This window comes from Hakea prostrata, chromosome 3 (assembly GCF_041222555.1).
Source record: "Hakea prostrata isolate BN-2017 chromosome 3, UWA_Hpros_2, whole genome shotgun sequence".
Lineage (NCBI taxonomy): Eukaryota > Viridiplantae > Streptophyta > Magnoliopsida > Proteales > Proteaceae > Hakea > Hakea prostrata.
The window spans coordinates 62,839,794-62,911,882 of NC_142602.1; the positions used below are offsets into that span (position 1 = coordinate 62,839,794).

Here is a 72,089-nt window from a genome sequence, read left to right on the forward strand (position 1 = left end):
GACCAATTAAGGCTAGGGCCAAGATAGGGTCAATTAGGGGCGAGGGACAAGGCTAATCAGGGTTAGGGCCAATTAGGGTCAGGGACAAGGCCAATCAGGGCTAATTAGGCTAGGGATAGGGCTAATCAAGGTCAGGGCCAGGGTTAGGGCCAGAGCAAGGGCCAATCAGGGCCAAGCCATCCCGACCCAGCCCAATTAAGGTCAATTAGGCGAGAATGGGCTTGGCTTGGCCCTGTAAGGCTTAGGGCCAGGGACTATAATCCTTAGCTCTGAACTAGGGTCAAGGCGGGAATGGGCTCAGATTAGATCATATAGGGCTAGGCTTGGGATTGCAAAAGCCCGGCCCGATTTTGCAGCCCTAATCACCACTCATTGGGGTTGGGAGACATGTTAGGAATCCTCAAAAAACATTCAATAACATTCTTCTATTTCAACTACCAACATTTACCATCGTCAATGCCAACAACCATCTTTAACATCTCAAAAGAATCGTTGAAAAGGAGTCATCTTACCTCCACATGCAATTATCGTTGGTATTTGCGCTTCAACACACTCAAATCCCCAAGGATTTCACCCAAAACCAAGCTCCCCACTCCACTTGAGCTCTCAACCTCCAACAATGATAATAAATTCGTGTAAAAGACAAAGAAACTATAAAATAGGGTTTCAAAACTCGAAACTCGAAATGCCCTTTTCTAGGTAGGGGGCAATCAATCAACTAGACCAATTGCCTCCAGGAGACCACCCCTATAACTTCTTCATTTGAAAGCAGTTTTTGTTGGGCTATGATCAAGAGATTCCTCTAAACATGATCGACTCAATGGTAACATTTACCTTGCATTGGGGTCTTCCAACCTCGATTTTTGTGCATGCCAAATCTACCTTCCTAAGTCATTCAGGTTGGTTTTTTCTCTCCTTCCAAAATCATCTATGATGGTTGGGTCATCTCCTATCACATCCATGTCCGTAGGTTCAATTTTCGAATCCCCGGTCCCAACTTGGGTGGTCTAGAGTTGTCTTCTTCCAGCATTCCAGGTTCTCGAACCTGCAACGATTGGTTATCAGGTTAGGATTCTAGGGGATTTCACATGATGTCTCTAAACTCTAGTCATCACTCATTTTTCATTTTTCACAAGGTTACCCCCATCTAACTCAATGTATGCCTCAATCTTTATCATTTTTCCACCAAAAGTTCCTAATCATTTGTTCCATCTTTTGAGAAATATCATGAGGCACAAAGAAGCAAAACATTGCATATATGGGGAGGGAAAAGGGCACTACCTTGATAAGTATTTCCTTTCCGGCTAGAGAAAGCAACTTGGCCTTCTGCGCAAATAGTTTGGAACTTAATCTACATAGGATAAAGGAATAAGTTTGAGTTTTTGATTTACCAACAAAGGAAGGAAGATCTAGATGGATAACATGAGGTTGTAGTACTTTTTGGATGTCCAAATTGGAGATGATGTTAGCCTGGAGAGCTAGGGTCCTTGTGCTAAACAGCACTGCCAATTTTGTTGGGCTGATATGAAGGCCGGATTCTTGCTCAAAAGCCTACAAAATAATGTTTATCAATGATGCATTCTAAATAGTGGCAACACAAAATAACATGCAATCATCAACAAGAAAACAAATGATTCACTACAGGAGCATGCTATGCAATATGAATCCCAAGATTTAATATTAGGGGGCCAAGTACTGATACCTCACATAAAACAAATTGACTCTTTGTCACTAAAAATTTTCTCCAACCGAGGGATCAAGTATTAATATTTCACACATGGAAAAAGGGCTAGAGGAGAAATCTGAAAAAATGAAAGGAGGCAAATTTTCAAAGATATTGGAGGAGCGGGGGGGGGGGGGGGAAGGCAATCACTAATATCTTGCACATGGAAAGACGGTTAAATGGAAAATTTCAAAAGAATTGGGAAGGGGAGGGAAAACTTTCAAAAAAATTTGGGAGGGGCACGGCCCACCATGGCCATGGGGTAACTCTAGCCCTTGCTTACTGCTTTCTCTTTTCTTATTTTACATGAAAAAATATCACTTAATTACGTACATGTCACTCCATCAACCTGAGTCTAGATTCTCTACCCACAGGAGTAGAGGATTGTGCACCTCTCACATCCCTTACCACATTGCTGCACTTCTAAGTATAACAAGGTGGACCAAAGGGAGTATGGATTCTCTACCTGAATGGGTAGGAATTGTGCTCCCTTCACATCCCTTTACCACCTATTTAGGAGGGGAACTTGTAAGATTAGATCTAGCCAAGCTCACATAGATTGATTAAAAACACTTTTGGATAATAATAGTACGAGTGAGGAAACATATCTTCTTCGGGATCCATTGGAAATGAAGCGCAGTGGTTTCCTTCATTAGTCTGTCACAAAGAATGAACTTGTACTTGATTGACTAAATGCTTCTCCTCTAGACTCCTCCCTATTCACTGGCTCAATGGAACGACCACTCTCTGAACTAAATCCTTATATGCAGGGAATATGTCTGATTGATCAGGGTTTAAAGGAGGGATCTAGAATCTTTTTATATAGGCAAACCCATTAGACCTTCCATTAAGATCTAACAATCCCTGTTCGCCCACACTAGCTAGTTCATATTAGAGTTCTAGTAACCATATATCCCTCATATCAAATCTTATGCGTCCAAAATCTGCTCAGCCCTTAGATCTCTTGTGGATGACCTGCCAAAAACAAACGTCGGATGTGGCCCGACCGGGCGGGTCGGGAGTCCACCTCTGAAAGCTAAGTCGGTTGATGGGCCGATCATAAACGGCTCTCGCTTGAGCACGAGCTAAAGAATGAATGATGAGAATACGATTCAAATTGTATGTATCTCTCTCCCCTACCTTGTGGGTAGGTGATGTCTTATATAGTGTGTACCTTCAAATCTCCTTCGTTGGATGTATTTGAGCCTTCTTCGGATAGCCGTCAGATCTTAACTAATAGATCTGTTAATGATAGATCCGTTTGAGGTTTGGCTAATAGATAACTCCTTTGATAATATGATCATTATATGGTAGTTATCCATATGATAACGATCGGTATCTTGCGCAAATGTGGCTAATTGTCTCCTTGATGATTAGTCCATTCCAATTATAGCGGATTCGGGCATATCTCGTTGGTCGAGTCATTTTACTTCCTCCGCAAGCTACCTTTTGAACCCGACCCGCTCGGAAGCGAGTAGATTCCTTTCGTCCCAACCGGGGTCGAGGGTCAAACTAAGGATGAACCTGGTTCAATTATATTTTCTCCGTATCACGAGCCCCCCAGACCAAGCGTTTGGGCAATTCCGAGGGCTTGGTTTTGAACTTGGTAATCTGTCGAACAAGGGCTTTGCATAATCCTCAGCTTATTAAATGGCGTATCACATTTAATGCGGCTGTATTGCTTTTTCCTCGAGCATCGTGAATATTTTCACTTTTTGTGGGGGTGACGCCATGCGTCCCCTACAGCCGAAACCATCATCGCTCACGAAATCGAAACGACGGTTTATGAACTCCTATTTTTGATTCGTGAGTTCAAACTTTCGAATCGTCTTCAAATCACGATCGTTGATGTTGAATCCATCTCGATAGTACACGTCCTCGATCATCCGTGTGAGTGCTTAAAAGCGGTTCATTGTCTTCGTAGGTTTCATTCTCTTTGTCTGGATTTTTGAAACTTCGTCATCTTCTTCGCGCTCTAACGACCTTCTCACTTTTAAGCATTCTGCTTCGGTGAATCAGTAAGTCTACTGACTCCTTTGTAACCTTTACTTTCGTCTCCATTTTCTTTTTGTTAAAAACCACAACCAGACCTTTATAATAATGGAAGGCGATAGGGTTTCTCTTGAAATTCCTTCTGAACATAGCGCCGGTAAGGGCGACTCTGGTGATGAGGCCTTTGCTTCTGTCCCTCCTGAGTAGTCAGATAGTGACAAGAAAACCTTAACTGCTCTTTGGCATGACTTCGAAGAAATTAACCAACAGAAAAGAATAGAAGAAAGTGTTGAGGCTCCTTCTACACTTCCTGAGTCTAGACCATCCAGAACTCCAAAGGCGACTGCCGAATCTTCTGGTCAGTCCAAACAACCTACCAAGTTTACTAAGTAAACCTGGTTCTGTCCCCTCCTCCTTTACTGAGGAGAACCTTCCTTCGGCCATCAAACGCTTTGACTTTCCTTCTTCATACCACCTTAGAGCCCCCACTCCTGATGAGAGAGTTAATTCGATCCTTCTTGGCGAATTTTCCCTGTATATAGATACTCTGGAAAGCGGAGTTCACTTTCCTTTCTTCAATACTTTGTTTTTTGCCATTCTAAATCACTTTGGAGATTTGTCTCGGCATGCTCCTTCCCAATAGCTGGTGTCTCATTGTCGGCTTTACGAGTTTATGTTTTGAACTTGGCATCTGTCACATCCTCCCAGCCGGTACCCTAACTGGCATACCCGAGAGTGTGATCCACAGCCCTAAAGATCAAGTTTAGGAACGATTATATCCATTTCGCACAATAACATAATCAAAAGCAAGAACAAATCATATTGTTCAAGTGATTCATAATAAAAGTCAAGAAAGGATCTCAGAAGGATCACTATAGAATATCAGAGTGCGGAATAACAAGATACCAAATAAAAAAGACAACTGTAGAATATAGCGGAAATATACCCTACAAACACATGTGGAAGGTAGATCGAAATCTAATTAAAGCCCTAAGCTAATACAAGTAAAGTAAAAGATAAGTCTACAAGAATGTAGAGAAAACTATTCCACATCTTCAGTCAGCTCTTCTTCTCCTTCAGTCTTCATCTTCTTCACCTTGCGCTTCCTCATACGTACCGTCAAAGAAATCCAAACCTGTAGAGAAGTCTAACAATAGATTGTACAAAAAAAGGAATGAGTTTCGAAAGAAACTCAGTAAGGCAAGTTAATCCATAACAACATAAATAACATGGAAGCAAACCATAACAAGATGCAATGCAATATGAAACAGGTAATGTATGTATGCATCTAAACTCTATGTATGTTGGTCTCTATGGTAGACATGCTTTAAGTCATAGCACCGTACTTCTTTGGGTAGGTCACGCATACGGCTCCTGTTGGTAGTGGGTCCGGGCATCCCTCTCGGGCAAACCATGGTAGGGGGTTAAGTCAACACACTCTCTCACAACCATTTGGCATAAGTACTGGCGCATGTCAGGGAAAAGCCTAGCCCAATGCAAGTCATCTAGTCAGTTACATCAAGTCAGGTCCAGATACTTCCATTCCTCCCCTCTCGGGATCCTTTCCGGTATCCTTTCCACTAGAGTCAGCGTATCCGACTCTCTCAAATACGGACTCATCAACCCTATTGGTTATCCACATATGGTAAACGGGAAGCTCTCATGTCCTCTCACGGATATAACTCACCGGTCTCGAGCGCCCATGAGCACAAGTCTAGCCATATGCAACCCTCCAATAAATGGCCCCCACAATGTGATTCCCATCCTCTCATGGATATAACTCACCGGTCATGAGCGCCTGTGAATCCCCATTGCTGCCATGGGTCGTTTGGTCTCAATGCCCTTCCGAATCAGGTCTGATATAACGGGGACATCCTAGCCAAACACTGCTAGACAACCCTAGGTATGATAATCAATAATTCGGGAAAGCATCGATGGGCAACCCCGGAAACATCCCATACTATTTCCGATAATGTCCAAGGACAGAAGTGTCAAAAGGACACCTCCCAATCCCAAATCATACCTAATCAAACACATTCAGATCAGTCATGACATATACAGTCAACACTTCATCATATAAAAGAGAATGTAAAATCATGATCTAATCAAGCAGTAATTAACAATTCATATAAGCATGAATAATGAAAAAGAATACATAAGCAAGTGCTACTGTTCTCACAGTAGAAAATTAGAAATATAAAGTATAACAACAGTAGGTAAACTCATAGCTTCATAAGGTAGAAACCAGAGAGCATGCGATCTATGTAATTAAGGAAATAACTGTCCTTACCTTCTAACTCGAAAAGGAACTTAGGGAATCAAGTAAGACCTTGACTAAACCTGAGAAGAAAGTCTTAAACAAGTGTATACAACATGTTAGGAAAGATAAATAGAAGGAAAGATATCAAATCAATCAAAACAGACCAAGAAGGAGGTTGCTGTCCTCATTGGTCGATTGATTGGTCTACTGCCCCAGTCGACCAATGAGTCGACCAATAGAGACAGTGGCCTTCAAGAATCCGAATTTTAGAATAAGAAACCGATTTTGGTGGTTCAAAAGGGTACAAAATAAGGGGGAAACTACAATGGCATTATTCTAATATGTAGAGGACATCGAACCACCCACCAAATCGAGTTTAAGATACAACCTTGGAACCGAAAAGTTAACCCAATTAGGTTAAATCAAGGATCATGAAGAAAACACAGTATGATCAAGGACAAGGAATTTAGATGATGATAGGTTACAATTTAGTAAAGAAAACACATTGATTGGCTATCAACAGGGTCAATAACATATATCCAAGAAATTAGGTTAAACATAGATCATGAAGGGAATATAGTATGGATCAAGGATAATGAACTAGAGGATGATAGGTTATGATTCTAGTAAAGAAAACACATTGATTGGCTGTTAACAGGGCAATAACATATATCCAAGAAGTTAGGGTTTCACCCTTTTTGGCTCGCAGGAAAAGGTTGAGATCACAGAATGTAAGGGAATTAATGATTGGCCAATTAAAACAAGAAAATCATAGAAGGTCAAATTTAGATTAACATAAATATGACCCATGAGGTTTCCCTCACATGGGAGGTTACAAAAGGTTTCCAGAAAGATCATACAAGGGTTAGGGTTTCAAGGAATTTATTTGGCTAGGGTTAAGATCATGATGATGATCATAGATCTCAAAGAACAAGATGAGATCATGGAATGGATGGTTGCAAGAGTGCATCATCTTCTTCCTGATCTCATCTAAGAACAGAATTAAAGAAACAAAATCAGAGATAGAAGAAAGAGTGAGTATACACGTACCTTTGCTGCAGGAGGATGAAGATTTCTTCAAGTCTTGTGAGAGATCACCAAGGAATGCAAGGGAATTGATTAGATTAGGGTTCTAACTCATTCCAGAGGCTTAGGAGGCATAGGAGGCGGAGTATTCCCGAGATTTGGACTTAAATAGAGCAGCCACGACCTAATTAGCAAAAACAAAACTCATTGGTTGATTGGATTGGTCTACTAGTCCAGTCGACCAATCAGAACAGCAAGGTTCAAACAGGGATTCGGAGGGCTATACAGGGTCAAATTGAGTGAGGTTTTCTTCTACGAGTCAATCAAGAAGTCTAGTTTCCAGAAATAATTTCAGATCAAACATGAGAGTTCATTAGGTCGACCAAATAATCTCATCTTCTTTGATGCGCAAGCAGGATTTGCTAGACATAGTTCAGCAACTTCAGACAAGGATTTCGAGGGCTATATGGGGTCAAATTGAGTGGGTTTTCTCCTACAAGTCCATCAAGAAGTCTAGTTTCGGGAAATATATTCATATTGGGCACAAGATTTCATTATATATTTCAACTAATTCACCCCTCTTTGGTGCGCAGATTCAAAACTAATACTGACAATGCTCTCAAGTGAGGGGCATCATCGTCAATGTCCATGGGCTTGGGTTCTGACACCAAATCATCAACCAAAAGGGTCTACAAGCAACAAGCTAAGATCAAATCAAGGTCCACCTTTAAGGTGTAACATTTAAACTAACCCTTCTTTACCCAAAACAGATAGGGTGCCCTGGCTAGGTTTGGGCTGGATTTCACAGTTTTAGAACAATGCCTTAAGAATTTATGTAGAAATTCAATAAGTTTGAGAAGGTCTCACTCGGTTTTAAACCAACGCCTTGTAAAAGGTTTCACATGGGTTTTAAACCGATGCCTTTACTTAAGGATTTTCGGAGAAATTCAATAAGTTTGAGAAGGTCTCACTTGGGTTTTAAACCGACGCCTTGTAGAAGGACCCACACGGGTTTTAAACCGATGCCTTTTGATTTTGTCGCTGGATCCGATCTTGAGTGTTGTGTGTTGCCCCTAATCAAAAGATAGTGTGTTGAAAACTGAGAATTGTATTGATTGAGTTGAATACTATTACATCATGAATGAAAATGATAATCTTCTCAAGGATAATATTTCTTCAAGTGTCTATCATTCCACGAACGATCCAGCTCTTTGTTTGTTGTCATGTTCTTTAGCTTATATGCTCCTGAACCTACCTGTTTAATAACCATATATGGGCCTTCCTATGAAGGGTCTAAAGCTAAGGTATTCCTTAATACCATGTCTCCCGCTAGGTATCGACGACTCTTCACTCGGGAATTATAATGTGACGCTATCCTTCTTGGATAATGTTGAGTTCGTGCTATTGCTTTTGCACGAACTTCATCTAATAAGTCAAGGCTATCTAGCAATCCTTGTTCGTTTGCTTTTTCCTCGAACTCTCTTTCCCATAGTGTTCCAGCCATTACTTCGACAGGCACCAATGCTTCAGATTCGTAGGCCAGTTTAAAAGGAGTTTCTCCTGTGGGAGTTCAAACCGTAGTTCGGTAGGCCCAAAGAACGTTGTGCAATTCTTCGACCCATAAAGCTTTATCAACTTCGAGTTTCTTCTTTATCCCCTCAAGTAATGTTCGGTTTGTAACCTCCACTTGGCCGTTGCTTTGGGGGTATGCTACTGAAGACATACGATGCTCGATCAGATATGTACTGCAAAATTGTTCAAATTGTGGATTATCGAATTGTGTGCCATGATCGGTCATGAGTATTTTTGGCATCTAGAACCAATAAATGATAGACTCCAACACGAACTTCTCCATCTTTCTTTTAGTGATGGTCACCAGAGCACTAGCCTCGACCTATTTGGTGAAGTAATCAATTGCTACTATTAGATATTCTCTTTCGCCAGATGCTTTGGTGAATTTTCCCATGATATTTGTAATATCCAGCCCTATTCTAACCTTAACCCTGACCCGGATCCACTGTTGTATTCAGGTCCGAGAACCCGAAGTGGTGGAAGAAGAGATTTATGGACCATTCTGATTGATGATCTTGATTCGGAGACCGAGCCCATGGACATTGACAATGATACCCCTTGCTTAAATGCATTGTCAGTGTTTAAGGAAAGTCTGCGCATCGAAGAAGATTAATATGGTTGATGTATCAAATGACCTCCTGTGCACAATCCGAAGGTATTCCCCGAAACTAGACTTCTTGATTGAATTGTGGAAGAAAACCTCACTAAATTTGACCTTGTATAGCCTTTCAAATCCCTACTTGAAGTTGCTGTTCTAAACCTGAGTTTTCTGCTGAAAACATTTTGGTCGATCATTTTGGTCGATACCATCGACCAAAACCATCGACCAAAATGTCCCAGTCTGCCAAGTTAATGATTCCATGGAATATTCCTTTTCTATTTAATATGACCTCGAGCCTTGAGCCTTTTGCAATCATTTTCTCACCTGGGAACGTGGGGAGAGCTTCCCAAAGCAGCTCCTTGGTTAGTGTGAAGGGTATCTCATCAAAGACACTTAGTTTATCATTGATTCTTGCCTTCATCTTCTACACTAAGGTATGACTCTTCATTCCACTCTCTATCCTACCATTTCCTATTCTTCCCTATTGTCATCTTGCTGATGGGACATTTGGAATGGTGCTGCAACCTTGCAACCACCACTCCAAGTACCTACTCATGCTCAATCCATGATTCCCTTAGCCATTCATTGATGCTAATGCTTATATCTCATGCCTAGCATATGTATTCCATGATTTACTTATTAACATCATACCATTTGATATCAAACTGAGCTATAAAGTGTATTATGTTCATGTTTAACATTGCCATATGATTCCAATCGAATTTCTATTAGTTCCTCTAGCTACAGCATGCTATTCCTCATCAATGTAATCAATTCCAACTCATGCCATGATGCTTATCACTTGAACTTGATAGCTCAAATTGGGGCTTTTTAATTAGACCATTGGATTGGGTTAATTCCTTGATTTATAGTGTCCTACTACTGTTGTTAAGTATGCCTCCAAGTTTCAGATTGATCCGAACACCGGAAGACTCATTTCGGACCAAAATCCCCAAAATCCACTATTCTGCCCGAGGATTATTTTGGTTGATCATTTTGGTCGATACCATTGACCAAAACCATCGACCAAAGTTGTTGCTGACAGAAACCTTGGTCAGTCTTGACTCAAATGACATCCGATCTTCCCGACTTCTTTTCTAACTTATTATTGATGTTTGTTTAGGGCCTTAACACTTCTATTGGACTATTCTTGGTATTCTCAATTCACCATCAACTCATCCAAGGTAAGGATGGTTATATCCATAAACATATAAGTCATCAAATATTGAACTATGCTTTATTCAAATAATGAAATCCCTAAATTTCTTTCAATCATTATGATACTGATACATATGTGTTAGAACAGTAACATTTAAATCTTTATACAATTGTTGTGTTACTCTATCATTTTGATTTGCTTATGTTTATAATGATTCGTTTCAATATCATGATTTGAGTACTATTATGAATATGCATTGGATGCATGAGAAATGATGAGATTTGATGTGTGATTGCTTACGTATGACTTGGGATTGGAGGGTGTCCTACTGACACTTCTGTCCTTGGGCATCGGAGGGAATAGTATGGGATGTTCTCCGATGGTGCCTATCGACACTTTCCCGAGTTATTGGATGACATACATAGGAGTGTCTAGTTGTGTGGCTAGGTTCATCCTTGTCGTGTCAGACCCGAATCGGAAGGGCATTGAGACCGAACAACCCGTGGTAGTGTATGGTTGGATGGGCGCTCTAGGCCGGTAGCCAATCCGGTAGGGGACATAAACCATGCTACGGATACCTAAAAGGGGCTATTTATTGGTAGAGTTGCATATGGATAGACTTGGGCTCACGGGCGCTTAAGACCGGTAACCAATCCGTGAGAGGACGTGAGAGCTTCCCGTTTACTATATGTGGATGACCAATAGGGTTGATGAGTCCGAAATCCCGGATTTCGCTGACTCTAGTGTGAAGGATACCGGAAAGGATCGCCGGGGGCGAGGAATGGACGTATCTGAATCTGACTTGACCGACCGAGTAGATGACTTGCATTGGGCTAGGCTTTACCGTGACATGCGCCAGTACTTGACCAAATGGTGATGTGAGAGAGCGGTGACCGATTCCCCTTACCATGGTTTTTGATGACTTTACCGATCTTCCCCGGGCATTCCCAAGATATGGAAATGGGAGAGTGACTAACGACCCAGAGAAGTACGGTGCTATGACTTAAAGCATGTCTACCTTAGAGACCAGCATTCATAGAGTTAGGCTCATATCTGCATCATATGTTCCATATCACATTGCATTATTATATGTTCTGAATGTGTATGATTTATAATTATGGAATAACTTCCTTGCTGAGTTCTTCGAACTCATTCCTTTTGTGCAAATGTTTTAGATTACATTCCAGGTACCGAAGATTACGATGGCACCTCCTATGAGGCGGACTATGATTCCACATACTACTCTCCGGGTAGTGGCGTCGGTGAGGATTCGTATATTGGAGCCGAGGAGGATTATTATTCGCACCAGGGTTAGCCCCACAGTTGTGCGGGAGCGGCAACGCTGGGTTTACTTCATCCGTACTGTTGAGGAGACTACCATTAGTATAGAAGAAACCCTAGCATAGTGCCCCATTCCCCTGGTGTATTTGTGGAACCATTGGTCTTGTAACTAACTTATCTTTGAGATTATCTTTTGACACATAGACATGTATTTGATGTTCTCACTTCTTTTCCGCTGTTCTGAGAGAGTGGTTATCATACCTTCTCTCACCCTTATGATTATGCTTTAATGTTATTGCCTTCCGCACTCTGATTTAGTTAATCTTGTCTTATTCATGATACTTGATATTAGTTGTTTTTACCATTGATTATTACTGTTCATGATTGTGTTACCGTGTACGTGGGAGGCATGGACCTCAGATCATTGATCCTTGGACTGTGGATCACATCCCGGGTATTCCAAATGGGGTACTGGCTGGGTGGATGTGACAATATTTATTCCCCACATTGCGAAAGGAATGGGGTCTAGAATCAAAGTCAAGGTTTCAGCCGATCTTTTTGATACCGTAGCATGGATCTGGCAATTGCTACACCGACAAACATATTCCATAGCAGCTTGTTGAAGCTTAGGCCAATACAGGCCAAGCCTTAAAATTTTGTGGGCCAAGGCCCAATCACCCATGTGAGCCCCACAAATTCCTTCATGAACCTCTACTAGAGCTTTTTCCAATCCTTTGAGACCCAAGCATCTTAAGAGGGGTCCAACATAGGACCTTCTGTATAGCCTTCATTCTGCATTATAAATCGTGCTGCCCGTACCTTGATTAATCTTGCCTCTTTCGGATCTTCTGACAACTTATCATCTCTAAGATATTCCACGATCGGATCCATCCAGCATCATTCAGCTTCAATATAGCATATCTCCTTCTCCTGATTGCTTGGGAATGTTACTTCCTCTATATAGACCGAAGGGTCTAAATTCTTTTCCTTGGCATTAGCTAGTCTTGATAGCTCATTTGCCATTATATTTTCTTTTCTTGGGATCTAACATACTTTCAGATTCTTGAATTCTTTCTGCAACGCTTGCACAATCTCTTGATACTTTTGTAATCGAGGTTCTTTGACACCATACTCCCCTTGTACTTGATTGAAAATAAGTTGCGAGTCACTAAAAATAGTTACCTCCGCTATCGCCAATGCTTTTGACAAGCGAAGTCCAGCTATTAGAGCCTCGTATTCTGCTTCATTGTTACTTGCTTCGAATGCGAATCTTAACGCATACCGAATAATAAAACCTGTCGGGCTTTTCAAAAGAATTCCTGCCCCTACCCCTTGTTTATTGCTCGAGCCATCCACGTACACTTCCCACATGGTTGGAATACTAGGTTCGACAATCTCCTCCATTGGTGCAGTTGTTTCTACTACGAAGTCGGCCAATGCTTGGGCCTTAATTGTCGTTCAAGGCTTAAAGCTTACTTGGAATTCGCTTAGCTCGACCGACCAAACCACCATCCTTCCAAACAAATCAGGTTTACGAAGAACTTTACTAAGGGGAAAAGTAGTAAATACCTCGATTGGATGCACCTGAAAGTATGGCCGTAGCTTTTTGGCTGCTATCATAAGAGCCAAAGCCTGCTTTTCGATCTGGGAATATCGTGTTTCCGCGTCAAGTAGTACGTGGCTGACATAATAGATTGGCCACTGCTTTTTGTCTTTTTCCCGAATGAGTACCGCACTTACTACCGAGGGGGATGTTGCTAAATGTAGTTGCAAAATTTCTCCTTTTTCTGGTCAAGACAGGAGCGGTGGTTTTCCCAGTGTTTCCTTCAGATCTTCAAACGCCTTTTGACACTCTTAAGTCCATTTTGCCTTCTTACTGCCTCTCAAATCTTTGAGTGCTTTGTAAAAGGGTAGGCACTTTTCTCCTGACTGTGAGATGAACTAGTTCAACACGGCTACTCTTCCCGTTAAGCATTGCACATCTCTAACAGTCTTGAGCGCATCCATGTCTATCAAAGCCTGTATTTTAGCCGAATTAGCCTCAATACCTCTTTGTGATACCATAAAGCTCAGGAACTTGCTCGACGAGACACCGAAGGCGCACTTTTTCGGGTTTAGTTTCATCTGATATTTCCGCAATACCGAAAATACCTCTGCTAAATCTTCAATGTGTTTTGATCTTGTCGTGCTCTTTACCAGCATATCATCAACATACGCTTCCACGTTTTTCCCGATCAAATCTTTAAATATTTTGTTGACAGCCCTCTGATAAGTAGCCCCTGCGTTTTTCAGGCCGAACGGCATAACTTTGTAGTAGAAGCTTTCACGATCGGTCATGAAAGCAATAAACTTTTCATCTTCTTTGTTCATGAGTATTTGGTTGTATCCCGAATATGCATCCATGAAACTCAATGTTTCATATCTTGTTGTGGTATCTATCAACAAATCTATCTTGGGAAACGGATAACAATCTTTTGGGCAAGCCTTATTGAGATCTGTGTAATCTGTACACATTTCCACTTTCCATTTACCTTCTTGACCATCACCATGTTGGCCAACCAGACTGAGCATTCTATGGGTTCAATGAAACCAGAGTTCTTCAATTTTTCAACCTCACCCCGAACGGCTTCATGCTTTTCTATGGAGAAATTTCTCCTCTTTTGAATTACTGGTTTTACCTTCGGATCTATCCAAAGTTTATGTTATGCAACCTGCCGATCAATTCCCAGCATATCCTCTGCAGACCACGTGAACACATCGCTATTTTTCTAAAGAAAAGACTTCAGTTCCTTCTTGAATTCCTCCAGCTGCTCAGACCCGATATAAGTAATTATTTTTTCATTATCGGGATACAGCTGGATTTGTTCCAACTTCTCGATCGGCTTCGGGCCTTTGCATCTCTGCCTCGTCCCGATCGTCTCGTATTTCTATTGGTAACGCAAGTTACCTTCCTCGGGCCCTCCTTATCTGTCAAATATGCTACATAGCATTGTCGAGAGATTCTTTGGTCAGAAGAAACCTGACCAATTCCCATTTCTGTCGGGAATTTTATCTTCAGGTGCTTTGTTGAAACTATAGCACCTAACTTTGATAAAGATGGTCTTCCGAGAATGACGTTGTAAGCCAGAAGTTCTCGAACCACCAAAAAGTTTACCCGAACAGTAGCCTCTTTAGGGAAGCTTCCAATCGACAAATCTAGTTGTATTGATCCTTCTGCTATTGCGGACGATCCCGCAAAGCCATATAGGTGCGTCGATGACGGCTCCATCAAGTCTTCATCCACTTTAAGCTTTTGATAAGCTGCATAAGATAAAAGGTCTGCAGCAGACGCTGTGTCAACTAACACTCTATGTACTTCTCGGCGTGCAATCTCTACCTTGATGACTATGGCATCATCATGAGGTAAACAGATGCCTCTTTCATCTTCCTCACCGAAGGTGATCGAACCCTCACCATTCAGCCTTTTCCGCTTCTGTGTTTCTCCGGTCCCAACGAACTTGGATTTGGCCTTTAGCTTCTGGAGCGACTCAAGTTCGGACCCTCCAAATATTGTTAGTATGGGTGACCGAGTGGCATCAATCACTTCCTTACCTTTCTTAGATTTAGGAGCTTCTTTCGGTCGTTCTGGACTAACCGAATGTTTCCTCTTGTTACCTGTGTCTCACGGTTCCTTTCATCTTCCTCTGATGAAATTGAACAAGTGTCCTTGAGATATCAATCTTTCAATATCGGCCTTTAAGTGCCTGCAATCATTGGTATAATGACTGTAATCCTTGTGGAAACAGCAATACCTTTCCCTATCTTGCTCCCCAGGCTTCGTGGGAAGCTTTGGTGGCCACTTCAAGATATTTTGCCTCTTGATAATGTTTAAGATGTTAGCCCGAGGAGTACCTAATGGAGTATACTCACTTTTGCTGGGAGATCTTTGCCGCCATGCCTGGCGAGGCTTTCCGACTTGATCACGAACATTCTGCTTCGGCCTCTGCTTGTTCTCAAGGGCCTTCTGTTCTTTCGTAGAGGCCTTGTTGTCCCCCTGGCGTGCATCCAGGATCTCCATCACCTCTGCCTGCTTCTAACACCTTTGCACCAGTTCAGCATAGGTGGTAGGCATGTCTTGAAGTAATAACTCCAAGAGTCGCTGGTTAGTGAGTCCAGTGAACAAAGCAGTTTTAGCTACCTGTTCGTCTAGATTCTCTATCTCCATTGTGACCCTGTTAAATCTTTTCAGATATTCCCGAATCGATTCGCTTTTCCCTTGTCCGATAGAAAACAAGGTCTCCTCTATCTTTTTAATTTGGATTCCACTTTGGAATCGTCCTATAAACTTTCGCGCCAATTCTTCAAAGTCCACGATCCTTCCTGATGGGAGATTTGAAAACCATTTCTGTCTTGGCTCCGTCAAAGATGAACCGAAAATCCTACAAAGGATTTCATCTGAATTACCCGCAATAGCCATAGTGTCACACCCCCCCCCCCCCCCCCCCCCCCCCCCCCCCCCGCCCGTGGGTGCGATCCGTCACAGGATCCATGGTTTTAGTCTATCAATAATAATAAATACAAATACATGAATCAAGAGCAAGAATAGTACAATAATCAATAAAAAGGTTACAGGAGTCCAAATACTCCAATAAATATCCAAGAATGAACGAAAGAAGGAAGATCAAGAATCAAAAGTAATATCGAGATCAGCGGAAGCAAAAAGAATAACTAAATAATCTTCATCTTCAGGAGGCTTCATGCTCTGCAAGTTCATGTATCACTGTCTGTGCCACATCAGCTTCAAACGAGAAGGCTCTTTCATACGAATCATCTCCAACTTCCGACGTTGTGCAACCATCTGTACAGGTTTATATAATACATACAATGAAAGGAATGAGTTCCAACGAACTCAGTAAGGAACAAGCAATTCTCATATATATGTCAATACAATCCACGAATGCACATATGAAATGATATGGATGATATGCAGAAATAGGAATGCTACTAAGATCTAACTATGCAAGTCTCTAATCAGCTGACATGCTTTAAGATATACACCAGCCCTCCTTTGGGTAAGTCTCATCACTCTGATCCGGCAAGGACTGGTTACCTCTGTAGGGATCCTGGGCAAAGGGGTAAGTCCACACTGGCTCTCAAACCATGGCTGGGGGGTTAAGTCAACACTCTCTCACCACGACCATTGGCAATGAGTACTGGCGCATGTCGGGGTTTCTAATCCAATGCAAGGTTATAATGGTAACATACTATATGGAGTCCAGATACTTCCCCTATGGCACCAACCAACTCGGTTCAGTATCCTTCGCAACCTAGGAGTGAGAACCCTCACGGACTGGCTACCGCTATTAGACTCCACTCCTTAACCCTATGGTCATCCACATATTGTTGGGGCGGATGCTCTCATGACTCCTCGCGACACCCGGTCCGCTCATTGGACGTCCATGAGCCCAACCCTAACATATGCAACCCTACCATTACATGACCAATAGTGGACCACTGAGTCTCCGCACGGACTGGTTACCGCTGTTGGATGAAACATAGTCACGTCACCATTGTCACGGGTCACCCGGCTTCAATTCCCCTGCCGAAAGGGTAATAGCATGTGGGGTACCTAGCCATGCAATTCTAGACACTCCTAAGTATGTCATCCAGTAATCATGATAATACTGGAGACATCAGCAGGCATGTGTCCCATTCCACAGCCTTCTGATATCCCAAGCTAAGATATCCCAAAGGAATACCCCTTCCATCACAACTACACTACAATCACTCTTTATCATACCATGAACAGTTGTGCAATATCATAAAAGATGAAGTACATCAAAGAACACCACTAACAGCAAGTATACAATAAGATTCACATGCTTTATACAATTACAGCAAGTTACATGATCAAAGAATAGTAAATAGAACAGCTGAATCATCATGTATATGTAATTACTTATAAATAAGAATGCATGTCCTTACCTGTAATTTAGTAGAAGTCCTCTAACTTGCAATCCAAAAACTATTATAAGACTTTTATTTGAAACAGAGAACACCTAGGCATAGGGTTACAAGAATGTATAAGAGTCAAGAGTCAAAACAATTCAAAAATCAAACCTACACGATTCTTTGAAACCAGCCGATTGCTTGTGGCGGTTGCTTAAGTTAAGCGACCTCCACAAGCGACCGCCCTGTTTCGAGCAGGTTTCCAACTCCGAAAATCAGACTTTTTATCATCCGATTTCAATCCGTTTTGGGATGATCTTAGTTCGAATTTCAAGCTTAATAGGTCTAGAACAAGGGGGTAACAAGAAACTCTAAAATTAACAAAGATTTATTACCCAAATCATTCCCCTTGATGGGATCCATCCATTAAACAAATGCGGGGATTCGTTTCTGGACAGGATCTCATCAAGAACATTGAAAAGGGAGATACAACAAATCAATTGGGTAATCACTAACAAAATGGGGATGGGTTCATATCAATCAGAGGTTAAAAAGAAGAGAATAGAAGATGGAGATTCATTACCTTAATCAGAATCACCAAGAATAGAAGGAAAAAGGTTCCAGATCATTAACAGCACTTTGCCCACCTTTTAGCCCGTTTCCACTGCCGCCTAATTGCCCAAAATAGCAATCCCGAACATAATAATGCGTTAATAGGGCGAGGGATGCTATTTATAACGAATAGGGGGCAAAATAGGGCATTTTCCCGCAAGCAGAACCGGGCGGTCGCTTAAGGCGGTCGCTTGGTTTAATCAACCGCCACTAGCAACCGCCCCCAAGTATATTGCTATACAAGGGTGCTTTGCTCAGGGGGTTGAAACCCAAACACAACCTAGCCCTAAACAACACATGGGGGATGTCTTACCTTCATTCCGGACATCTCCAAACACCATTTGCCTTCAACCAGAGATCCAACTTCCTAGTAAGGCAGATTCTTCAACAAGAGAATCCAGATCCATGGGTTCTGGATATGGATCATGGACTCCTATCTGGACACTCCACAAAATTAATCCGACTAGACCTTCGGGTTCTCGGACCTACAATACGGATTCCGGGTTAGAAAATGGGGGTTGTTACACACCCCCACACGTATTAACTAAAATAATAACTCACCACCCCCCCAACCAACCCACACCACAAAACACAACAAACAAAAAAAAAAAAATATAGACAAAAACTTCAAACCCCCCCAGCCCACCACACAACACAAAAAAAAAAACCAAAATATTCCCCCCCCCCCCCCCCCCCCCCCCCTATTTTCTTGTTTTTTTTCTTCCCTTTCCCTCTCCCCCCCCCCCCCCCCCTCCCCCCCCCCCCCCCCCCCCCCCCCCCCCCCGGGGGGGCGCCCCCCCCCCCCCCCCCCCCCCCCTATCCGTTCTCTCCCCTTCCTCCCCCTCCCTCCCCCCCCCCCCCCCCCCCCCCCCCCCCCCCCCCCCCCCCCCCCCCCCCCCCCCCCCCCCCCCCCCCCCCCCCCCCCCCCCCCCCCCCCCCCGGTCATCGATCAGTCTTTGCTCCCTTCGCGGAGAACGTCGTGGCGGAAGTGAAGCCAATACTTCCTCCCTCTGTACCACGCGCCTTCCCGCATCACGTTGATCAGGTGTTTGCGGTGCTACCACTTGCCTGGTCAATGTACGGAGCGCCTGACTCACCTCCAAAAGCTGGAGTTTCAGTTGATCTAGTTGATCATCCGCCAACCCGGTCCCAGGGAGGATTATTACCTCCCGACCACCATCTTCCCGTACTTCAAGAGGTCGACTTCCCTCGGGGATATACGGGTGGGTTATTTGCTTCGGGGAGTTGAACACTAGCTTCTCGCTAGGCCGCTGCGATTGCTGCTATCGATCTAGTAACCATGGCTTTCCTTCGCCCATCCACCCCACCCGATGCGTCCAAAATCTTCTTAGCCCTTAGATCTCCTGTGGATGACCTGCAAAAACGAACGTCAGATGTGGCCCGAATGCTGGGGTCGGGAGTCCACCTCCGAAGGCTAAGTTAGTTGATGAACTGATCATAAACGGCTCTGCTTGAGCACAGAGCTAAAGAATGAATGATGAGAATACAATTCAAATTGTATGTATCTCTCTCCCCTACCTTGTGGGTAGGTGATGTCTTATATAGTGTGTACCTTCGAATCTCCTTCGTTGGATGTATTTGAGCCTTCTTCGGATAGCCGTCAGATCTTAACGAATAGATCCGTTTGAGGTTTGGCTAATATATAACTCCTTTGATAATATGATCGTTATATGGTAGTTATCCATATGATAACGATCGGTATCTTGCGCAAATGTTGCTAACCGTCTCCTTGATGATTAGTCCATTCCGATTATAGCGGATTCGGGCGTATCTTTGACTGAGTCAATTTACTTCCTCCGCAAGCTACCTTTTGAACCCGGCCCGCTCAGAAGCGAGTCGATTCCTTTCGTCCCGACCGGGGTAGAGGGTCGAACCAAGGATGAACCCAGTTCAATTATATTTTCTCCGTATCAAAATCAAAATCAGATACAATCGATAATGCCCAACTTACGTAGAATATTTTATTTACATTCCAACTAAACCCACTTCTGAGCACTGATAAGGTGGATCAGAAATGGATCTCAATCCTAAATATGTCGTACAGAGGTTTGAGAAAAGCAAAATCTTGGTAGAAAATCCCAACTTCGACCAAAAAATATAAGGTAGAGAATCCCAAATCTTATGATCGATACATAAGAGCATGTAAAAGTATTATTCTACTCTCATCAATCACATCCACTTTGAAGTCCTTAAATACATTTGAACCCAACATTGATGATGCAACACATAACCATCTGTTGCCTTCCCTATTTACTCCGGTATAAGCTACCTTCTATCGGTTATCGGTTGGGAGATTACTTGGGCCTTTATTTCAAGTGATAGGAAAGGCGTTGGGTGAGAGAGTGAAAGGATTAAAAAGTGGAAAACATCAGAAAATTCGTGGCGGTTACCAAAAAGAAAAATCCGTGGTATTTCATCACAAGACTTCTTTTTCTTTTTCACTAACAGAGGCTTAAAAATATACTCACACCAATTGAAACCTATACAATGAAGTAGTTGAGATTATTGCGAATAGCATTTGTTCCTTGGTGGTCCATATGCTGACTTCAAAGAAACTGCAGGTTCTTCTTTGTCAACGAAATTTAAATAGAAACCAACGAACTCATGGCTGTACCAATAATGTAAATTTACTGAAGCTGTGTGGAGCCCATGGTTTAATGTGTAGAACTCGGGTTGACCCTCAACCAGTTTGCTTCATTATATCCGGTTCATTCCAGCCGTCTCATTATAAAACCTCCCAAAAAGCAACGTATACATGCTAAGGTCATTATAGGGAGTCCGGATCAGCTATCCGTCGGGGGAGCACAGACAGCTTTACAATCATAAATACAAGGGGACCCAAGGGTTGGATGATGTGAGCTTTTTTTTTATTTTTTACCTATGAGTCCCACAGGATTTGTGGTGGTAAAGCCGGGGAGCACTCTTTGCTCTCCTGACGGGGTAATGATCCGGATTCTATTATAGGGGTTTGATAGTTCAACAAACCCAAAACAGCCCCAAGTAGTTGGAGTTGCCTATTAAATGTGGACAGGGTGAGTCGTATTTTAATGATAAGGTTACAGGTGTATCATCTTTGGTGGTTATTACTTTAAATTTAAAGAACCAAGTCAACATTCACGAAGTAGGGTTAAATTTTATGGGTTTTAATGGACCAGGTTGTTGGGTCAATCAAAACCCAACCATATCTTAGGAACCTAAACCATAAATTCAAATCCTATAAACAAAACAATATCTATGGGTTAGAGATTCAAACTTTCGACCTCTTAATTATGAAGTGTTGATATTTGCCAACTAAGTTAATCTCTTGGTGTGGTTATTGAGAGACTTGGTTAAATATTTATATAATAATTCAAATTTAACTAAATTAACATAGGACTAGTAGGGTCGAGTCAGATTGGCTCGTGTGCTAAACCCCTATCCTACTAGACCCAGTCAACACTAGTTATTTTGTAATCCAAACCCAACCTTTGAGCTAAAAAGTTAGACCAGACTTGGTTCAGTGTCAGGGTGGGTTTGGGTCAATTCAGATTGACTAGATTTTGTTTACACCTTTATTAAGGTTGCATGCATTTTTGTCCTCTTCGTTGATTTTAGAATAATTGCAAACTGTATTTCTATTTCAAATAACTCGTACACTGCAATGAATCAAGTTCTTCTTCTCTGAGGACAACTAAACCTTCTTTTTTTTTGGTAAAGAAGACATTTATTGAAGACTGGGGCTAATACAAGCATTGACTTCTTCATTGCACATCTGAAGAAGTCAAGGATTGGTGTTATGACAAACAGTCGGTAGCTCGACCGAGAGAGCCATCTTGTGAGTGTGCTAGAGATAATAATTTCTTACCTTGAGTTAGGATTAAACCATGCTAGGGTCAGGGCCTGTTTCTTCTTCTTGCTTCCTTCTTCTTCTTTTCTTCTTCTTCTTTACTCTAGCCTAGCCCCACATTGACAAATAGTTTGCTACATCAACATCAAGTATAGTTGGCCAGTAGACATGAGAGCAAAGATCGAGCTAGTCAAATGAAAACCAAAAGTTCAAGCTTCTCAATAAAAGTACTTCATTGTCATAATGATTCCATTTTGGAGAAATAAATAGGAGTGTCACAATAGGCCATGTTGGATCGGGTCCACCTATACCTTAAGCTTAGGTTAGAAACACCAACCTTACATGAACAATACATTTTTTTTTTTTTTGGTATCTGAGGTTCACCTGGGTCAACTTGTGTGCAGTTTGTCCTCCGCAAGAGACAAACTCATGACCTCTCCACTGTGAAGTATGGATCTCACCACTCTACCAACCTTGCATGCATTGACAGAACAATACAATTTTTATCCTCTTCTAAATGCAAACTTCTCGGGATTTCATGATAGGTAATTTTGTAATGGAAAGAGAGATGACTTTGGTGGCATACACAAATTTGAACAGTGAGTCTTAAATAGGTAAATTATCATTTGAACTCAAGAAAGAGGTTTAAAGAGATGATGAAAACTTTATGCAGTTCAAGCAATGAACAAATGAAGATCTAGAAAGGAAGAAGTCTCTTTTTCTTTATATCTTTAGGCATAAGGGTGTTATATCATATTGTGTATCATTTACTAAAACTGAAACCGTGCTACTTATACAATACCATTCCTAATCAAAAAAGTATCATACGATAATAGTATGTTATATCTGTACCATTTTGTGTATGATACGATATCAGAATGGATGAACTAATACAAATTAAGGAACAAGACATATTGAATATTGGTCTTGTTTACATTGAATAAACATGTTACAGTAATGGTGTGAAATACCTATACCAATTGGTATTCATACAATAATGATATGAGGTAAATGTATATGGAGCCAAGGTTTAAAGTATCCCACGATATCATACAAGACTTGTCGATACGTATCCATATTTGACCCAATCGATACAATACATCTCAATAAGTCTTTCTATTGAATTACACTAAAATGCATTAGCTAGAGTGATACAATACTCGATACAGGACGATACATCTCTTAAAATCACCTGAGCGATACAATACTCGATCAGGGACGATACATCTCTTAAAATCATCTGACCGATACAATACTCGATACCGATACTTTAAACCTTGTTTGAAGCTGTACCAAATATTGGTGGCATACCAAATTGACAACCTTAGGTGATAGTGATATCTTCAACTACATCAGGACAATAAGATATATATGAGTGACGTCACAACATGCGATAATGAGCTATATAGGTGCACTTTTGCAGATAAAGACATGTTAATTTTGACCCAAGCAATTGGTGGATGAGTAGAAACCGGATAAGTAAAAACTATGGACAACTTTAAAGGAGTTAGCATCAGCACTGTGTATTTTAAGTTGCCTTGCAGAATCAAAGTCTGGTTGAGATTATATTTTATAAGGGTCCACATAGTTACTATTATCATGCTTGCAGATCCTTTGTCAAGAGTAGGGCTCATTATATATCATAAACGTGAGATATAGTTGTGCTAGGTCATGATTTTTAAGAGTCTTTCTAGTTAATTTGTATAGGTATATTCATGCTCAACCATGTTAAATTTCCTAATATTCTTATATGATTATTGTTTACTTGAGTGATGAAAAAGAGAAAGACTAATGACCAGGTAGCAAACCCTTCCCCACTTGAGTACTGCACTCCTACCACTTCAATTATGGCAAACATAATAAAGCTGATGGATTCGCATTAAAGAAGTTACAACTAATGCAAATGAAATTTGAAATGCATTGAGATTCCAAGCATAGGTTTTTTTTTTTTTGTTTTTGGTACAAAGAGGCTTTATTAAGCAAGGGATAGAGATTTTAATATGCCTCAGCAGAGTCAAACCCACGACCTCTTCACTAAAAGGTGTTGGTTTCAACTACTAGAACAGCTTTGCGTTGGCAGCATAGGTTAATTTCATTAACAAATTAAAGAGAAATTTAAAACATACCAAGTATCACTTGGATTCTTAATTAAGTGAATTTAATTTGTGATCTCAAATTCAATGTACACCAAGTGAAGCATCTGTACTTTACACAACCTCCACTAAGGATACCCAAATGGGGGAATGCTTGTGGCCTACTAAAGAGTAGTTCATTATGACTTAGAAGGTCAGGATACTTTGAATTCGTTCAGAAAAAAACAAAAAGGGTTTTAAAGAACTACCCAATTGGTTCAATTAATGGTTTATTTTGGGTCTACCGGCATCTGGGCCATCTGTTTTTCTTCTTTTTTTCGTGAGCAGGCCTGCCTTGTTTTTAAGACTTCAACATCTTTACCTTGAAAGAAATAATGCCAAAAGCAATAGATCTCCACCGGTCCTATTTATTGCTCCTCCGTGGTTGTCTTACAGTTGTGGCAGAGTAGAGTCAGATCTGTTTGTGAGAGAGAGAAAAGTGAGAGAGACATGGAAGGCTTAGCAGAGAGTGGCTTCTGCTCATCAACCGGAATCTACCATAGCAAATGGGTCTCTCCTCTCCTTCCTCATAACCCATCTCTCTCCCTTCCTTCTTTCCTCCTTTCACCGCTCCCTCCACAAATTCTCTGCAAGCCTGCTTTCATTGACTCCACAACCAGCAGATCAGTCACTTACGGCGAGTTCCGGTCACTTGTAGCAGCCGCGGCATGCACCCTACGTACATTTGGTGTGAAGAAAGGTGATGTAGTCCTTGTTGTCTCACCCAACTTCTTACATTTTCCTCTACTTGTCTTGGGAGTTATGTACGTTGGTGCCATTTTCAGCACAGCTAACCCTTTGCACACTAGACCTGAATTGGAAACTCAAATCCAAGACTCTAAGCCCATTCTAATCCTCACCACCCAAGAGCTTAAACCAAAGCTTAATGGGCTAATTTCTGGGCCTCTCCTTCTGACTCAGTCCTTCATTTATGATGTGTTTAGCCATCCCTCACATCACTCATGTGAACCGTCGAACGTGTCGATTCGTCAACGGGACACCGCGGCACTCATGTACTCGTCGGGAACAACCGGTAAGAGTAAGGCCGTGGTGTGCTCTCATGGTAATTTGATAGCCATGAGTTGCCTACTAAGACATGTTTGGAATGCTAATGGTGAAGCTTGTAATGATGTTTATATGTGTGTTGTCCCTTTGTTCCATATGTTTGGCTTATCCATGTTTGTTTGTGGAGTCTTGGCCATAAGATCAACGACTGTGATCGTAAAGAAATATTCAATTGAGGAGATGCTCGTCGCAGTGGAAGAGTACCGGGTTACTCGGTTGCCGGTGGTGCCGCCCATTGTGGTCCAACTGGTGAGGTTGAGACATGGAACTAAGTTGATAGAGTTGGATTCTTTAAAGGAGGTGATATGCTCAGGGGCTCCCTTAAGCAAAGATTATATGGACCACTTTAGCAAGTGTTACCCCCACATCATACTCTCTCAGGTGGGTCTTAATTTCTAGGTCTAGTTATATGCTTCATGTTGAATTCAACTTATGGAACCCACAGATAGAAGTTTCTTGGAAAATCATCAATTTCAACATGTTCTAAAAATTCTTAGAAGTTTCTTTTGGAAAATCATCAATTTCAACATGTTCTAAAAATTCTTTTAAGATTATTAATCATAATTTGTATGGTTTAAATCGTGAGTTTGCAGTGCTATGGATTAACAGAAACAAATGGGCCCATAACATTATGCAATGGGGTTAATGGAAGGCTTCACGTCTCGATCGGCCGACTAATCCCCTGTTTAGAAGCTAGGATTGTTGATGTACAGACAGGGAAGCCTCTTCCACCTCTCAAGTATGGAGAGCTATATCTGAGAGGACCTCCTGTTATGCAGGGTAACTTTGCTTCTAATTCTTTTTTTGGTTTCTTGTTGCTGGTCCAAATTTCTAGGGTTCCACCCAATTCTGAAAAATTCAAATCTGAAACCCTAGTTCTTGTTTTCGCTAGGTTACTTCAAGAATGAAGAAGCAACATCCCTTAGTATAGATGATGAAGGATGGCTACGCACAGGTGATCTATGCTTCATTGACCAAAATGGGCTTGTTTACATATTGGACAGGATCAAGGAACTCATCAAATACAAAGCTTATCAGGTATAGTTTTCTTGTTTCACTAATTCATCATTATATGCTTTTGTAGTTAGGGTTTCTTACCCTGGGGACTGATGTTTGCAGTTTTTTGTTTTTTCATGTACAGGTTGCTCCTGCTGAGCTTGAGGAGATCTTGTTAACCCACCCTGAGATCAGTGATGCAGCTGTAATACCGTATGTTCTTGTTCTGAGAATCTTCAAAAGAAAAGAAAAAAATTCCATTTTAGTTGCATTAGTTTGTCAAGTAGAACTAATTAAAATGAAAAGTTCAGGTACCCAGATGAAGAAGCAGGGGAGATCCCTATGGCATGTGTGGTGAGAAGGGAAGGAAGCAAAGTCAGGGAAGCAGAGATTATCAGTTTTGTTGCTAGTAAGGTATAGAAGCTATTCCTTTTTTCCTGGATTCTGGTTGGAGCTGGTAGTCTGTGTTCATAGCCTTTTGAATGGGTTAAAGCCTGAGCACTGATCTCAAACATGAGCATCAGTTTAATCTAAACATTAATACAGTTGCAGAAGAAACCATCAATCATCTCAGGAGTTAGAAACCAGTAGCTTAAATGGAAATGAGCTCCTCATTAGTTCTCTGGAAAATTTACTAGTTTGATTTTAATTTTTGACTAGACAAGTAGTGTTTTTCTCAGGTAGCTCCTTATAAGAGGGTGAAGAAGGTTGTTTTTGTGGAGTCAATTCCAAGATCTCCTTCCGGAAAGATCCTCAGGAGACAACTTAGGGCACTGAATGACCATCAGCGGTTGGAAATCTCCTCCAGATTATGATTCAACCTCTATAAATTCATCATTTATTCGATTTTTAATTGATTGTATTAAATATTTGATTTTTAATCCACAAGGAGATCATGAGATCAATATTTTTAATGTAGAACCAAAAGTGTCATGATATATTCGGGAATGATCAGAATGATCAAACAATTTGCAGGTATTCTTAAATGGGAATGTTATATTCTTGCCTCTTCTGCTCCATGTTATGGGATGGATAATTGAGGACTCTCTGGTTACTCTGAAAGAAAAAAATTGAGGAATCCCCAAATATGAAAGGAATATATTTTCATCACACATGCCCCGTAATTGAATGACAAAAGCTTAGAGCAGGATGGCCGGCTTATGAGTTATAAGCCGAACATTGCGTAGCGGGGGCACTAGGTCGCCGTTACTGCATCCCCTCTTTTGGTTACCAGAAAAAAGAAAAAAGAAAAAGAGTTATATAAGTCTATTTCTGTTACCCTAAATGTGGGGCCAGGGGTAGGGGAGTGGGCAACCACTTAGGAACTTAGGAATTGAACCATGAGTGCATTTATTGCTATTCTTAACCCAGCCCCCTGAGTTCGAATCCTCATCCCATCAGGGGAGCACAGACTGCTCCCTGATGGCTTCCCAACCACACAAATATGTGGGGCCCACAGGTGAAAAACACTTTTTGAAAAGAAAAAAATCAAATTTTCACCTGTGGGCCCCACGTGTTTGTATGGTTGGGAAGCCGTCGGGGAGCAGTCTGTGCTCCCCCGACGGGATGAGGATCCGGACTCCAGCACCTTCTCCCGTCGACCGCATGTGTGGGGACAGGATACACGATAAACTAATTCACCTTATGGGTAAAAGGTACCGTATGATTTTGGCATGTAAATGGTAAGAAAGCAATACAAAAATGGTACAATATAATTTCAGTATAAAACACTGTATCTGGTACGGCTTTGCACATATAGTCGTTGTAACACTTGAAACTAATACAATTCCATCGTTTTAGGAAAATGTACATACATTTATGTTTTTTTAAAGAGTAGTTTTCATTTGGATCATAAGGTTTGACTCAACTCATTTTTAATCTAAAAAATTGACATCTTGCATTTTGTCTCTCCTTACTATTTAAAAAACCAACTAATAACAAATTGTCATTTTTATGATCAAAATTCCTTTATGTCCTTTTGACCGTAATGTTGGAAAACTTTGGTCTGACGATTTTAATTAAAAAATGAGATATGCTTATAATTATTTATTTTACATTCAAGTATTTTAGAATTGCATGTAATAAAAAACATAAATTTAATTAAGTTTCAACCAAGGGTTCAAATTTTTTATTTTAAAATTTTAAAATAGTTGAATGTAAAATAAATAAAAAATTATAACTTTAAAAATATCTTATATTTCCTATTACAACCATCTGATCAAAATTCTCTTGCATGGCATAATTCTAATGGTTGAAAAAAATATAAAGGTATTTTAGTTGTAAAAATGATGATTTGTATTTAGTTGGTTTTTTATACCAATAAGAAAGGCAAATGCAATGTATTATTTTTTGATTAAAAATGACTCTAGGCAAACCTCAAGAGGTCCGAACAAAAATTTCCCAAATTAAAATTTGAATTTCAAATTCTAGATTTAAATTTGAAATTTAGTTTAATGAGAATTGTTCCATAACTATACTTAATATTGTTAATATAATGTGCAGAATTTAACTCTTAACCTCATACTATATTCCTAGGAAATCAAACCACGTAGCAGATTTCTTAGCCCTGAAGGCCCTCACGGTGTCGTGCCCATCAAAGTGGCTATGTTTCTCTGAGTGGTTATTAGAGCTTTCTTTGGCCACGTTAAATACATCCTCAAATAATACTTTTTTGGATAATTTTCATTTGGACTCCCTGATGTTTGGTCTATGTAATTTTTAATTCAAATAAATGGACACTTTGCATCTGTCTCCCCTGAGACATCAAATAAGATCAATTAAGGACAAATTATAATTTTTATGACCAAAATACCCTCACATCTATTCTACCGTAAGATTTACATCATGTCTTCACAATTAAATCCAACTGTGGAAATCAAAAGAGTGAGGTATTTGCGCGGACTTTTATTTGCAGCTACTGGCTGCTGGCTGTTGCCAATGATGGCGATCGTGCCATGTAATCGAAATAAAATCGAACAATTGAGAATCAAATGACAGGGGTTTAGTTGTAAATATTATTTTCTATTTTTACATTTTAAGAATTTAAAGATTACTATTTTACAAAATCAAACCTTAAATTACCCGACTCCCAAATTCCTGTTTCTGGCGAAATGCCTCTGCCATGGCAATCAGTCACTCGTTTCAGCTCTGTACCAAAGGATTGACTTTGTTTGATATATGATCCTTCTTTTATTAGCAACTAGTGACCAACTTCCAACAAGTCAAGTTATTTCCTTTTCTTCCTATTGAGAAGCTTGTCGGAAATTAGAGATCTGAAAAAGCACTCGTTTTCTTCTCCTAAAATTCACTGTGATTCAATTTGGCGCAAGTAGTATTGATTATGCTAACTATGATCTTCATCCTCCTTCCCAGTAGGTTAGTTAAGAAAGGTCCTCGTGTACGTAACTTTTCTTCATCAACCACCATGATAACGGCAAAGGAATCTCCCACCAATCTAAGCCGCTATATTACCTACCTTCAATCCTGTGCCCTCAGCGGTAACCTCACTAAAGAAAAAGAAATCCATTTCTGCTTAGTTGTAACCCGGTTTGCTAAGCTCCCCCTTCTCTGTCACTAGCTTGATTAATATGAACTCCAAATGCAATCAATTGGATGATGCACTTTCCATCTTTAATGGGGCCTGGGATCGGAATATCTTTGCATGGAACGCCATCATTTCTGGGTTCGAGATTGGCCTAGAAAGTAATGATTTTGTTTCCAGTGCCCTGATCAATGTCTATTTAAAATTTAATTTCGTTCAAGAAGCACAACAATTGTTCGAAGAATTGACTGAAAGAGATGTTGTGTTATGGAATGCAATGATAATTGGGTATTCTCATATTGAGGAGGTTAACTCGGCTTTGCAAGTTTTTGACAGAATGGGGAAAGAGGGGTTTGTGCATAGTAATTTCATACTCACTGGGATATTATCAGTCTTTGCCATGATTGGTGATCTTAACAATGGGAGAGTTGTTCATGGATATGCAGTGAAAATTGGCTATGAATGTGGCAAACTCCTTGATTGACATGTATGGAAAATGTAAATGTATTTCAGAAGCACTTTTAGTTTTTGAGATGATGCTTGAGAGGGATGTATTCTGCTGAAATTCGATGATTTCAATTCATGAGCAGGGCCGTGATCTTGATAGGACTCCTTCTCAAATAATCTACACCTACAATGATGCCGCCATTGGCTTCTCCGTCCACCTCACAAACTCTCAAGCAGCCCATCTTCACTGTGTTCCAGGCGTTCTCTTCGTTATTTTCGATCGATATAGAGATTTGGGAGTCGGGTAATTTAAGGGTTTGATTTTGTAAATTAATAAATTTTAAATCTTTAAAATGTAAAAATAAAAAATAATATTTACAAGTACACCCCTGTCATTTGATTTTCAATTGTTCGATTTTATTTTAATTGTGAAAACATGATGAAAATCTTGGTAGAATAGGTGTGAGGGTATTTTGGTCATAAAAATCATAATTTGTCCTTAATTGATTTTATTGGATATCATAGGGGAGGCAGATGCAAATTGTCCATTTATTTGGACTAAAATTGACATGGACCAAACCTCAAGAGGTCCAGATGAAAATTACACCTTTTTTTGGGTACTGATGTTTTTTTAATACTTGAAATGAAATGTCGTCTGCAAGGGTCGAATTCATGACCTCGACCTTTACTACTCAACCAACCCAACGTTGGTAAAAAAAATTTCTTTTAATTATCCAAAAAACCTCATATTATAAGATGCTAGTAGTGCTTCTCTTTTTTATTTATTTATTTATTTATTTTTTGAATAAAAAAATCACAAAAAGTTGGTGAGATGATAGAGAACTGATGATGCTCCAAACTATTCCCATTGCCATGATGGCATCCTTAATCTCCGGCCCAGCCCAGCCCAGCCCATTAGTAACAAGGTCTATTCACTCAACCCATGTATCACTTCAAGGCCCAGTTGTTGCTCTTTTCTAATGGTGTCTTCTCTTTCTTTATTCTTATTTCTTCGTCAAGTTTCAACTCTCAACAGGTTGGTGACGCTCAAATTTCTCCGTGTCTTCCACTCTCCCCAGTTGGCCACTTCTGCTTCCAGAAATTCTGTTTTTCCTCATTATCTTTGGATTCTGTCGGCGACCCACTTACTGGTTTCGAGTTTAATGGTATTCTTCTTCGCCTTCTGATCAGTGGATTATAGAAAAAGAGAGAGAGAACAAGATCGATGGAAAACCAGCAGCAGTCATGGAAGTCAAAATTCTCGTTCAAGAACGCGACCATCCTGGTCTGTTCCTGCAACCTTATCGCTTTTCTTCTCTTGCTTCAAGGCTTCCTCTCTGGAATCCCCCTCTCCACCAGAAGACTTAGTCCAGATCAACTCGATGCAGGTCTTCATTTTATCTTTTACTCCCTTCCTTTTTCTTAAATGTTTCCCCCCAATTTTTTTCTTTCTGTTACATGAGATCGGTTTGATGACTAATCACGCATATGGGTTTTCCTAATCATCATGAATAATAGGTTTGTTCGAATGACATCCTTGAAAAAGTAGAGTATTTGTTGGATAAGTGAAAAAAAAGAAATTCGAATTTTGTTGTCTTTGCTTTGGTACTTTTAGTTGGAAGGTGGCATTGATGGAGTAAATTTCAGTAGAGTAGTGTCCACAGCTGTGGCTGGAATTTTTGCAATTGGGGGGCTTTGTATTCATCAACTCATTTGTAGACTAGTAATGGCAGATCGCAAGAGGGTCTCAGGAACTCTTGGATTTGGTCTCTATGTGAGTAAAATTTTGAGAGTGGTATGTCTGACAATTTTTGGATTAGATATCAAGTGGTCATCAGCTTTCTGCTTTTGCTCCCCTGTCTGTCTTTTGAATGGGTATAATTAGGGATGGCGCAAGGAGGAAATTACGCAATGGAGAAGTTTTGAATGAAAATAGGAGGAGAAAAATTGCTGCATGCTTATAATATAGGCTTCTTGCCAAAGGGCCTTGTAGGAGTTGTCTATAACTGGTTTTAGGTGTAGGATCCTTTCTGATAATAGAGAGACCTAATATTCTTAATAATAATAGCAGATATCTCTTTAATTTCAATCATTTTAACGGTGATCTTCATAGGTTAATGTTTCTATGAAGAAACTCCATTCTTGATTCGGGGATTCACTCTCTCTAAGCACGAAAAATCTTATAAAAATTAGTAGAAGATATAACAAACTTTCAAATCTTGCAAACAGTTTACCAGAGTGAATTAAAGAGAACCATAGTAAATGAGAGGAGGGCAATGATTGTTAAGGAACCAACTTCTCTCTATTATTTGTTGGGTTATTTTCATAACTCATGTTTCCATGGAGAAAGTCAATTGTGGGTATTGAATCTACTTAAGAGCTAGTTAAAAAAAAATTGCTTTTGATCCCCTATACTTTGTCAAGTCCTTGTATCTGCAATCATACTTTTGCAATGTCTGTCACACGAAGAAGATCAGCAAGCCTGCAAGAAGAACTTGTAGAGTTTGCAGCACACATTGGCAGGAGCTAAACTCCATAATCAGCTCAAACTCCTTTGGGAAAAAATTAGGTCAAGGCAGCATCAATTTTGTCAAGGCTACTTTGATCAGTGAGTGGACTAACTAACCAAATTAGAAGGTATCCAGAATTAGTAGCTCAGCACTCACATTGGAATGATCTTCCCATTAAGTGTAGGCTTCTAAGATTAAACTACTCAACAAAATCCAAGGCCTAAGGAAAGTCTGAATGCAGAGATAGGATAAGATCTCTGAAGTAGAAAGTAGATATTAAAATTTTTACTCACTCATAACATTATATCCAGCCATAGAAACAGCTCCAAAGTGCCACTGGAGGAAGGGCAGGATCTGTTGGATGGATCTGTCTCAGAGATTTGGAGGCTGCTGGAGAATTCTCTAGTGTAAGCAGACCCAAGGACGGCAAAAGCGTCTTGAAATCTTTAATCCAATATATAGACTCTTCACAGGCAGTGCAACCAGTATCTTCAAATGCCTGTCTGAAGCTAAAGTTGTTGAATCTTAACCTAACAAGCAAGAATTGATGGAGACAAGGTAAAAGGAGGCAAGGGGAAGGGAGTTTTCTCTCACTGTAACTTTCTCACTGATAAACTGAAATCAATTAGCAAGTGAATCACTGGTGACCAGTACAAGGCTTCTTTTTACTTTGCTCAAATCATGGGGAGATGTCCCCCTTCAACTTTATAAGTAGCAAATCAAATACAGCACTCTCCATGCATGGATGGAGATTCGGTCTGCCAAAAGTTTTCTCAAAATAGAATCTTTTCCTAACATGCTCCTCTACTCTCTAGTTACAACGAAATCAGAAACTAAACGTCATACTAGGGATGTAATAAATAGCTGAAATCTATATCCAAATTCACGTATCCGTCTAGAATCCATATGTGCCGGAAAACTAATCAGGCCTACACTTTGATATGAATGACATATCTGTCAATATAAATACAGAATAAAATCGGAAGTAAAGAATGTAAAGAAAATCATATACCAAGAAGAGTAGAAGAAAGGTAGTTTGCTGAACTCTCAAGTTTCATCCCTACACTCATCGATAAAATGGTAAAGATGTCAATGCTTAGTCAAAAATACGTACTCAATTTGCCATCATATCCATTAGGAGAAACCTATATTCAAGAAACCATATCCGAAAGAAAACTATCTGAACCTGTTCAAAAACTAATACCAAATTATCTGTCTGTCCCAATAATAATTGGATTTGAATATGATAGTCACAACCCAAGCGACCTACGGCAATGATAGGTCCACCAAATGTAATAAATATTCTCCTAATTCTTCTCCAAGCAAACTGAACAAATCAAATAAATATTTCCCAATTCTTCTCTACGCAAGCTGATCCCTGTTCCCGCCATAACTGTCAAATATCTCCATATATTGCCATTCAATGGCTATCTTGGAAATCAAAAGGAAGCTAGGGCATTGTCGTCATAAAGATGACAATGTGTCCTTAATTGATTTTTTGGATACCACAAGGGAGACATGCAAAATGTCATCTTTTTTGGATTAAATATGACCTATGTCAAACCTCACATGTCGAAATTGAAATTACCCTTTATCATTTATGAAGTTACAGCCAAAGTTATTAGCTCCTAGGGCAAAAATTATGAATTTTGTCTTAAGAAACACATCTAGCTTTATTATAATAGAAACATAGCTATCAAGGTAGCAAGGTGACCATGGTGTTTGGAGCCTTCTTAAGGGTCATGGCATTTAGGTGGCCGCATGGTGACCTTGGTGAGCAAAGCATTTTAGTATACAATTTTTTAATACGACCATTTTAATGTGGCACAAATAGTATGCCAAAACTCATATATTTTATTTATAATCCAAACAAATATTAAACAGTGCAAGATTATCATAAAAATAACAACAACAACAATAAGCCTTGTCCCAACTAAATGGGGTCGGCTACATGGATTCTTGCCCTCTAATCAGTTTTGTTCGAGGCCATGCTAAATACAAGGCCTAAGCTATACATATCATTTCTCACCACTTCTCCTAAGGTTATCTTAGGTCTACCCCTAGCTCTTCTAGTTCATTCAATATGAATTATATCACTTCTCCGTACAGGAGCATTTATAGGTCTCTGTTGAACGTGGCCGTGCCACCTCAAACGACTTTCTCGAAGCTTATCACTTATGGGAGCAACTCCCAAACCAGCTCTAATATGATCATTTCTTATCTTATCCATCCGAGTTTTGCCACTCATCCATCTTAGCATCCTCATTTCTACTATGCTGAGTTTATCTATATGATTCTTTTTAACAACCCAACACTCTGCACCGTACATCATAGCTGGTCAAACAACGGTCCCATAAAATTTTCCTTTAAGCTTTACTGGAATACGCCGATTACATAAGACCCCGGACACATCTCTCCACTTCATCCACCCTATTTTAATTCTTTAGGAAACCTCATCCTCTAAATCACCTCTTTTACTTATGATTGAACCTTGGTACCTAAAACAATCACTCTGAGGAATCTTTTTATTGTCCAGTATCACCACCTCATCATCTACCCGATCATGACTAAAGTTACAAACTAGATATTCTGTCTTCGATCTACTAAGTTTAAAGCATTTTAATTCCAAAGCTACTCTCCAAGATTCTAATTTGGTATTAATCCCCACTTGGGTCTCATTAATCAACACAATATCATCCGCAAAAAGCATACATCAGGGGACCTCATCTTGAATGTCTTTGGTTAATTCATCCATTACCAGTGCAAATAGATATGGGCTTAAAGTTGACCCTTGATGTGACCCAACTGTTATCGGGAATTCATTACTTTGTCCCCCCACTATTCTAACATTAGTCATGGAACCATCATACATATCCTTAACTATATCTACATATTTACTTGCAACACTTCTTTTCTCTAGTACTTGCCAAATTAACGCTTTAGGGACTCTATCATAAGCTTTTTCTAGGTCAATAAATACCATATGAAGGTCTTACCTACATTCTCTATACCTTTCCATAAGTCTCCTAATTAAGTAAATAGCCTCCGTTGTAGATCTTCCCAGCATAAACCCAAATTGGTTCTCTGTAACTGTAGTTAAGTGTCTCAAACGGATCTTATGCTACGTGCAAAATTATCATAAAAATAGAAAATAAAAAAACAAACATAAGTTCATCTCATCATAAGACAATAGCAACATAGCATAATAACATATGACTATGATTTATATAAATATAAAAATAAAAGCCGTAGTTGTACTTACCGTCTGTGATGTCAATCTAATAATGATTTTGATGGTATGTATGGAATGAAGTTTTTTCTTTTTTCTTTTTAATTTTTTTAATTTTTTTTAATTTTTTTTAATTTTTTTTTAATTTTTTTTAAATTTCCAATCTATCGTCTCTTTTACGATTAGTTTTTTATTCGTTTATTTTTTTACTCTTTAATCTATTTTTCCCATGCTTCAGTTACATGGTAACAAAGTATACAACCAATAACATGTGTTATGGAATAATTTTTGATCATTTAAAAAAAAATTCCAAAGGAAACTTGAAATCTAAGTACAATATGTCAGGGAAGTGACTGCACTCAGCCATAAGGCATCAACATGGTGTACAAAGTGTCGCATAGAGGATACAGCATGGATCTTTTTGCACGTACAAAAGGCAGACCATCATGTTGGTGCCCATATGCATACAAATGTTTTGATAACTATGAATAGAAAAGAGAACATTCTAGAATGTTACAAAGATAAAATTAGGCCTACTGATATTCTACCCTTGTACCCATATTATAAACTTCCCTTGAAGTTGGTGCATTCTGTTGTGGGAGGGAATATCCCTCTCGATCTGATGCTAGCTAGTGCTAGTGCTGGATTAAGAGGTTTCATATTTGGAGTAGGACTCCTCCCTCTTTAATACTCCTATTTTAATTATGTTTTTGTTTTCTTATCTTTTGTATTTTGATTTCTTAATCTTTGTTAGACTAGTTTCCTAATCAGTCTAGGATTAGTTTTTCTATTCGTACTTAGTTTTGTATTTGTTTTCCTACTCGGGATAGGATTTACTCAGATTGTAAACTATAGAGTTTTTTAGTATAACTCACTTAAGTTGGGTGACACTCTTGTTGCGTCGCTTAAGTGGGTTATATAACATGTAGCACACAAATAACAGTCTCAATTAGTTTCAGTTAAGTCCCAAAATGAAACGACCAAAATGCCTTCCTAATATTAATTTACTAAACTACCCTTGTGTCTCATCCCATACCAACCTTTAGGTGGGTGAAGGGGGGAATCTACACCTTACTGGAAACCATCCACCACTGTTAGAAACTACCACACCCCCAAAACCCTGCCGGAAATCAAAACAGATGGTAATCCTAAACAGCTCTTCCATTTCTTCGAGGGTCTTCCCTCTTGTCTTCGGTGGGAATGTGAAGAAGAAAACCCACACCACAGTTGCAATTCCATTATACAAGAAAAAGTTGCCTCTGATTGTAATTCCTTGTACGGAGATATGAAGCCTATATTTATGAACCCTGCCGTTACAAGATTGACAGCCCACCACCAAGCTCGATCCCCGTGCCCTCAACCTCGATGGGAAAATCTCCGAGCAAGAACCCCACATCACAGTCCCATTTCCGGGGCGTAGAACTCATCTCATTCTAATTCATTTAAAAACATGCAAAAACCCAATTATTCTACTCTGAAACCCTCAAAATCCCAAAATCTAAACCTCTGTTAATGATGCAATTAATGAACATGTTTTGGCTTTTGGTGAGAATTCCACACTAGACGGATGAGAAGACAGGATTTTATTTCCCTTTCCAGTCCTTGTTGGAAGATTCCCTAGTTTTGAATTTCCAAGCTTAGCTCTTACTTGAATATGAAGTGGTCTAACAGAAACCCCAAATTTTCAGAGCTTTTAAATTCACAAACCTAATCTAAAAATCAATCAAATTGAGTTAGGGTTTTTGAATTCTCCTCCTCCTGCAAGTGGCAGAACCATATCGATTATCCATGGATTCTGACCTGAAAATGCACGTTTTACCACTAGATGAGTAGATATAGGGTTTTCAATACTACTGTTCTTGCCAGTTGCAGATCCGTAGCCATGTGGAGTTTGACTTGGAAACACGCCTGCTACCCAATCTTATTCCAGCCATTCCACAGTTGGAGCTGACGGAGAGTCAAACGTATGGTGATTCCGGCCCTGGGGGGTTGGGGGGGGGGAAGGTGGTGGTGTGGTGGTTTTTGGTGAGGTGTAGGAAGAAGATGGGAGAATCTCTTCTCCCATCAAAGGGTTGTATATGGGATGAGGCACAAGGTAGTTTAGTAAATTGATATTTGGAGGGTATTTTTGTCATTTTATTTTGGGACTTAACTTAGACTGTTAGCTATGTGCTATGTATAATATTGGATTGAGTTACATGTATTATAAACCATTTAAGGGAAGCAACAAGAGTTTCACCCCAACTTAAGTGAGTTACACATAAAAAACTCTGAACTATAAATACCCGATTGGGGCCTATTAAAAAAAAAGAACACAAATCTCTGAGTAAAATTTCCTCAACTTACAAGTTACAACATGGTATCAGAGCGAAGACTCGATAATTAGGCCAGTCTTCTGGCACTCTTCTCAAGCTCTTCAACTATCGCAGCTGACTCCTTCAACCTCTGGTACTGGTTTCTTCACTTTTCTGCTGTGAGTTGGTTCTTCTTTCAGTCTGCTGCAAATAATTGGGGCTTCTCAGTCGTCCCCCCCCCCCCTCTCAGATTTGAACCTCTATAGCAAATTAGCAACGCAGGTTAGCCGCAGATTTTTTTTTTGTTCTGATTTAAAAGCCCTAAACCCTTGCTGCGGCTCCTGTTTTCACCCTAGGTTTTTTGAGGACAGCAGTAAGAAATTCTATGGACCAAATTGCTGGCCTCTCTCATTACCTACCAAATTTAAACCCTACTAGTTCTGCCTTGAACCCTTTCTCTCGTATTCCTGAAGTTCTTGTTTTTTGAAAATTCCTCTTCCTTGGAGACCTAAAATTGCAGCAGATCTAGGTTTTTTCTCCCCCCCCCCCCCCTTGCTGTACCTTAGCAGTCTTCACCTCTTTGCAATTTGTAATTTAGGGGTGTAGTTAGTGACTGTTTGAAACTTTATTTATTTATTTTTTATTGTAATCTTCCTCTTTTTAGCCATCTGTTTTATATTCTGGACTGCCATTAGTAAAACAGTTCAGATCCTTAAATGGTTGTAATTTTTCCTCTCTTTTTTTTTTTTTTTTGCCCTAGTTATTACCCTACAATTGGTTGTAATTTGCCCTATTGACAACTCTAAATTTGGTCTTGTACAAGTGTGATTTAAAAAGATGTCTACATCAGAATTATTACAGCAACATAACCTATAATTACTATAGCTGAAAATTCAGACTAGGATGACTACCAGCCCCTTTGGTTCTCCTCTTACCATCCTAGATGGATCAAATACCTGATGTGGCCAAGACTTGTCTACGTCAGTATCACTGGCCAAGGACTTTTAGGACACATTATTGGCACTAATAGGGTTGCAACCACATCAAATAATTGCTCCCACCAAACTGATGGAGCGTATAGTGAATGTACGAAAGCCATCTTGAGAACCATGAAGCTGTTTTCAACTCCAGATGCAACAGTAAAGAGATCTGACATTGTCATCCCACAAAAATCCACACAGGTTGGTAAAGGAGAATTTGATCATGAACCCCTGGAGAGAATCCACCAAAAATAGGAGCCTGTCAAACACCACAGGACTGATCATCAATGGGATGCACAAAAAATGGGGGCAGGTCCTTCAAAATATCACAGGATTGATTGACACAGGCGCGCGCACACACACACACACACACACACACACACAAAAAAAAAAAAAAAGGCTCTTGGTGCTACCTCTTCCATCTCTTGATCACACTGGAAGGGAGTGGAGGGAGGGAGAGAGAGGCCAAGAGGGAGTAAGACAGAAAGAGATGGTTGTGATGGTGGTGCTAGGAAAGAGAGCTAGTGATGGGGTGCTAGGGAGAGAGCGGCTATAGTTGTGAACCCCTAGGTCAATCCTGCTTTGAAGAGCGCGGGCCCGGGAATTATGACCGCTGTCTTTCACGACACAGCATGCTTTATCTATGATGGAAAAGAGAATATTCTAGGTCACAAAGATTTAATTGCCCATATTACAACAGTGGCATCCAGGTGGTGATATCATAAAATATGAAGATATTCCTGTATTCATACATTGAATTCTGCTCGTATATGTTCTTTCCTAATATCTTCAGAACTCTTGTCTTTCTATTATATGCCATCTTTTTAATTAGTGGGTGAACCATGGCACAAAGGTATAGTTGTGCCATTGCAACCTATTGGTTGTGGGTTTAAAATTTAGGAAACAGCCCGTCTTGTGAAGCAGCCCCCCCCCCCCTCTTCTTATCTTTCCTCTCCCAAGCACTAGAGTATTTGGAACCTTATGCAGTGGGATGCTTTTTTGTTATTCCATTATTTTAATTATAACCTAATTAAACCAGGGATATCTCTTTCAAGTTTTTCTAAATCATGGAATCGGCATTGAACTATATTGAAAATTTATACCTTGACATTTCAAAGTGCAGTAAAGCTGAGGTATATTAAAGAATCTGAAGAACTGCGCCGTGCTATGGAGCCCAAGGAACTGATAAAAAGAGTAAGTGCTAACAGGTTCCAGCCTTGGGTAATTCATTAATATTAGGGTTGAGTTTGATATACAATACGTGTTAAATATCTAAGAACTCCATTCTTCGTAATTTATTTTTGTACAGGTAAGGGAAATTGAACAAGAAACATATGTAGAAGCACAAATAGTACATCGAAAAGCCACTAAACAAACTGCTGCAGTTGATCTGTCAAAGAGGTTGACAAACATCCGACCTGTTAATGAGGCTAACAGCCTAAAAGGTGATGCTTGAGGCTCTATGACTCTTCTATAACTAGACACTTTTTTGGTTTTCTTTTCTTTTCTTGCACCGCTTTAGCTACTAATCTTCCATGTTAAAGTGTTCACTTGCAAGAATTAGAGTGAAAAGCCATATGAAAAGATAATTTGTTTGTGAAGCAGATACATGCTCTAACATGATTTTTCTTGGGCAGGAACCTTTGAAATTAATGTCAAGTAGCCAGGAAACTGATTAAAGTTAAGCTAAACTAAAAGAAGGCTTTTATCAATTTATTTTGCAAGCAATACGGAGATATGACCACATTGGAGGCATAAAATGAATTGTTAAGTGCAAAATAAAACAAAATAAATAATATTCAGATCACTAATTCCTAATTCCTTCAATTCTATCTTTTATTCAAAATTGTGGTTTGAAAAAGGAATCTCTCCACTGATCAAATGTTCTAAGAAGGATGTGAAGATTTGTGGGTCCTTTCACCTTATATAACCTCATTCTTCTTTTCTGAGCTGCTCTTCCACATGCTTTATAATTGATACAGTTGTGCCAGCTGGTTATTTTTCTGTACTAAAAAAAGAAGAAGAGTAGTTCTGTGCTCCTTCAGATTAATGCCTTTGGTGTTCTTTACATGTTTTTTCTTCAACAAAGGCCTTTGCTGGATTCGTCCCTTTCCCCAGTGACTATTTGCTAGGGGTAGAATAACAAAATATTAAATATCCATTCATCTTGCCTCCAAATAATTTTATGTTCAATCCCCCCACTTGTATCTTGTGTTGACATCATGGATTCAGTTCAAAACATTTAAAATGCTTATTATGGATCAAAGGAACAGTCTTGCAAAGTTCACAAGTTGAAATACTATAGAGCATTGTCACCATTGATGGTTTTGTATTTGTGGTCACCAGCTCTGACATCTGAGAAGGTTAAGAACCATTGCATTAAGATACGTATCTAATCTTTCTTGCCTCCTAAATGCAGCAATGTCTATCTTCTAACTTCAGCATCATTTTCTGATGATATGGTTCTTTAATCTTACTGTTCCCTTTTCCTTGTCTGCTAATTATGACTTGGCCTAATGATACTTTCTGAATAGGGATAACCCCAGTTAACAATGGGTACCCCCGCCCCCTCTTTTATTGCTTTATTTTTATTATTATTTTTTTTTGGGGGGGGGGGGGGGGGGGGTGCATGTGTTGTTGGGTAGGACTGCTATTGCTACAGTTCAACTTGTTCTAGCATCGCCAAAAGATTTGCCTGTCTGAATATTCTGGTTAGGTAGTTCAATGATAATTTTTTTTTTTTTTTTGGAGTCTTTTATTCTATGTTGCTGAGTGCACCTTGTAGACTTCTGAATATTATTCATTAAAATTTGGTTGACCCAAAAACGAAAAAAAAAAAAAAAAAGCAAGCTGCAATACGTAGGTCATTTACCTGAATTTCTCCAAACCTTTGTGGGGTGTAGAAGATGAAAGAATATAACTGAGAAATTTCTCTGCTGCGTTGAGATTGCGTGGTGATTCTTTTGAACTTGGTTTTGACACCCTAAAATTCCTGATGTTCTGATTTATTTCATTAATTTAACAAGGTTGCTTCTCATGCATATTTGGTCTTGCAGCTCTTGAGGAATGGCGTAAGAGGAAGATGGAGAGAGCTAGGCAAAGAGAGCTTGGAAAAAATGGAACTGTAACTGTTCAAGCATAAGATCCATTCCTGAATTACAATTACAAACCAAATTTTGATGGTGTGAAGATCATCCCTGACTTTTTGAAGTTGTAAAGCTGTTAAACTTATTGTTTATTCACCAAAAAGAAAAGAAAACCCTTAAATTAACTCTATTGTAAAGCAGTAACTAACTGTTTATTGTGTATTCCCAATTTTCACACTCAAATGTCTTGAAAAGATCTACATTTCCAGTTATTCAGCTTTCATGGGCTCTGTCATAATGACTTAAAAAGTGGTAGATATCTGGAGCAGTACTTGGCAGCTTGGTTCTTGTGATTGAACTTGAAAACGTTGCGGAGTCTGTTGTGAGCAGTCAGAAGCCAGCAAATTTCGTGACCTTTTCATTCAAGTAGAACAGCTAAAGTTCTCAGAACTACAACCTGGGGTGGTGGCATAGTCAAATTAATCGTCTCGTCAGGTTTCAGTGAGATTCAGGCATGAAAAGCATTTATGCAAATAATGTGCCTGCATGAAGATTTGCATGTGAATTGGGTCCTAACCAGCCAGGACAAGGTAGGCCAAGCGGGTTCAGTGGGAACAGTCAGATTCATGCCTTAAAGGGCATCGTGACCCTTCCTCCTCTCCTTGTCTGGCCTTGCCTCTATGGCTATCACCAGTTTAGCTAGGAAGCCAACAAGGAAAGCCATGAAAGAGAAAGTGTTGTTTATGTGAATTTTATGTTAAAAGTTAAAACTTGGTGATATCGTGTACATGCCAACTCTGTCAATGCTGAGCAACCGTTTGCTTTCTTTCTTCTTGGCCTCCCCCAGCAATTGTAGAGTATCAAGTGCCTCACCTGATGCCACCTCAAGAATAAGGTCCAAGGTGCAGATTTCCTATGCTGTTGCTCATAGCAACAATGAAATGAGCGCCAGTTACAATTTTGATAGGGTAATCTATCTCAGAAAACACATACATAACAGGCACTCATGCTCTGCTACGAGGAATGGTGAAGCCAATAACACAACAAGATCTCTTTTATGTTAATGAATATGACTTCTCCCTTAGACAATCACCCTGCCTTTAGCGGGGTCTAGGGAGGGTCAACTGTACAAAGAGAGTAACCTGTTTCCAGAAATTGTTTCCAAGACTTAGAATATGTAATCAAGCATTCAGCAAACAAGCACTTGACCGATACACGAACCACAACCTCCCACATCTGACAGAGAAATATCAGATTCATTTCTTCTCTGAATTTTTCTTATATTTAAACATGAAAAGAGTGAAGGATCTATCCCGCAACTGTGGGAAGAAGCAGACAGATTCAGCAATGACTCCTCTAACACTTCCTTGTAATTGAGAATTGCTGAACCAGGATGGTGTAATCAGAAATCGATGAATGATGATGCTTACTAGTCTCAAAATATATTCTTGTATGCTTTGAAAAGATCAAAGAATCCCTGGAACAATGATTACAGCCTATTGTGAGAGAAACACTTCAAAGAATAATAAAAAATACATTAATGCAAAATGGAATGAACATAAGTTTTACTGAAACCCAATAATTCCGAAAGGTGAACATTTCTCCCACGATTACTTGTAAACAAGGTTAAACAAATGTGAGATGAGGCTAATTGGCAAGTTTTCAAAAGTTTCATCAAAGGGATCTCATTAGGTATCATACTTGCCACCCATCACACTCTTGGAGCTAGGATTGTTCAAGCCCTTGACTGTCGCAATAATGCTTGATGGAATTTGTAGAATGAAGTTTTTCCCCCTAAAGTCATGATTTACCCCTTTGCTCATTCTTCCAAGAATTCTTAGCAGCTTCTGCAGATGAACCATCTGAATCTGCACCATTATCCTTCGGTTTTGAGAAGAAAGGATCCCATTCATGAGGCCCCACCTCGCGTTGACCCTCCTCTAGCAGTGCATACTTCCAGGCATTCTCCTCAATGAAGTTAGGATCCTCGCGGTCTTCAATGATGTCCTTTCTCAGCTTGGTAACTTTGTCAATAACAGCCTGCACTGCCACATCAAATGCATCTTCAAGAGTCTCCAACCTTGACCTGGGATCTGCATATATCAATCTCGGAATAAGGCTTATAACCTCCTCCCTCATGATCTTCACCTGCTCTGGAGAAATTCGGAGAAGCCTTTCCTCAATAGTAATCCTTTTCTTACGAATATCGTCCTCTGGAATGAACACCGAGTACTTTGTATAATTCTTCGGCAGATGCCATGTGTACTGAGTGTAAGCTGAGCCAGGATGGAAGAAAACAGGTATACAACCAGCCAACATAGAGTCGAATGCTGATCTTCGAGTGTAAGAATCACCCTGAGGTTGAAGGCAAAACAGAGAACTCTGGAACATCTGCATAATACTGCTTGGAGAATGACACTTGCTCTCCCCAAAATCACATTCCAATAACTTTCCAACCTTGGAATTCTTGCATTGCTCAATTATCTGCCCTCTAATTGATTTGGGATTGTCAGGACGTGGAGCTCCAGCAAAAGAAAAAAGCCATGGTCTCTCCAATTTCCTCATCCGATCCTGCCACAGAAAGACATCAGCATCACTTGCTGGATGGAAGTAGGTGGGGTATGGTATAGCAAAATCGTTGGCATTCCATGGACTCGATTCGACCACCAACATCGACATATTCTTTGCAGCTGGAAGAAACAAAAGCTTGCTGCCCCAGTCAGAATCTTGATCAGTTAACCTTCTGAAATCCCAGGTTATCCGTCCAGCAACCAGAAAATGGTCCTTCCCACCCATAACATTCCACTCTGGTCTCTTCACAAGCCAATCCACCAGAGCAAGAGATGATGCATCTCGAACAGAAGTGTTGTAACCCCAAAGGTAACGGGATATGTCCAAACCAGCATAAAATGGGACAAAGATGGCAGCAGCAATCGAAGAATCCTTTGTCAAGCACTCATATTGCTTCATCCTGTTGCTAAAGATTACATCTACAGCAAACTGGTTGGTGGCATACCATCCAGTATTAGAGAAAACACCTTCAACATTCTCCAGTGGAGGCCCAAGCCCTGCATTGGTGGTGAACTTACACATGTTGGTCCAGAGGCTTAGACTCTTACACTCCTTCAGCATTTCCTCATTGAATTGTGGTGGAAGGTCATGTACATAAATGTACCTTCCACCGCAAGGATCACTCTTATTCTCTACTGTTCTCAAAGCCCGCATGAACGGATAACTATCTGGCAAACGCCGAGGCTTGGGTTGCTGGCCTTGTGATGGATTGGCCTCTTTAACAGGTTCATCAACAATTGCATCTCCAATGACAACAAAATGAAAGTAGAAAAGTAATATCCAGAACAAGACGGACAAAGACAGTAACCAACAAAGACGAGACTGTTGACTCTTTCCGGTAGATTTGTCCATTAACTCGGGAGGATTGTTCGCCGTCAGGCGGCGTCTCATCAGATATCAAAAATGAAAATGGTTCCTCCAGATTTGGCACATAAAATTAATTCCACATCGAAAACCCAAGAATCTCAGATTACACGCACTCCAGCGTTCCTCCAGAAATCATAAACCAGATCGAGGGTCCCAATTCAGAACTCCAAACAAATCAAAACTAGAAAAAACTTTAAAAGCTAAGAATCAGAACCCAATTCACAGAAAGGGAAACAAAACCCTGAATGATCAAACAAAACAACTTAAACTCAAATCAGAACCCATGTGTTCATAGAGAACAGCAAGCACCATGGATCCTCCAAATAGGTCACAGAAGTAAGAAACTGGAACCAGATCTAGTTAATATTGTTAACTAACTTTCAGGAAGAAAAAAAATCTAAGTAGAACGGAAAGCAGAACTTACAGGGTTCGCGGCGCATTGTCAAGACGAATTGTATTTTGGATCTTTCAGGGGTGGGGGGGGGCCCTGGGGGGGGGGGGGGGGCGCGGCCGGGGGGGGCGCGGTCCCCCCCCCCCCCCCCCTTTTTGCCCCGTTGTGGGGAAATATGGTCCCGATCCTCTACCCTCGGGAGAGAGACACCCCCGCTCGGGAGAGAGGCACCCCCCTCGGGAGAGATGCACCCCCCTCGGGTTGATGATCCTCTTCCCTCATAAAGGGTCCCGAGTGCCTCACTCGGGACAAATACACCTCTCTTGGTTATCTGATTTCTTCCTTGAAGAAGGTCCCGAGGGCCTCATTTGAGAGAGACACATCCCTCTTGGGCAGGTTCATTTATTCGTCGGAGAAGTGCCACACTTGGGAAAAATATCCAACTCTAGCATTTCTCAGAAGACTCTCTTGACTAAGTCAAAAAGAGTTAGTTACGCATAAACACTCAGCATATCTATTCCGAGAATTGGGGAGGTAAGTCATCATAACGGCAATATCAAAGTGCGACAAAGAAGGAGCCGTTATTCCACTACTCCACTCACTCCTCAACTATCGATCCGGAATCTAAGGAATCGCCGCCTCCGGTAACTTCTATATAAACCTACCTCCAACATGGAGAAAGGTAACGAGAACTTTCATCCGAGTACTTACTCATTACGTTCTTGAGAACTCTCTCAAGAACCATTATTGTTACCTAGGCCTGATTTGAGCGTCGGAGGCGGTTCCCCGGCCAAAACTAGGCCGGACCGTTCTTGCTTTCTTTGTGTGTGCAGGCATCCCCGCTTATTCCAACTTGGTTGGAGAGCTCTTAAGGTGGTCATCTCAATATCCGACTCTCGAAGAAGTTCTATACGCAACAATTTGGCGCCGTCTGTGGGAAACGTCACAAAAAGGCATGACGAGACGTACCACACCTCAGGTGGCAAGTTCTCAAATTCTCACTCGAGCGAGAGAAAGGGAGACAGAAAACGGACGTGTTGAAGAACAAACTCTCCCTTCTCTAGATCGACAAATTCCTATTCCAGAGGAAGGTCAAGAAGGAGTTCCGGAGAATCCCCCGTTAACTATTCCAACTCCATTTGGAGAAGGCGGTTCGAGTCAACCTCCTATTCCAAATGACAATGGCCGATTTGCAGAATATGCAAAGAGAAGTCCAACAACAAATGTTGGAACTCCAAGGAGTTGTTCGAGGCTTAGTCCATCAGACCGGGGTACCATCCGGACCCCCCAGAAAAACCCAAGAGGGACGAAGGCGTGAAGCCGTCCATCAGACTCGGGATAGGCAACGCCCGATGAATGAAGAAAAGAGAAATCCCAGAATACCAAGGAGACCAGCCGAACGGGTTGGAGAAAGATCTCAAGGAGTGCATATTGAAGAGCCACGTCCCCGAGAGGATCGGTCAAGGGGAAGTGTGTTCCACCGTTTGGCTGGGCTTAGGCAAACTCAAGATTTACCTAGAAAAGGGCGCAGAAATGAAGGAGTTCGGGAGCAAGAAGGAGAAAGCCACGGAAGAGGCCATTCTAGATCTAATAACCCGAGAGGGTCGGTTAGTCAATATGGATCTTCTCATGGACCAACTTCCCAATATTCTGATCTCGGAAGTGTTCGGTCTCCGCAAGTGCGTCAAGAGGCGCATGGTCTCGGGAGAAGGTTAGATGCCATGGAGAGACGGCTTGATGTTCGGGACCTCGATGACGACTATGATGTGGTTGATAGAGAACCCTTCTCAGAAGAAGTCATGAGAGCACCTCTTCCACCGAACTTTATCATGCCGACATTCACTCCCTTTGAAGGTAAGTCCAATCCTCGAGAACATATTAGTTATTTTAAATCGGTCATGGCTGTTATTGGCCGAGAAGATGAGCTATTATGCCGAACTTTCCCGGCATCTCTCAAAGGCCCGGCGATAAAATGGTTTTCTAGCCTACCGCCAAGATCCATCCAAAACTTTCGAGAACTCGGGAGAAAATTTATTGCCCGATTCCGAAGTTGCATCGGGAGTAAGAAGACAACAGATAGCATTTTTGCCATCAGGCAAAAACCAAATGAGTCCGTTCGGGACTTTCTTCTCAGATTCGATAAAGTGGCTATTGAAGTCGAAGAATTGGATGACACGGTGGCGTACAATGCACTATGGAGTGGAATAACCCAAAGACGTTTGCTCGAGGTATTACTCCAAGACAAGCCGAGGACTTATGGAGCACTTCTCAAGAAATGCCAAAAACAAGCAACGGTTGCGAAGTTATCGAAGCCCGAGAAGAGTCCACGAGAGGCGTAAAGGAAAAGAAGAATTATGGAGAAAGAGGTCAAAATTCAAATGCTCGGGCAAGAGATGACAAAAAGGGAGTTTGGAAAGAAAGACTCGCTAATGGAGACTTTACACCTCTTAATACTAAGAGGTCAGAAATTCTATTACAGATCAGAAACAATGACAACTTGAAGTGGCCGGGCAAGATAAGAGCCCGACCCGAAGATAGGAATATGACAAAATATTGCCGTTTCCACAAAGACTACGGTCACCATACGGATGAGTGCAGAAATCTAAAGATCGAGATCGAGAAGCTCATCCAGCAGGGGCAACTTGAAAAATATCTTCGAAGAAGCGACAAGATCGAGAGAAGTCCCCACCTAGATCAACTAAAAGACTCAGATCCAAAAGTCCCGAGAGGGCAGATAAGAATCCCGAGAAGAAACCCGACACTCGGGAGTTTTCCCCCATTTACATCGTTTTGGGAAATCCGACGGAAGAATCCATTAAGAAGGCGAAGCAAAAGGCACGGTTCGTTGGATCGATGCAATTGCCAAGAAAACGAAGAAATGACTTATGCCCAGATCCAATAACCTTCACCGACGAAGATCTCAAGGGCGTCACTTCTCCTCACGACGATGCTATAGTTATCAAAGTGAAATTGGCAAACCGAGAAGTTCACCGAGTTCTCGTGGACACGGGATCTTCCGCCGACTTACTATCTTATGAAGCATTTAAGAAATTGAAGTTTGAGGACGAGATGATGACTCCATGCGGGACTCATTTATATGGGTTCGCCGGGTCGTCCGCCATACCGAAGGGACTATCCAATTGGATCTAAGGATCGGGACCTCCCCTCGGGATGCAGTCGTCCAAGCAACATTCATGGTGGTTCGGGACCTTTCAGCTTACAACGTTTTACTCGGGAGGCCAACTCTTAACGCCTTAGGGGCGGTGGTTTCTCCAACACATATGAAGTTGAAGTTTCCAACCACAGCGGGAGTCGGGGAGTGCTCTTCGATCAGCGACTCTCCGTACAATGTTATGTGAATTATCTTAAGAAAGTCAAAAAAGCCGAGAGATCGGGCAATACAATGAGTATTGAAATTCGGGATGACCGGGATGAAGAAGCTATGCAGAGAGCCGAACCAGTTGAAAAGCTTGAGCGAATTCAACTTCATCCGGATCTTCCCGAGAGAGGGACTATGATCGGGTCCGAACAACCTACGGAATTCAAGGAAGAACTCACCGAGTTTCTCCAAAACAACCTAGATGTATTCGCATGGTCGGCCGAAGACATGCCCGGAATAGATCGAAGAATTGCATAACATAGCTTATGGATAAGGGACGATGCAATTCCAATGATCCAAAAAAGAAGGAATTTTTCGCTCGAGAAACATGCCGCCATCAGACCGAAGTGGAGAAACTAGAGCAATCGGGTTTTATAAAACCCATAGAATGCCCAACTTGGTTGGCGAATGTAGTCATGGTGAAGAAAGCCAACGGCAAATGGAGAATGTGTACAGATTACACGGACTTGAATAAAGCATGCCCAAAGGATTGCTATCCACTTCCTCGGATCGACCTTTTGATCGACGCTACAGCAGGACATGAAGTATTGAGCTTCATGGACGCTTATTCGGGATATAATCAAATTATGATGAATCCCAAGGACGAGAAGGATACGGCCTTCATGACGGATCGAGAAAGTTACTTTTATAAAGTAATGCCATTCGGGTTGAAGAACGCTGGGGCCACTTATCATAGAATGGTAAACAAAGTCTTCAAAGACCAAATAGGAAGAAATATGGAAGTATATGTGGATGATATGCTCATAAAGAGTATCGTCCGAAGAAGTCATCTGGAAGATCTTGAAGAAGTTTTTGATACTTTGAGAACATACCAGATGAGGCTAAATCCGGAGAAATGTGCTTTCGGAGTTTCTTCCGGAAAATTCCTTGGGTTTATGGTATCCCGAAGAGGAATTGAGGCAAACCCGGAGAAAATCAAAGCCTTGCTCGAGATGGAGTCACCAAGGACGGTTAGAGACATCCAATGTCTAACCGGAAGAGTAGCAGCCTTAAACAGATTTATCTCACGATCGGGTGAGAAATGCTTGCCTTTCTTCAAAGCTCTTAAAGAGCTCGGGAAGGCAAAGGATACCTTATGGACCGATGAATGTCAGCAAGCGTTCGAGAAATTGAAGGAGAAGCTCGGGACTCCACCTCTCTTAGCCCGACCTTCAACGGGAGAACAATTATTCACATACTTAGCCATTTCTCCAAATGGCGAAGCGCGGTCTTAGTAAAAGAAGAAGGTACTTCACAAAACCCTATCTATTTCATAAGTCATGTTTTAATAGATGCCGAGACACGATATCCGGATGTGGATAAACAAGCCTTAGCACTTGTAATCGCATCTCGGAAACTCGACCATACTTCCAAGCTCATCCAATTGTAGTCTTGACCAACTTCCCGTTGAAGAAGATACTACAGAACCCAGACTTAGCCGGAAGAATGGTCACATGGGCTATTGAGTTGAGCGAGTATCAAATTGAGTATAGAACTCGTCCAGCCATAAAGGGACAAGTTCTGGCCGACTTCATTCTTGAGAATAGCATGCCTAGTTCGGGAGTAAAAAATTCACCCGGTCCAGAGTTATGGACTTTACATGTTGACGGCTCGAGCAACTCTTCGGGGAGTGGAGCAGGATTAATGCTTATCAGCCCGGATGGATTCACTATTCATTATGCTTTAAGATTCAACTTTAAAGCCTCTAATAATGAGGCCGAGTATGAAGCCCTACTTAGCAGGACTAAGACTTGCCCGAGCCCTAAGAGTCCGAGAATTGGAAGTCCGGGGGACCTCGCAGCTTGATCGTGAATCAAGTTCGTGGGCGTGTACGAGGCAAAGGAAACAAGAATGGCAAATTACTTAGCCAAAATTGATGATTGTCGCCATTATTTCGATCATCTTGAGATAAAGCAAATTCCGAGAAAGGAAAATGAAGTAGCAGATGAATTATCCAAGTTGGCTTTATCCAAATATTCGACCTTAGGCTCAGCCGTTTATATTGAACAGTTAGAAATTCCTAGCATTCGGGAGGCCGAGGCGATGGATATTGAATAAGAGCCTAGTTGGATGAGCCCAATTATAGCATATTTGAAGAATGATATCCTTCCGGAAGACGTCAAGGAGGCTAAGGCAGTTAAAAATCAAGCAGCGAAGTTCACCATTATTGAAGAACAACTTTATAAAAGATCGGTCACACAACCTCTTCTAAAGTGTGTTGGCCCTTCTCAAGCTCAATATGCCTTAGCCGAAGTACACGAAGGAATATGTGGAGCGCATATGGGAGGCCGAGCTTTGGCCCATAAAATAATACGCCAAGGCCTTTATTGGCCGACTATTCAGAAAGATGCCGTGGAATATGTCAGAAAATGCAAGCAATGTCAACTTCATGCATCTGTTCCGAAGACTCCGGCTGTCCCTCTTACATCTGTCTCCAGTCCGATTCCCTTCGCCATGTGGGGAATGGACCTGGTGGGAAAGCTCCCTAAGGCCGCCAACAATAGAGAATATTTGGTCGTGGCAATCGATTATTTCACTAAGTGGGTGGAAGCCGAACCTCTCTCATCCATTACTGAGAAACAAATGGAGAAGTTCTTTCAAGAAAGAATCATCTACAGATTTGGAATCCCAAAGATCCTTGTGACTGACAATGGAAGGCAATTTATCGGAGCCGGCTTCAAGAATTTTTGTGAAAGATATCACATTGAGCATAGAACATCATCCGTGGCGTATCCGCAGAGCAATGGGCAAGTTGAAATAACCAATCGGACGCTGTTGGATGGAATAAAAAAGCGCTTGGAGACGAGTCGAACCAAATGGGTGGAAGAATTACCAAGCGTCCTTTGGTCATATCGTACCACGACTAGAACTCCTACGGGAGAAACACCTTTTCGGCTAGCCTACGGCACAGAAGCACTTGTCCCTGTGGAAGTATTGGCAGAATCAAAGAGATATACTGACTTCAATGAAGAAGCAAATGAAGAAGGCTTGAAGAGTAATCTTGATCTAATAGACGAAATACGGAGCATGTCAGAATACCGGAATCAAAGATATCAAAGCCGAGTAGCTGGATACTTCAATACTCGTGTAAAAAATAGAAGACATCGTATGGGTGACTTAGTGCTCCGCAAAGTTGCGGCTTCAGACCCAAGAAACCAAGGCAAGCTCTCACCCACATGGGAAGGACCTTATCTCGTCGAACAAGAGACGAAACCAGGAACCTACAAGCTAAAAAGCTTGGCCACGGGCGAGACAATTGATCGAACTTGGAATTCCATGAACCTTCGGAAATTCTATCAATAGAATTAATCCAAATATGTAACATTTGCAGGTAAAGTCGAAAGACCATTTGATTTTCAATAAATCCACGTCTTCATTGCCGACATCTATCTCTTCGAATTATTCAATGGCGTTACACTCGGGACCTCACTCGGGTAGCCACACGGGAGTTTTCCCCACCTCTCATGAAAGTCCAAGTGAGACTCTCATGAGATGGAATTATTCAATGGCGTTACACTCGGGACCTCGCTCGGGTAGCCACTCGGGAGTTTTCCCACCTCTCATGAAAGTCCAAGTGAGACTCTCATGAGATGGAATTATTCAATGGCGTTACACTCGGGACCTCGCTCGGGTAGCCACACGGGAGTTTTCCCCCCCCTCTCATGAAAGTCCAAGTGAGACTCTCATGAGATGGAATTATTCAATGGCGTTACACTCGGGACCTCGCTCGGGTAGCCACACGGGAGTTTTCCCCACCTCTCATGAAAGCCAAGTGAGACTCTCATGAGATGGAATTATTCAATGGCGTTACACTCGGGACCTCACTCGGGTAGCCACACGGGAGTTTTCCCCACCTCTCATGAAAGTCCAAGTGAGACTCTCATGAGATGGAATTATTCAATGGCGTTACACTCGGGACCTCACTCGGGTAGCCACACGGGAGTTTTCCCCACCTCTCATGAAATTCCAAGTGAGACTCTCATGAGATGGAATTATTCAATGGCGTTACCCTCGGGACCTCGCTCGGGTAGCCACTCGGGAGTTTTCCCACCTCTCATGAAAGTCCAAGTGAGACTCTCATGAGATGGAATTATTCAATGGCGTTACACTCGGGACCTCACTCGGGTAGCCACACGGAGTTTTCCCCACCTCTCATGAAAGTCCAAGTGAGACTCTCATGAGATGGAATTATTCAATGGCGTTACACTCGGGACCTCGCTCGGGTAGCCACACGGGAGTTTTCCCCACCTCTCATGAAAGTCCAAGTGAGACTCTCATGAGATGGAATTATTCAATGGCGTTACACTCGGGACCTCGCTCGGGTAGCCACATCGGGAGTTTTCCCCACCTCTCATGAAAGTCCAAGTGAGACTCTCATGAGATGGAATTATTCAATGGCGTTACACTCGGGACCTCACTCGGGTAGCCACATCGGGAGTTTTCCCCACCTCTCATGAAATTCCAAGTGAGACTCTCATGAGATGGAATTATTCAATGGCGTTACACTCGGGACCTCGCTCGGGTAGCCACTCGGGAGTTTTCCCCACCTCTCATGAAATTCCAAGTGAGACTCTCATGAGATGGAATTATTCAATGGCGTTACACTCGGGACCTCGCTCGGGTAGCCACTCGGGAGTTTTCCCCACCTCTCAGGAAATTCCAAGTGAGACTCTCATGAGATGGAATTTTATCCATGAGATACATTTCTCCCCAAGTCCTTCATTCGGGACCATATTCGGGACCATTTGTAATAAAGGCTCGGGAGAAATCAAAACATCGTCAACCCTAAGGCATTACGCTAAGGGAGAAGACACACGAGACCAGTCAACAAGAGAAGCTTAATGCCTCGGTTTGAATAAAACAACAAGTTGCGCAACTATTCAAAACATTTGGCCACAAGGACCAATATTACGGAGGGCAAGGTGCGCAAACATTTGGCCACAGGAAAAACGCAAAGTTGCGCAAAATTCAAAACATTGTTTATAGGGTTGAAGAAAATTCCAAATCGTTTCTCGAAAACGGAAGGAAGAAAAAGTTTTGAAGTCCTTCAATTCTCAGGAGAATTCTCAAGTTCGGGAGGATTGCCTTCACCAAGCCCGTCGCCACCAGGAGCTTCCTTCTCAAGACTCTCTCCAGAGCCCCCCGCTTGATCTTCATCAACATAGAGAAAAGGGTCGGGAGGGCTGAAGGGTTCTTGGCAGTTAACCCCTTCGGGTACGGCTCTTTGAAGAGTCTCATAAACTCTACCGTCTAGCATTCCGCCTAATTCCTTCGGGTTAGGAATATCGACCCGTCGGAGAACAGCATGGAAAGCATCATTAAGCCCGAGGCGGTAGGTAGAAGCAGAGAGAGCCACCTGGAGATTCTTGAACTGAGAAGTGCCGAGGTAAGAAGTGATGATCTCTTTCTGGACCACCTCGGGCACCTCATCGGCACTGACGGGAAGTTTACCGGCTTGGACTTCTTCGCGAAGTTGCCCGGCAATGGACTCCATCTCAGCTTTCTCACGCCTTAATTTCTCCATTTCTTGAAGGGCCTCTTCCAAATTTTCCTTGGCCTCGGAGAGTTCCCCCTGGAGAGCCGCCTTGCTTTGGGATATCTCCTTCAGCTTCAAGCCCCTTTCTTCGTCACGTTTCTTCAATGACCTGACAGTCTTAATAGACTCAGAAAGGTCTGCGGCGGTGCGTTCCTGATCTTCCTTCAGCTCTCGAAGCTGATCTCTCAAGTGCTCGGAATGAATTAGGCACTCGCCCATGTAATGCGCCCCTCCAGAGAAGAACCTAGAGAAAATACGGAATACCACGTTAAAGAAATCACTTGGAGAACTATGAGGGACTAAGGATGGAGAATTACCTGTAGGCGTTGGCATAGAATTTGTCGTCCGAAAGATCCTTCAGATACTTTCGGTCCGAAGGGATCATCCCCTCAAGAAGCCAAGATCTGGCAGTGTTGGAGTCCCCCAGCACGGTGTCCGAAGAAGTCAGATCCCAACCGGGAACGAAGACAGGGGACTTTGGGGAGTCCTCCTCAACAGCCTTCTCGCTCTCCCGAGCCCTCTTCAAGGGCCTTCCCGAGCGGCTTGAGGGAGAGGCCTGGGGAATACCTATCTCAGGAGGCCCCCCTCCCAAGGAGACGCTCTTCCTTGCGGTCTTCTTGCCCGAAGGCTTGGACGACCCCGGAGCGCCGAGAGCTTGGACAACGGGACCTGTGTCCGAAGCACCACCTTTCTTCGCTGGCTTTCGGGCGAAAGCCTCTTTGACATTCCCGGTTGTCAATGCCCGAAGAGCGTCGATGTCCAATTTGCTAGACACTGCGACAACAAACGAAGAAAGTCAGAAAGTGCAAAGATAAGAAAAATATACAAAATTGAAGAATGTCAATGAAGAAGGGGCTCACCCGGAGAAAAGCCCCACAACTGAAGAGCAGCCGGATACTCAGGTAAATATCCGTGAACTGCGGCTGAATCTCCGCCGACTTGGATGATCTTTTCTAAAGCCGCTTCTTCGGCAGCGGATAACTCAATGGGATTGTTGAGTCTTTTAAGATCAGAGTTGGATTTCTTCACAAAAGAAGTTGGGAATGGCGGCGGAACTGGGGGCTGACAAAAGAAAAAGTGATGTCTCCACCCTTTGGTGGAGGTAGGCATAGACTTCGGCAAAATGATGTTGCCTGACCATTCCACAGCGTCGGTTGCCCGACGAAGAAGAGAGAGCCAACCCCCTTTTGATTGACTCTTAACTTCAAAGAAACGATGAAGAAGGGGGAATGTTGGTTCGACTCCCACATTATGACAAAAACCAACAAAGCAAGAAACACTTCTCCAACTATTCGGAATAAGGTTGGAGGGAGAAATTCCGTAATGGACGAGAAGGTCTTCAAAAATTTTCTGAACGGGAAAGCGAAGACCTCCTAAGAAGGCATCGTAGTAAAGGGAGAAGGCCCCGTTCGGGGGCTCTCCAACCCGACTAGAAGAAGACGGGAGCTGAAAGAGATAGTCTTTTGGAATTTCGCAGAAATCCCTTAGACGCTGGAGATATTTGGGGCTGAGATCTCCGGGATAGAACTCGGGACCCGAAGACTTGAGGTTATAGTCAATGTGAGAGGGCGTCTTGGGTTTGTTCCTTTCTTCGAGAATTGCTTCTTCGGAAAGCAATTCGGAGAAAATAAAAGCAGGCCAGCGATTGTGGCAATCTTGGGGACGAGAAAGGGGTGGGCGAGGCGAATAATGTCTCTGACTCACTCGGAATTTACTAGGAGATTGATTAACACTATCAACTTCCCGTTCATCCGAAGAATCCATAGAAAGACCAAGGTTGACTAAGTCCGTTCCTAAGTCGGAGCAAAGAGGTTCTTGGTCAAGAGGGTCGTCCCTAGCTAAGTCAGCAGTCGCTCTCACAATACGAGAGTCGAAGAGCCGAGAAAGCATCTTCACTAGAATAATGCATGGATTGGGTTCGGGAAGACGTCTCGGGACCGGAGATCGTGGCGTCGGGACCTCCGAGCGGGGAGGGGGCTCGGGCTATTTCCTTGCCTTTTCTTAAATTATCCATAATACGGAAATGACAAAGGAAAGAAACGAAGAAAAGTTAGAGAAACTTACTGGTTTGAAGATTGGAATAGCGAGTTGGAGAAAGCAAGCAACGCAGTCAGGGGACTTCAGAGGGAGTTTGCAAGCAAAAAATTGAAAATGAGGTTTGAACCTCTATTTATAGTGAGGAGTAGGAAGATGAAGAGACACATCCAACGGCTGTGAATCAAGCAAAGCGACGGTTGAGATCTGGCACATGAAAGGTCGCGATCCAACGACCAGCAATGAACAGACACAACGGTCAAGATTAAGGGACTCAAGATCTCAATCAGACGGCCCTTGATCGAATAGATCAACGACCGAGATAACACGACCATTCGCATATCAGAAGCAGCAATAAGTACGAATTAATACGACGGTTGGGAATTACGAAGGCCTTGGAGAAATAATGGCTCTCATTCAAGACGACGTCTTAAAGTTTCTCCAAGAAGAAAGAAAATTTTCTAAGAAGCCTGGGAGTAACATTCCATACGTTCGAGAAGTCAATCGCACGGAATGGGGGGCTCTGTTGTGGGGAAATATGGTCCCGATCCTCTACCCTCGGGAGAGAGACACCCCCGCTCCCGGGAGAGAGGCACCCCCGCTCGGGAGAGAGGCACCCCGCTCGGGAGAGAGGCACCCCCCCCTCGGGAGAGATGCACCTCCCTCGGGTTGATGATCCTCTTCCCTCATAAAGGGTCCCGAGTGCCTCACTCGGGACAAATACACCTCTCTTGGTTATCTGATTTCTTCCTTGAAGAAGGTCCCGAGGGCCTCATTTGAGAGAGACACCTCCCTCTTGGGCAGGTTCATTTATTCGTCGGAGAAGTGCCACACTTGGGAAAAATATCCAACTCTAGCATTTCTCAGAAGACTCTCTTGACTAAGTCAAAAAGAGTTAGTTACGCATAAACACTCAGCATATCTATTCCGAGAATTGGGGAGGTGAGTCATCATAACGGCGATATCAGGTGCGACAAAGAAGGAGCCGTTATTCCACTACTCCACTCACTCCTCAACTATCGATCCGGAATCTAAGGAATCGCCGCCTCCAGGTAACTTCTATATAAACCTACCTCCAACATGGAGAAAGGTAACGAGAACTTTCATCTGAGTACTTACTCATTACGTTCTTGAGAACTCTCTCAAGAACCATTATTGTTACCTAGGCTGATTTGAGCGTCGGAGGCGGTTCCCCGGCCAAAACTAGGCCGGACCGTTCTTGCTTTCTTTGTGTGTGCAGGCATCCCAGTTATTCCAACTTGGTTGGAGAGCTCTTAAGGTGGTCATCTCAATATCCGACTCCCAAGCAGGACTTCCCCCACCCACACCCACCATCCTCCCACAGGAGCCCCCCAAACCACTCCAGGCTTTGTTTTTGTACGCCCCCCCCCCCCCCCCCCACAGCAAGGGTTTTTTTTTTTTTTTCCTTCCCCTCCTCCTCCTTTGTTTGTTCTCGCGCCCTCTTCGGGTAGTCGTTGGATCTTAACAGTTAGATCCGTTGAGCGATAGACTTCTACTAGTTTGAACTAGTAGAGGACTCCTGAGATAACCTCCAGGTTATCTGATGATTATCCCTTCAATGATGATAAGTGACAGCTGCCAATTTGTGCCTGCCTTCATTAGGGTAATTAACCTAATCCATAAGTCGGATTAGGGCGTGCTTGTAGCTGATTTAATTTCCTTCCTCAGCAAGCTATCTTCTGGATCCGGTTGGCTCAGAAGCGAGTCGATATCCTCCGTCTCGACCGGGGTCGAGGGTCAAACCGAGTATGAACCCGGTTCGATCATATTTCCTCCGTATCACGAGCCCCTCAAACCAAGCACTCGGTCGATCCCGAGGGCTTGGTTTTTAACTGGGTTCTTCATCAGGCAATAGTCTCTGCGTATCCCATTAAATGTCATATCACATTAAATGCGGTGGTCACTTTCCCATAGCATTGTGGGGGCAATGCCACGCGTTCCTTTGCAGTCGATCTATCGTGGCTCACGTTACCCAAGCGACGGTTTCCGAACGCCTATTTCGGATTCGTGAGTTCAAACTTTCAAAACATCTTCTAATCTCGACCGTTGATGCTGAATCAATCTCGATCGTTCAGATCCTCGAACACTCGTGCGGGTGTTTTAAAAGCGGTTCGTTGTCTTCGTAGGTTTCATTCTTCTTGTCTGGAGTTTGAACATTTGTCGTCTGCTTCGCGCCTTCTCGCTCTCGAGACTTTGCTTCATTGAATCAGTAAGTTTACTGGTCCTTTTGCAAAGTTTAAACTTCCTGTCTCCAGTCTTTTTTTTTTATACCTTACTAAAACTAGTAATGGCGGATAATAGGGTTTCTCTGGTTCCCAATGTCAGTAATAGTAGTGGTAAGGAAGCTTTTGCTTCCCTTCCTTCCGAGCAGTCGGATAGTGATAACAAAACCCTAACTGTCCTCTGGCGCGAATTTGCTGAAGTTTTCCAAAAAAGTTTGAGGAGAAAAGCCGAAACTTCCTCCGCCCTTCCTAAGTCTGGATCTTCCAAGACTCCTAGGGTGACTGTCGAGTCTTCTAGGCAGTCGAAACAAACCTCCAGGTCTAATGGCGGACCTGGCTCTGTCCCCTCCGTTTTCAAGGAGGAAACCCTTCTTTCTGCAATCCATGATTTTGATTTTCCTTCTTCTTATCATATTAGGGCTCCCCATTCTGATGAGAGGGTTGATTCGACCCTTCCGGGCATGTTTTCCCTGTACATAGATGCACTGGAAAGCAGAGTTCGCTTTCCTTTTTTCAATCCTTTGTTTTCAGCCCTTCTGAATCACTGGGACATCTGCCCTGGAATGCTTCTTCTCAATAGCTGGCGTCTCATCGTCGGCTTCTTGGGTTTATGTTTTGAACTTGGCGTTACACCATCTCTTTCTCTTTTTGTGCACTTTCATATTCTTTCTATCTCCCATCCTCCCGGCTGGGTTTTTCTCTCCAAACGCAATAAGGCTGAACTTTATTGGAGGGGCAGCATTTTGCCAAAGGAACTTGCCCTTCCAACCACAAAAGATGGCGCGAACGATACTTTTTCTATCAAGCGCCTCAATCAGATCTCAACTTCCTGACCGTCTGGAAACAGTGTACTTCCTATTCTGAAAGTAACCGGGGTCTCCCCTTATCCAAAGAAGACGAGGCGGCCGTCAGGAAGATCAAATCAATTCCATGGTATCAGGAGATACATGGACTTGAGGTGGAGTATAACTCCATCCTTCAGTACTGGGGCTTGGCTCATTGTGAGCTTCTAACCATCATCCTTCCAATTTACAGAAGTGATATGTTTTTTCATAATTCTAACTCTTGTTCTTCTTTGCAGTGCCTCCAAGAATGAACCCTGAGAACCTGCGGGTGAAGGCCGCTAGGGCCGTTGTGACAGCTAAGCAATGGTCGCCCAGAGCCTTAACTACTGATCAAGAAGCTTCTGTCCCCTCTCCCAACCCTTCTTACAGGGGTATTAGGAACATCAGGCCCGTGGCTGATACTTCGGGTAAAGGGAAGAAACCGATGGTGGAGAGGTCAAATGTCTCCTCCTCTGCTCGAACCAAAAGGAAGCACGATATAGTTGATGCTTCCTCCCATAAAAAATCAAGGAATTCCGAGGAATGTGAGGAGGTCTTCACCCTTCAGTGGACCCTGAAGCCGACCGATAGGGTGACACAAGACCCTGAGAAAGCTGCAGAATGGAGCTCCCTCAGTCTTATACCTTCTGATCGTCAAGAGTTTGAAACCCTGGACCATGATGCCCTTGTTAGTCAGTCCACAAGGTACCAGTCTTCCTGCTTGTTTCCTATTCCTCGTACTCCAACAATAACTCTATCAGCTTCTGAACAAGTGAGCTTTTTGCTATCACCAATCTCTTCTCCTGGCCCCCGAGTAAACTTCACAGTAGAAATACTTGGGGTATTTAATGCGTATTCTGATTTATTCATATCTGACAGAGAACTAGGGTTTTCCTTTGTTTCTTTTGTTGTTGGTTTTTTGTACTGATACGGCTCTTTCTGTGTACACAATGGCTCCCAAAATCGATCCGAACTTTATCAGAGCGAAATCTTGTAAGAAAATCGTTCCATCGTGGCGGTTGGGGCCAGGGAGGTGGTTTCATCTGGTGAATCCTCCAAACATAAGGCGACTGCTGTTGGTGAATCTTCAAGTCAGATTTCCACAGCTTCTACTGATGTCACCCCTACATTTCTGCTGCCTGAAGTGATCACTCCGTTGTTGATGGTGCCGCTGATGGCGCTACTGATGCCCCTGCTGCAGAGACCGTTCGTGCATCCCCGAAGGAGACCCTTCGGGCATCTGAGGCAACTATGTTGGCATCTGATGAAGGTGCGGTCCTAGCAAGTGCTGCTTCTATTTCCAACTCTAGAGCTTGTTTGGCATCCTCTGCCTCTCGTTTGGAGCCGGAGGATTTTGCCACTAGGAAGCATCGTCGGTTGGCAAGTGATGAAGCTCATCCTTCTCTTGATGTAGCTCATCCTTCTCATCCTTCGCCTGAATTAGAAAAAAGTAAAAAAAAGTAGAAAAAAAAGGGAAAGGGGGGGAATGGGATTGAAAGAGTTGGGAAGGTCATACAAAACTCCAAAAACGAGGATTTTTTGAAGAAAAAAGTGGTGATATTTTTTTTTTTTTTTTATGATGATTTGGAGGGTCCCCCCCCCCCCGCTGCACTTGGGGTGGGGGGGGGGGGGCTGGGTGCAACCACCAAAACGAAGGGGGAAGGGCCTTTAGGGGGGGGGGGGGGGGAATGGTGGCCCCACCCCCCCGCCCAGGCCCTATCCGGTCATACCCGAGGCCAGTGTGATCCACAGCCCGAAGATCAGGTATCGAGTAATCAACCTCCCACATAAACAATAACATAATCATGAACAATCATAATAAAAGTGCGGAAGATAAACCATAGATCCAATAAGGAAAGAATGAATCATATATAAATCAGAGTACCAGATATAATCAGAGTGTCAAAAACAGATATGTAAAGTGAGGCAAAATCCCACTCTACAACCAGCGGAAAAGTAGCTCTAAAAGAGAATAAACTAGACAAAATCTAATCACAGTAGCAAGTACAATGGGTAACTAAATTGTTCTCCACTTTATAGACAACATCCTTATAAGTATAAATCTCATAAATGGCACAAGGACGCTTCCACTCAATGGTCGGACTAAGCATCGTACGGAGCATAACCACTCGCGGAATCTTCAGTGTAATTGTTGTAACCGCAATCACCTTCCTGGAGATATGCCTCTTCGCCTTGCGCTTCTTCATAGGGACCGTCATAATATTCAGTACCTGCAGAATAGTCTAACAAACATTGTACAATAAAGGAATGAGTTTCAAAGAAACTCAGTAAGGCAGTTAAATCCATAATAACATAAATGGCAGGATTTTAGAACAAACATAAATGCAATATGATATGAGACAAGCAATGAATGAATGAATCTAACTCTATGTATGCTGGTCTCTATTGGCAGACATGCTTTAAGTCATAGCACAGTACTTCTTTAGGAAGGTCTCAATCACTCATCATCAGTTGGTAATGGGTCCGGCATCCCTCGGGACATTCCATGGCTGGGGGTTAAGTCACCACTCTCTCACATCACCATTGGTCTAAGTACCGGCGCATGTCAGGGTTAAACCTAGCCAAATGCAAGTCTTCTACTTAGTTACATCAAGTCAGATCCAGATACGTCCATTCCTCGTCCCTGACGATCCTTTCCGGTATCCTTCACACTAGAGTCCTCATAGTCCCTGACTATGGACTCATCAACCCTATTGATCATCCACATATGGTAAACGGGAAGCTCTCACGTCCTCTCACGGGTTGGTTACCGGTCTTGAGCGCCCGTGAGCCCAAGTCTAACCATATGCAACCCTACCAATAAATGGCCCCCACAATGTGATTCCTGTCCTCTCACGGGTTGGTTACCGGTCTTGAGCGCCCATGAATCCCCATTGCTACCACGGGTCGTTCGGTCTCAATACCCCTCCGATTAGGGTCTGACATAATAGGACATCCTAGCCAAACACTACTAGACAATCCTAGATATGTCATCCAACAGTTTAGGAAGGTGTCCATAGGGCATCTCCGGAAACATCCCATAATATTCCCGTAGTAGTCCAAGGAAAGAAGTGTCAAAAGGACACCTCTCCTTTCCAAACCATACTTAAGCATACACATGCATCAATTCATATCATCACATATATGGTAACTTCATATATGGAAAGAAATCAATAATTACAATCACTTTGTATATAATTGGTAAGTAAATCATACATAAGTCAATTCAATATGATTGAGTAATGCTACTGATATCAAGACAGTACCACAGTAGTATAACATCACAAGAATCTAATTAAAGAAATAACTTAACAAGATTCTAATATAGAAACTAAGATATGCAATTTATGTTGTTAAAGAAGTAACCATCCTTACCTTTTATAACTCACAAAGGAATCCTAAGAAATCAAGTAAGATCTTGGCAAACTTGAGGAGAAGGTCCTAAACAAGTGCATACAACATATTAGGAAAGATCCCTAACAGGAAAGATACCAAAACATCCAAAACAGATCAATTCTGGAGTTGCTGTACTCATTGGTCGAGTGGATTGGTCGACTGGTCCAGTCGACCAATCAGTCAACCAATGCAGACAGTAGCCAAAAAAACAGAGTTTTAAGATATGAAATCCGAATTTGGTGGTTCAAAAGGGTACTAATCAAGGGGTAAACTACATCAGTAGTATCCTAACATATAGGGGACCTCAAAACACTAATCCAATCAAGCCATCAAGATCCAAATTAGGAAACAAAAAGTTACCATAATTAGATCAACCATGGATCTTGAAGAATTCAAGGTAGAAATCAAAGACAAGAACAATAGGAGGATGGATCATTGCTTCAGGTAAAGATATCATGAAAAACATACTTAGATCTTCAAGGAAATAGGCTTAAAAGCATAAATCTAAATAAGGAAACAAAACCTACCATATATGTAACTATCATGATTCATGAAGAACACATAGTATGGTAGAAGAGAACAACTAGAGTTTGATAGATCATGGATCATGAAAAGAAAACACAAAGCATTTGACTACTAACATGATCAATATAGAGGATCCAAGGAGATCAGAATTCAAATAAGAAGTTAAACAAAGATTAGATCATGGTTTGATCATGATTCCTTCAAAAGCTTGCAATGATCATGGTTAAGATCATTGTTCTAGCCATTAATCCTTAGGATGATCATGAGAGACAAGTCCAGAGATGTTTGCAACAGAGAATGCAGCATCTCCTCTACTGTCTCAACTCAAAAAGGAAAGAAAATCAGAGATGGAGGAGAAGAAGAGAGTATAGACATACCTTTTGATGCAAAAGGAAGAGTTTCGACGAAGATCCGTCAAGAAAATCACCAAGGATGCAAGGGAGATGACTTGCAGAGGTCTTTGGTTCGTTCCAAAGAGTTTGGAGGCAGCAAATACGAAGTAGACTCGAGATTGGACTTAAATAAAGCAAGAAAAACCTAATTGCCAAAGACAACACTCATTGGTCGAGTGGATTGGTCGATCGCCCCATCGACCAATCAGTCGACCAATGCTTGACAACGAATTCCAAAACAGGGGAATTGAAGACCCGATCAAATCCAATCCTAAAGGGGTTTTGCACACATGTCAAGTGACTTACCTAATAGGTAGAAATGCCTTCAAACCAAGATAGAGAGCACTCCAAGTCCATCAACTAATCCGATCTTCATCAAGATTCAGTTTCCATAAATAGAACTTCATCATCAACTCTCATGGATTCAAAGCCAGACACCAAGTCCTCCACTGGGATGGCCCAAAGCTAACTTCTTACTTTACTTCGGGTCACTGGACCTACAAATAACAAGGTTTCCGGGTCAGGGTTAGGGCTGGGTTTCACAAATGAAGTTTCCAGGCTTCGGGAAATCTCTGAAGCTAAAGACGTTGAGATTGCTCGCCTTAGGAAATTAGCTTGGGAGGTTGCAGGAGAAAAGAATTCGGTGATCGATTGTCTCCGGTCAGACTTGGATGATGCCAGGGAGAAGATCCGGCAACTGGAGCGAGGAGTTGGAAAGTCAAGAGCCAAAGGATCCGAAGCGTTACCTCAAAGGCAAGCTGTCATTCCTTTGCCCGAATCCCTTCCAACTGACGTTAACGAGCCTTGTGTCTTCAAGTATTTACACAGTAAGCCCTTTGTTGATATGCTGAATGCTTATAACTTGCAAGCGTACCGGGATGGTGAGAACGAAGTATGGGAATCGATACTAAGGAAAGATCCTCATTTTGATACGACTCCCTACAGTGTTGTTTGCCATTCTGAAGTGTTTACCAACCTGAGTCTTTCTTCTCCTGACTGGAAGAAAAATAAGATTGATCCTCCACCTTCTGATCCGGATATTATGCATTTCCTGGAAGATTCTCCTGTTTATTCTCCTCTAGAAGGATTCAATTATGAAGAGCTCGCCTTGAATGCAAGTTTGGTCTAGGACCATACTTCTTTTGGACAAGATGGACAAAGAGTATGAAATTGCAGAGGATTTTATACATACTGAAATGCTTTTTGTAATCCTCATTTCTCCTCTTCTTTTTCTTGAATCCATATCGATGCTTGACTCATGTGTTTGTTCTAGCAAAGTTGTGCTAATCTTGTATGACTTCTTAATTATCACCGATGATGACTTTCTTTTCTGACCGAAGATTGTATCCAACTCTTGTAATCTCATTTTTGATGTAAAGATTGGCCTCTTTCGGTCTTTTGAAGAAATAAGAAACTAACTTCATCCTGAACTTTGCTAGTCACTTGAATCGTTGCTGCACTAGGTCTTAGTTGTTTAGAACAATGCCTTTACTTAAAGATTTCTGGAGAAATTCAATAAGTCTTTGAAGGAACTCACTCGGGTTCTAAACCGATGCCTTTACTTAAGGATTTCCGGAGTAATTCAATAAGTCTTTGAAGGAACTCACTCAAGTTTTAAACCGATGCCTTTACTTAAGGATTTCCGGAGAAATTCAATAAGTCTTTGAAGGAACTCACTCGGGTTTTAAACCGATGCCTTATAGTCGGATCTTGTTCTTGAATGTGGTGTATGATGCCCCCCAATCAAAAGATAATTTGTTGAAAGCCAATAATTGCATTGATTGAGTTGAAAATGGTTACATCACGAACAAAATTGAAATCATCATCAAGGATAAAAAATTTTGAGATGCCTGGCATTCCACGAACGGTCCAACTCTTTCTGGGTGTTGATGTTCTTCAGCCTGTAAGCTCTTGAACCGACTGGTTTTACAACCATATAAGGTCTTTCCCAAGAAGGGTCCAATTTTCTTTGGTGGTGTGGGTCTGAAGCTAAGGTGTTTCTCAACACCAAATCTCCTGCTAAGTACCGACGATTCTTTACTCGGGTATTATAATGCGACGCTATCCTTCTTTGATAATGTTGAGTTCGTGCTATTGCCTTTGCCCGAACTTCGTCCAACAAATCAAGACTATCAAGCAGTCCTTGCTCGTTCGCTTTTTCCTCAAACTCTCGATCCCGTAACGTCCCCGCCATTATCTCCACAGGTGCCAATGCTTCGAACCCATATGCTAACCTGAATGGAGTTTCTCCTGTAGGTTTTCGAACCGTAGTTCTATAAGCCCACAGTACATTTTGAAGTTCTTCGACCCATAAAGCCTTGTCAGCTTCAAGTCTTCTCTTTATCCCTTCCAGCAACGTTCAGTTAGTAACTTCTACCTGTCCATTGCTATGGGGGTATGCCACTGAGGACATACGATGCTCGATCATATAAGTTCCACAAAATTGCTCAAATTGTGGACAGTCGAACTAAGTACCATGGTCAGTGACGATAATCTTTGGAATCCCAAAGCGATATATGATTGACTCAAGCACGAATTTCTCCACCTTTTTCTCAGTGATTGTTGCCAGGGCACTGGCTTCAACCCATTTTGTAAAGTAATCAATTGCTACTATCAGATATTCCCGTCCGCCTGATGCCTTGGTGAATTTGCCCATGATATCAATTCCCCACATCGCAAAGGGGATGGGATCTAGAATTGAAGTCATGGTTTCCGCTGGGCGCTTTGATACCGTAACATGAATTTGACAATTGCTACGTCGACGAACATACTCCATAGCATCCTCTTGGATCTTAGGCCAATATAAACCAAGTCTTAGAATTTTGTGTGCCAGGGCTCGTCCACCCATATGAGCCCCACAAATTCCTTCATGAACCTCAGCCAAAGCTGATTTTGCTCCTTCAGGACCTATACATCTCATAAGGGGTCCAGAATAAGATCTTTTGTATAGTCTTCCATTCTGAATGACAAATCTTGTTGATCGTATCTTGATCAATCTTGCCTCTTTCAGATCCTCGGGTAATTTGTCATCTCTCAAATATTCGACTATCGGATCCATCCAGCAACGCTCTGCTTCAATATAGGAAATTTCTTTCTCATGATAACTTGGAAATGTTATCTCTTCAATGTAGACCGAAGGGTCTAGATTTTTTTTCTTTGGCATTGGCTAATCGGGATAGCTCATCTGCCACTGTATTTTCAGTCCTCGGAATCTGAGATATCTTCAAATTCCAAAATTGCTTTTGAAATGCCTGCACAATCTCTTTATATTTCTGCAAGCGAGGTTCTTTAATACCATACTCCCCCTGGACTTGGTTGACTATAAGTTGAGAGTCACTGTAAACAGTAACATCTGCAATGGACAATGCTTTTGACAATCGAAGTCCAGCTATCAGGGCTTCATATTCTGCTTCGTTATTACTAGCTTCGAATGCAAATCTCAAAGCATATCAAATGATAAATCCTGCTGGACTTTTCAATAGAATTCCAGCTCCTGCTCCATCCTTATTGCTCGAGCCATCCACATATACCTCCCAAATGGTGGGTATAATGGGATCTTCAATAGTGGTCTCCATTGGTGCGATAGTTTCTACTACAAAATCGGCTAATGCCTGAGCCTTGATTGCCGTTCTGGGCTTAAAGCTCACTTGGAACTCACTGAGTTTGACCGACCAGGCGACCATCCTTCCAGACAAATCAGGTTTATTAAGAACTTTACTAAGAGGGAATGTTGTAAATACCTCTATTGGATGAGCCTGAAAGTATGGCCGTAGCTTCCTGGCGGCTATCATGAGTGCCGAAGCTTGCTTCTCAATCTGCGAATATCGTGTCTCCGCATCAAGTAATACGTGACTCACATAATAAATTGGCCACTGTTTCTTATCTTTCTCACGAACAAGTACTGCACTGACCGCTGAAAGGGACGCCGCTAGATATAGCTGTAAGATTTCCCCCTTCTTTGGTCGGGACAAAAGTGGTGGTTGTCCCGTGCCTCCTTTAACTCCTCGAAAGCTTTCTGGCATTCTTCAGTCCACCTTGCTTCCTTGTTGCCCCTCAAATCTTTGAGTGCTTTGAAGAATGGTAAACACTTCTCTCCAGACTTGGAGATGAAACGATTCAAAGCGGCAATTCTCCCTGTTAAACACTGCACATCACAAACAGTTTTGGGAGCCTCTATGTCAATCAGAGCTTGTATTTTGGCAGGATTAGCCTCAATACCCCTCTGTGATACCATGAAGCCCAAAAATTTGCCTACAGAAACTCCAAAGGCGCACTTTTCTGGATTCAGCTTCATTTGATACTTTCGCAATACTGAAAATACCTCAGTTAAATCTGCAATATGATTTGCTTTTGTAAAGCTCTTTACTAGCATGTCGTCAACATAAGCTTCAACATTCTTCCCGATTAAATCCTTGAAAATCTTGTTGACGGCCCTCTGATATGTAGCTCTTGCATTTTTCAAGCCAAATGGCATGACTTTGTAATAGTAGCTTTCACGATCAGTCATGAAAGCCGTGAACTTCTCATCCTCCTTATTCATAAGGATCTGATTGTACCCTGAGTAGGCATCCATGAAACTTAGAGTTTCATATCCTGCAGTCGCATCTATCAAGAGGTCAATCCGAGGCAAGGGATAGCAATCTTTAGGGCAAGCCTTGTTGAGGTCTGTATAGTCTGTACACATCCTCCACTTCCCATTTGCCTTCTTGACCATTACCACGTTGGCCAACCAAGTTGGGCATTCAATTGGTTCTATGAAACCAGAATTCTTCAGTTTTTCAACTTCACCCCGAACGGCCTCATACTTTTCAATGGATAAATTTCTCCTTTTCTGGATAACTGGTTTCACCTTCAGATCTATCCAGAGTTTGTGCTCTGCGACGGCCCGATCAATTCCTGGCATGTCTTCGGCAGACCATGCAAATACGTCACTATTCTGTTGAAGAAAAAACTTCAACTCATCCTTGAATTCCTCCAGCTGCTCAGACCCGATATAAGTAATCTTTTTCTCATCCTCGGTATACAGTTGGATTTGCTCCAGCTTTTCCACTGGCTCGGGCCTTTGCATTTCTGCTTCTTCCCGATCATCTCGAACTTCTATAGGTAGGGCAGTCACCTTCCTTAGGCCTTCCTTGTCTTTTAAATAGGCAACATAACATTGCCGAGAGATCCTCTGGTCAGAGGAAACTTGACCAATTCCCATGTCAGTCGGGAATTTTATCTTCAGGTGTTTCGTCGAAACAATAGCACCTATCTTGGACAAAGATGGTCACCCGAGGATAACATTATAAGCTGGCAGTTCCCGAACCACCAAAAAATTGATTCAGACGGTCGTCTCCTTGGGAAAACTTCCAATAGATAAGTCCAACTAGACAGATCCTTCCGCCACTGCAGATGATCCTGCAAAGCCATATAAATGTGTGGATGAAGGTTCCATCAAGTTCTCATCCACCTTCAGCTTTTGATACACTTCATAAGAAATTAGGTCAGCTGCAGACCCTGTATCAACTAAAACTCTATGCACTTCTCGGCGCGCAATCTCTACCTTGATGACTATGGCATCATTGTGAGGTAGACAAACGCCTCTTTCATCCTCCTCGCCAAAGGTGATAGAATCTTCACCGTTTGACTTCTTCCGCTTCTGTGTCTCTCCGGTTCCGACAAATTTAGATTTTGTCTTTAAACTCCGGAGTGATTCGGGTTCTGGACCTCCGAAAATTGTAAGGATCGGTGATCGAGTAGCATCAATCACCTCCTTGCCTTTCTTAGACTTCGGAGCCTCCTTTGATCGTTCTGAACTAACCGAACGATCCCTTTTAGGAGCAGCCTCGCGTGGCTCACGTGGCTCCTCCCTTCTTCTGCTAACAAAATTGGACAAATGTCCCTGAGATATTAATCTCTCAATATCTGCTTTTAGATGACGACAGTCATTTGTATAATGACCATAGTCCTTGTGGAATCAGCAATATTTTTCTCGATCCTGCTGCTCTCCAGGCTTCAAAGGAATTTTAGGTGGCCACTTCAAAATATTTTGCCTTTTGATGATATTCAAAATATTAGCCCGAGGAGCATTCAATGGAGTATACTCACTTTTACCGGGAGATCTTTGCCGCCAAGCTTGAGGTTTTCCAACCCGATCGTGAACATTCTTCTTTGGCTTCTGCTTTTGCTCAGGAGCCTTCTGTTCCTTAGTGGAGGCTTTGTTGTCTCCCTGGCGCGCATCTAAGATCTCCATGACTTCAGCCTGCTTTTGGCATCTCTATACCAACTCAGCATAAGTTGCAGGCATATCCTATAGTAGTAGCTCCAGGAGTCTTCGATTAGTGAGTCTAGTGAATAGAGCAGTTTTAGCTACTTGCTCATCCAGATTCTCTATCTCCATCGTTACTTTGTTGAATCTTTTCAGATACTCTCTGATCGATTCGCTCTTTCCTTGTCTGATGGTAAACAAGGTTTCTTCCGTTTTCTTGACCTGAATTCCACTCTGGAATCGCCCTATGAATTTGCGCGCCAACTCATCAAAGTTTACGATCCTTCCAGATGGGAGGTTCGAAAACCACTTTTGTGCCGCTCCGGTTAAAGATGAACCAAAAACCCTGCAGAGGATTTCATCAAAATTACCTGCAACTACCATGGTCTATTGATAATAGCCGATGTGGGCCGTAGGATCTTCGGAGCCATCGAATGTAGAAAAGGTAGGCAAACGGAAGTTGTGGGGAAACTGATATCCCGCAATTGGCTCGGCAAAGGGGGTCTTCCGAATAACTGAGTAAATATCCTCAATTATCCTTCCCCTAGCCAACTGCCCTAGTTTTTTATTGATGTTGGCCAATTCCTGACCAATGTGAGTCGGGTGATCTTCAACATTATGATCACGACCTCGAACAACACGATCTTCACGAGCTATCTGATCATCACGAACGGCCCGTCCGTCACGAACATTCCGCTCATCGCAAACTGCTCGATCATCACGAACTGTTCGTCTAACAGTCAGTGAGTGAGTCCTCACCCCTGTATCCAACCTTGTATTTGAATCGGTTGTACTTTCCTGTGGTCTGTCAAACTGATCCTCCCGCCTAGGTTGATCATCAATCCTCCTAGGCCCTCGGTCACCTTCACGAAAGTTCTGACCGATATTCCTATCATCAGCCAATCTTTGATCACGTGGCAATGCACGCCTCCCTGAATCGCGATGATCAAGTTCTTGTGGTAATACCACCCGTCTGGTGAGCATGCAGAGTACTTGACTCACCTCCAAGAGTTGAATCTTTACCTGATTCAATTGATCTTGGAATGTCTCTGGAGGATTATGTCCTCCCTGACCACCATCTACCTCAAGAGGTGGTAGACTTCCTTGGGGAATATCTGGGTTATTCTCCCCAGGAATTTGAACACCGGTATCGCGTTGTGCAGCAGCTGTTGCCGATCTAGTCGTCATGGCTATACAAGAAGTTTCCCACAGACGGCGCCAAATGATGCGTCCAAAATATGCTCAGCCCTTAGATCTCCTTGTGATGACCTGCAAAACAAAAGCGTCAGACGTGGCCCGACCGCGGGGGTTGGGAGTCCACCTTCGAAGGCTAAGTCAGTTGATGAACTTAATCACAAACGGCTCTGCTAGAAGCGCAGAGCTAAGGAATGAAGAACTGG

At 42.0% G+C, this 72,089-nt stretch overlaps 3 protein-coding genes across 3 annotated transcripts; 2 read left to right on the forward strand and 1 right to left on the reverse strand.

The window, feature by feature from the left end:
* The first annotated feature begins 24,505 nt into the window (after positions 1 to 24,505).
* Positions 24,506 to 27,295, forward strand: LOC149022718 (beta-phenylalanine coenzyme A ligase-like). Its single transcript, XM_089147339.1, has 6 exons — positions 24,506 to 25,579; positions 25,792 to 25,978; positions 26,091 to 26,236; positions 26,340 to 26,407; positions 26,506 to 26,608; positions 26,875 to 27,295. The coding sequence occupies exons 1-6, from the start codon at positions 24,584 to 24,586 to the stop codon at positions 27,007 to 27,009; spliced, it is 1,635 nt and encodes a 544-aa protein (XP_089003465.1). The 5' UTR covers positions 24,506 to 24,583; the 3' UTR covers positions 27,010 to 27,295.
* A 3,912-nt stretch (positions 27,296 to 31,207) lies between these two features.
* On the forward strand, positions 31,208 to 42,599 carry LOC149022719 (uncharacterized). The gene is made up of 4 exons (XM_089150678.1): positions 31,208 to 31,570; positions 40,319 to 40,389; positions 40,505 to 40,640; positions 42,252 to 42,599. The coding sequence occupies exons 1-4, from the start codon at positions 31,408 to 31,410 to the stop codon at positions 42,335 to 42,337; spliced, it is 456 nt and encodes a 151-aa protein (XP_089006804.1). The 5' UTR covers positions 31,208 to 31,407; the 3' UTR covers positions 42,338 to 42,599.
* A 964-nt stretch (positions 42,600 to 43,563) lies between these two features.
* Positions 43,564 to 46,184, reverse strand: LOC149022720 (xyloglucan galactosyltransferase MUR3-like). The gene has a single exon (XM_089150679.1). The coding sequence runs from the start codon at positions 45,741 to 45,743 to the stop codon at positions 44,082 to 44,084; it is 1,662 nt and encodes a 553-aa protein (XP_089006805.1). The 5' UTR covers positions 45,744 to 46,184; the 3' UTR covers positions 43,564 to 44,081.
* Positions 46,185 to 72,089: the final 25,905 nt, after the last annotated feature.

Bases quoted from the DNA above. Each gene is read 5' to 3' on its own strand.
- LOC149022718 (XM_089147339.1), top strand. From the start codon at position 24,584: ATGGAAGGCTTAGCAGAGAGTGGCTTCTGCTCATCAACCGGAATCTAC. The intron at 25,979-26,090 runs GTAACTTTGCTT...TGTTTTCGCTAG, and splicing joins AGGACCTCCTGTTATGCAGG to GTTACTTCAAGAATGAAGAA. The intron at 26,408-26,505 runs GTATGTTCTTGT...TGAAAAGTTCAG, and splicing joins AGTGATGCAGCTGTAATACC to GTACCCAGATGAAGAAGCAG.
- LOC149022720 (XM_089150679.1), bottom strand. From the start codon at position 45,743: ATGAGACGCCGCCTGACGGCGAACAATCCTCCCGAGTTAATGGACAAA.
- LOC149022719 (XM_089150678.1), top strand. From the start codon at position 31,408: ATGGAAAACCAGCAGCAGTCATGGAAGTCAAAATTCTCGTTCAAGAAC. The intron at 31,571-40,318 runs GTCTTCATTTTA...TTCAAAGTGCAG, and splicing joins TCCAGATCAACTCGATGCAG to TAAAGCTGAGGTATATTAAA. The intron at 40,641-42,251 runs GTGATGCTTGAG...TTGGTCTTGCAG, and splicing joins TGAGGCTAACAGCCTAAAAG to CTCTTGAGGAATGGCGTAAG.